Source organism: Ischnura elegans, chromosome 12, assembly GCF_921293095.1.
Source record: "Ischnura elegans chromosome 12, ioIscEleg1.1, whole genome shotgun sequence".
NCBI classification, from domain to species: Eukaryota; Metazoa; Arthropoda; class Insecta; order Odonata; family Coenagrionidae; genus Ischnura; species Ischnura elegans.
In genome coordinates, this window is record NC_060257.1 from 15,333,752 (window position 1) to 15,405,840 (window position 72,089).

Consider the following 72,089-nt stretch of genomic DNA (forward strand, 5'->3'; position numbering starts at 1 on the left):
TTTTGCCCTTCTCATTATTTTGGAAATGATATCATCCTGTTAGAGACCCTTATGGTGCACATGTACCAAAAAATTCGTAAAAATTCTGAAATACCCAGTCAAATCTTATAATAAACCTTAAAGAAAGATTCGTTTAATGAAAGACATTTACGCAGCTATTGCGACGACGTCTCTTTAAAATGCGGCGTTTCAACAGAAAGCGTTTTCTTCCTTAGAAAAAATGTATCAACTGACGTCAGGAAAAATGGAGGATGCTTTCTGCAAAAAAGAATTTCTATTTCTAAACGTTAATCACTTACAAAATTACCTAAATTAATTGAAAATAAGACAAGGCTTAAGTAGACTCACTTCTAAATCATATGTCTCAACATTAAGTACACAAATTGTGAAAAACAGGCTAAATATAAGGGCAAAATCTGAAGAAAATAATCAGTGATTTACCTCTTTTAAAAATTTTCTACAACAGACATTAAGATGGGAAATATTCTAAATGATCCATAATATCTTTTTCTTGTCTGCCTTGCATATTTGCAATTATATCTCTTTTTTACAATTTTTTAGGTGTACACCATCATTTCCTAAGACTCACGGTTTGCTCTGGTACCCAGTATTTACCCTTTTACCCACGATTACTATGGCACATAATCTGTCTCCGTACATTTTTTACTCGCGTGGAATTTCCCTGTTGGACCCCACTCAATGTTGACATTCTCTATTCAGCTAGTCATGATATTCCTCATCAATGTGCTCTTTATTTTCTCGAGTGAATAACACACTAATTAACCATCACACGTGTGTCATTTGTAGAAAAAATATAATATTTCGCGCTAATTCTGTAGCAGTAAACAGGAAGATTACCCGGAATAACCAAAGCCGCAAATGACAGTACACGCAAACCACAAGTAGCACGAACAGATGCACTCAGCACTTTAATAATTATTAGAGCTAAGTACTATAAAAACGTAATAAAAAACTGATTAAAAATAACTCGCATACGGGTTTATGCCGCGTGTCGTAATGGAGATTGCCCCGATGTTTCGTGACCAACTGCTGGTCACCTTTTCATGGGAATAATGCTGGGATTGGTTTTTGTTGCCTTTTTTATATTTCAGGTGGGAGGGGTGGGCGGAGGGTGTGATTCTTAATCCGGTATCTCTATTGTAGTTGTTCTTGTTCTTCTTTATTTCTATAGCCTCGCGGATGAGTCGGGTTTTAAAATGTTTTATCCTCGCGATGACTCTTGATTTTTCGAAGTCGATGGCATTACCGGTGGCTCCGTGCTCCGCTACGGCTGACTTTGAAGAGTAACCCAGTCGAATTTTGTGCTTGTGTTCTCAGCAATACCTGGAACCCAGTCATCCTCAACATTTCGTTATCTTCCCCCTCCAGTCCTAACTCCTCACACCCTCCGCCCACCCCTCCCGCCTGAAATATAAAAAAAGGCAACAAAAACCAATCTCAGCATTATTCCCCTGAAAAAGTGACCAGCAGTCGGTCGCGAAACGTCGGAGCAATCTCCATTACGACACGCGGCATACACTCGTATGCGAGTTATTTTTAATCATCATGAGCCGAGAAAGCTTCAATCGAGTAATAAAAAAACTGGTTGAAAAGAGCATTTGGTATGCTTAGCAACATCAACTTCAGTGGAAATGTTTCCGAATGTTATTCTGTGATTAGTAAAAAAAACTTTGCCGGGAAATTAATGAAATGTCAAATGAAAGTGATTGTAGCGCCCGAAACTTTGTGGAGATCAATATCAAACTTTACAAGCAATTAAACTTTGGTAATTCCACTCAATATATGTAAAGTGCATTATATGCAAATGAAATACGTTATGAACGCTCATTATACAACTCAATGTTATCACGAGTAGTTAGTAGTACGCGGCAATTAACCTTCACACGTGCATCATTTATGGTATATCTATGACGCACTCTACAGTAACTCGAAGGATATTCTAGAATAAGCAATTCTGAAAATGAAGCATACTGAATTCTGCAGCATACTAATCCCACCGATATACGCTTAAAAATAACGCCTATTAGCAACGCCCATAGAGTGGAAATAAGATGAGTAGGCACTCTATAAAAACATGAAAACTGAGGGAAAAAAGGTATCGAGCGATCCTACATAATACTGGGATACAGCTTCGATGGCATTGTTGGATACAAAAGCCTCGATTGGATACACAGTTCGAGAGGAAGTTCATTAAATTTAAAATTTTTCCATGAAAAAGGCAGAGGAGCTGAGGGTAAGTGCAGGAAAATTACAGGATATATCGTCCGTTTCTTCTGCACAGCAAAAATAATGCTAGATCCAAATAAACGATCATATAAGTAATGCACATTTGCAAAACTTTCGTTTATTTTACGTTCTATCATTGCGTCTTTTCAATTAATATATACCAATTATTTTCAGTACAATACTGCTAAATCGCTACGCTACATTAAGTATAGAAAAAAATCTTTAATGTTCCAAAATTTGGAGCTGCAAATATTTTGTTAGCGTTCATCACGTATCCAGCAATCAGTTCCGCTTACGTGCATGTATGCGTTATTTATGAAACGGAGCTTTTTATAGCGGAATCTAACGCATTCAACAAGTTTTTGAGTGCTATTAATTTGTTTCAAATATAAAATGACAATATTAATGGCGATAAAATATGTCACCAACCTAAAACCTTGTGGAAAGCTGATACGATGCGATCCAGGCATAAATAAATGACATAGATCGGTCCTCCTTCATGAAGTATATATCGAAAAAATTACCACGAATTAAAAATTCTAAAAATCGAACAAAGAAGAAATCACCAAATTGGAATATTAATGTAAAAACTTCAAGAAAACTGACTCACCTTTCCTATATTTTTCCGCCTTATTTGAATAAGTTAGTTGGAAAAAACGAAGATTACTAAAAGTAAAATAATTTTATTGTAACGTGTGACAAAATCAATATGAACCACAGTTCTTATTGTGCAAAATTTTTCTAAATATCTAGTTCAATTCCTCAAGATTTGAGGAATATTAAGACAAGAGAGAGGCTTAATATATTTTATTTCGTTTGAATATCCATTAATTTTTCTAAACTTTTGAAATAAAAGGAATGAATGCATTCAATTTTCCTATCATAATCGAGCATATATGCTGAATTTGACATTGTTCCTGCTTATTTTTAGTCGTGAGGAATTTAAAATTCATGATTCGATTTCTCCGAGAGTACCATAGTTTTACCAGGTCACACCAGAGCTGTCCGACCTGTATTTTTTATACAGATGAATGAATTGAATAGTGATGCAGCCCGAAGATTAGTTTGGTGAGGGTAAGGCTCAGCCCAGACTAAGTCACGGGAGTGTGAACAGCACACATTCAGGGTAGAGGAGCCAGTTCCTTTCCCTGGGCTACCTATCACATGAGTTTTTTAATTTTGGTTCCCCTAAGACTTCACCCGAGATTCGAACCGGGTACTCCTCGATCAACATTAATGTACCAAGCAAGTACCACAGGAAGTAGCCATTGAGCTACCACGCTCCCACTACTAAAAACATTATTAGTTATAAAATCAAGACAGATACAGATCTTGTCAAATTAACTTAAGTGATACATGTACCGCTATCATAATTGGTCAACTTAATAAGCTTAAAAATTAGTTTTTGTAGGTGTAAACCTTGTAAACACAATGAAGTCCCTCAGAGTCGCCAGCAGTTGTTCATGTATGCAAAAATTAGTAATTCCGACCAATGGTTTAATTAGTCTTTTGCAATAGCACGTCGGTGTAACTATAGAGGAATAATATTACAATTACTATTAAAAAAGATAAATTTATTGCACATACTTTATAAATAAAAAGTGCATGATTGAGAATGAAAATCCGTATTACTAGGTTACCAATCAATAATTTTTAAGCCATAAGACTTACCATAGGTAGCTCTGCTCTACTATTAATCGTAATGCTTCTTTCTGAAAGCTTGTGCGTACCGAGTGAAATTTGCAGGTAGCATTACCAACTAAAAATTAATTGAAGCCAAAAGTAAATTATAAATAACTACCTACTTCTTGAGAGCCATCTCATGAAACATTAATAACATAGACCGCCTTCTTCATGGGCACTACCAAGGAATAAAAAAATCAACTTCGGTCAAAAAACTTTATTCTCCCCTTTCACCTTTCCAAAGCTTCAATTTTAGGCCGACAGGAGTTAGACATTTCCATTCACGGATAGCAGCGTGCCGTAAAAATGAACATCAAAGACCCTCTCGGAGAGTCCATTACAAAAATTATAATTTATTAGCATTGACATTATGTCATCTCATATTATATCATTTCATGCTTCAAAGAAGATAAATCCCTCATCAAATCAAGTATATTCTTATATTCTCCGATATTTGCTGCTTAAAGAGCACGCGGTATCATGTTCAGCGCAAAATTTTAAAGATGAAGATGCAGACTTTAGTACGAGCTTTGGCCTTGGCGCAAGAGTCACGAATTCGATTCTTGAACGAGATCATTCTGTCCTTATTCCAACACTTGACAATCGAGGAACGTGCATTTTTTTTCCTCCATTTTCCGCGAAGTCACGTCATCCAAATCCCACGCGCTACGACCTCCAACGACAAACATTCCGACCCAACATTTCAATATCACAAATACCAAAAAATATGAAAAGAAATGAAATATTTCTGTCTCCATGAAGGTCATGAAAAAATGTGGAAATGACTAGATTTTCTCAAACCCCATAGGCGCGACTAAATGTATAGCATGTGGTCTACTCTGATGGAATACTGAGATAAGTGTAGCTACTCCGATATTAAGCAGTGAAACAAAGTAACTAAAATTTCATCAACAGAAAAGGCGAAGGTGCATAAGGGAGATATTTACAATTCAAATGTATGAAACAGATAAACGTCCACATTTTATTTCGGTTTGAAATAATCAAAGACAAAAACTTTATCTGTTCATTCGCCATTGTACTTCATACGGAACATCATTCCTACTATGGTATGCATTAGAGATCTCCTCGTATTTATAAGCACCTCGGGCGTTGAATCTCGGAAGAAACTGTTATAAATGCATAATAAACTACCGTCATCCCTTGCTTTCGCTATAAATTTCACCGAATTACGTCGGTGCTTAATGAATTTCAACGTGGCAACGAGCAGATCATACGCTCGTGCATTGGTAAAGGTAGCTTCGTTTACATAATTTATTGCTTATGGATTTACGGAAGCCCATATTATTCTGTCTTCTGTTTACTATGGAGTCTATTTTGAGATCCTTTTTAACCGATGCAAATTAATTATTTAGCCAAAAGTGGGCAATGTTTAATGAGATTTTTTATAATAAATTAGCATTTTTGCAAATACACTTATTTGCACTGTCCTTCATGCTGTACTTACTATTTTAAAATGTAAAATAACATTTACCACTCAAATATGGAATTGTTGACCGATTGGGAGGTGAGGAAGTAATTGATACGAAGAATTCAAAGGCTTCGATGTATTTAGATATTATTTTTTAGCACCGAGAAAAAGACGATTACAGAGTCCATGGGCAGAGGAAGATAGGAAAATTTTAGCAATGAGAGCCGGGGAATTGTAAAATGTGGCCCTCCTGAATGTTATTAAATTAAAACAATTAGTATAAAAACTCAAGGTCGCAACCACAGAGAGGCTGGGGGAGGGGGTATTCTCCCTCCCCAGCACGATAGGGGGGGGGGGGCAGCCCTCATCTGAAGAAAGGCTTTTTTTCTCTCTTTTAAAGGTCACTCCCGAGTCTGCAAAATTATTAGCGCCTCCATACCCAGGGACTAGCCTCTGATTTTGAACGCTCCGCAAAATCATGCGTTTCACTCATTATGCCTGAAAGCCAAATCGACTAACGAAAATAAACGTTTAAGGTAAAATTTTTATCATACTCATGCACAAAACTGTCAACGTGACAGCGAAGGAATTAAACCATTGCTTTTTGCCTACAAAAGAGACATAGAAAACCTCCACACTATCAATTCGCACCAGTGATTGAGGAAAGGTAAGTAGATATTCTGAAACTGACAGCATGCAGTAACACCTACTAAAAATATCACGCCCATGCATAGTGCTAACATGATAAATTACAAATACGATATTTCTTGTGTTTTACCCTCCCATTTGGAGTTAATCTTTGACTACCTGGCACACAGAGAAATATATTTTTGAAAAAATTGATTCTAATTCTGTGAGATTTTTTTATATCATGAAATCAGTAAATGTTGAATTTATGAGCAAAACAACCTGGACAGCCTAGCCGGCCTTCCTGCCCGTCCCTTAACATATTGGAACAAGGTTGACCTTGGAACATATGGTTGAGATTTGGAACATAACGCTGGGATTAATACACGGGTTGTTTACAAGTATATCGCCTCCGGGAGGTGACCAGGGAATATACGTGAGAGGGTGAGAAGCCAAGTGGTACAAGTGATTTCATTTTCTACACAGAGTTAGGTACATAAATTACGTTTAGAAAACAAACGAGATCAATTAGATGTTTAGTAGTTCATTTGTTCGGTAAACTTCCTTTTCGTATTTGCCGCCGAGTGGTGCATTTTGTTTTTCTTTTGTTTTTTTGTTGTGTGTTCACCGTAAGAGGGCAAAAGGTTCTCAGTTGTTGAATTGAAATCAATTGTTGGAAGTAGTAAATACGGAACTCGTGTGCTTCGGACATCCAGGAGAACCTGCTACAGAGACCACGTCCCAGCTCGCCATTGAAATGACACCTCCGAATTTTCGTAAGTACCATTCGGCGGCAATACAATTTAATACAGTCCACTTTTCACCTTTTTGAATATTTAACATCATTTGATTTTTCACTCGATGTCATCACAAATCAAAGATGCACTCGTATCCCTCGGCAACCAAGTTTCTGCGTATTTCTTCTAGCAATTAACGTTACCTAACCCTGCTGAGGAAAATATCACTTGGCTTCTCAACCCCTCACGTGTAGACGCTACCCCATAGGGTCATCAGCAATCTTAAGGATAAGAGGAGGTCAAGACTGCGATGTATGGTGGACAATTACGAGGAAGTCAAAGGAGAGAAAGGGTATGGAATGAAAGTGGTTAGAACAGAAACACTTAAATCCTTGTTTCCTTTAATCCCCTTTTCCTTTCATTTACCAATATATTTTAAGATTAAGAGTTTATCATCGTCATTATCATCATAACTGGTACACAATCCTAATATTGGTTTGACGCAGCTCTCCACTCAATTCTCCTATCAGCTTATCTTTTCACGCCTATGTATTTTTTTTCTTTTTCTTATCCTTTTTTACCTGCTCCATATTTTTCATTCGAGGTCTTCCTTTTTCATTCTTGCCATCCACTTGTCCCTCTACGATTCTCTTTATCAGGCCATCATGTCTCAAGATGTACCCTATAAGGCTGGTCTTCTTGTTAAGGTTTTCATGAGGCTTCTCTTCTCTCCTACTCTTCTTAGGACTTCCTCGTTACTAACTCGGTCGATCCAATTGCTAAACAATTCGAACTTCCTCGTCGGCCTACCTACATCTCGCCCAACCCTTAGCATAGTGTAACCCAAGGATATCACAAGCATTAAGGGTTAGTGAGTTTAAAAATCTTGGTGTAAGAAACCAAGCTGCCAATGAAACATTCTAGTTTCTGAAGGGTAGATACTCTGAATCCCCATAATGCGTCGAGACAACTTAAAATAAGACTGTACAATAGGCCGGCCCTTATTTTTCAGAATTGCGAAAAGTTATGTTTTCCTAGTCTCAAAATGATCCAAATGAGGTTTGTTTTCACGTGTTAAAATTTGGTTACTTTAAAATAACGGCAACCCGTGCCCCAAGGGCCCTAAGTACTAAGGACCCTCAATTGAGTTTTTTGGGGTTGAAAAAAGACTATTCCTATGTAAAAAGTAAAAGTAAAGCCCTTTAGGACCAATTTTCTGTTTGTTTTGACCTATCTCTAAGCGTTTAGGAGATATCGTCCGTCGTAATGCAATCCCCCCAGGGCGCCACCCCGCACCGTGGCACCGCTGAGGTACGGCCCGCACCGCTTACTAGAGACTTCCCCTCCACCCCCTCCCCTCCCTCGGCAAAGATTTTGCTCCTGATGACAAGATTTACATGCTAGTGGTACAGTATTGAATGGGTTGTTCCTCTTGTGTCATGATTAATGTGGTTAAAGCCTATAATAATGTCAATTTTAACCCTTCCCGTGCTCTTCCGTTTACAGGGGCAACCTGTATCTTCAAACTGATGATACCATCTACGGATATTACTGTCACTTGGAGGATAACGACCAAATTTAATGCAGAACGCACGTTGTATAGATTCAGTCTTTGCAAGCTGTAAAACAGAAAACGCTTTCTGTTTACTATTGGCCATCTTTGCTACTACCGCTATCTAGCGGATCGCCCCGGAAACATTTTACGCACATGTGCATTGTTGCTAAAAAAAACTGTTTGAGTTGCTTTTTCATTTGTCATATAATATATAACTATAAGTATAATGTAATAAATATTATAAGGCGTCAAAACCCCAACATTCAATTATAAACACCCGGTACTTTCATCTCCAAGAAAGAGGACCCGGGATTGCAAAAATTCTAAATCCTGGATGCGACGGAGGAGGGAGAAAGTCAGGAGGATGGATAGAAGGGAGGCCGTGGGCGCAGAGAAAGATAAGGATTTAAGGAATGACTTTCTCTCAGCGTCGGCCCCGAAGCGAACGCGGCCAACGGGGAATGCTCCAAAAATTTCAGCGGGTAGATCAATAGGGACCCACCCAGATCTCATCCCTCGGATTCACTCTCTAAGAAAATATAGAAGTGAGAGGCCTGGCGTGGGAGAGAGAGACGAAAGATAAAAAAGATACATAAAAAATACCATCTCGTGGAGGCGTTTCCCGTGGAAAAAGAGATGAGCTATTGAAAGGACGCAGTTGGGGGTTGAGATATATATAAAAAGTAGGCACTGGGAAAAAATTCCAGGATTAAATCAAAGCATCAGAAAAATTGTTTTTCAATTCATGCTGTAAGCCGAGTAATGCAAATATAAGTACGGATTGTCGTTACGAATTTATGCGGTGCCTATCTATTAGTAGAATAGTAAGTATATGGCAACTTTTTCAATTTTTAAACAAAAAAAAAAGAATTAGGAAGACACGACGTAACTATTACATTCGATAAAACACGTTTTTTAAGTGTTTTTTTGCCGTAGGTCGACTATGAATAGCTACATACCAAGAAAAAAATAATGAATACATGTACGAACTGAATATAATGTCTTTTCTTCTTTTTCACATCCTTTTAATGAATTTTATGCTCTTGTCATAGTTTTAGTAAACGAATACCGAGGTTGAAAGACAGACCAAATTTCGTCAGTAATTATTTTTCGATATGATAGATATTTACAAATAGCTGTAATAGACATATATAAATGGATATTTATTTGTAGTTTAACACCAAAGCAATGTCTACTTTAGTTTGTGTAATGTTTGAGGCAAATAATCCCCTGAACTTAATCCAAATTAACGTTACCCATTCACTCTTTTAAGGTAAAGAAGGACTTGCGCCGAAAAATAGAAACACGTGAAAGGTAACCTAACTGGGAACATATTTCACGGCGACATTTTAAATTTCTATGAAAAATTTTGTTAAAATCGGCCACATACATCTATGAGGTACCGTGTCAGCTACCATTAGGGTGTGTGACACGGAGTGATTTCACTCTAGACATGCAGTATTCATCCTAGCATAAATCGGACACGCTCTCGTTCGCTAGACTCAGGCCAAGCACTCAACAACAGGAACAGGGAGAGTGCTAAGGACATAAATATGCTATGAAGCAAATAAAATTTTCAGTTAATGACAGAAAAAGGAAAAGTTAGCGCAGCAATTAATTCATGGATGAGTTAAATCATGCCAAAAAAATTAATGCAGATACTTAGCATTTGCATTAATAACATTAAATTCATATCTTTCTACTTTGCATATTGCAGTCTCGAACCTACTCCTTCAGTTCTCGGCACGGATTCAGTCTAAAAAAATGTAGAGGAAAAGGGCCTGGCGAAAGAAAGATAAAAAGATATAAAAATATACCAGCTCGCGGAGGCGTTTTCCGTGGAAAAGAAGAAGAGCTATTGAAAGGAAGCAGTTGGGGATGGATATATTTATAAAGTAGAATTCTCCCAATAATATCGGGATTAAATCATCTCACTGATTTCTACTCCATCCAGTATGAGTACCGAGTAATTTTCCTATACGTAAAAAATGTTATTCTGGATATTTTAAGTGTACATGATTCACTGCCAATTTTTCGTTCGAACCCAATCATACGTTAATTCTAACCTTAAATACTTGTAATTAATAGTAGCGGGCGTAACTTGGTGTAAATCCATAAACGCAGGAATAGAAGGATCAACAACTTTGCTATTTCCAGATAGTAATTTATTGAGACCGACCATGGTTTCGTTACAGAGTAACATTATCAAGGTCACCCCTGCCGAGTAGGTGACTCTTGCCAAGGTGATCATGCAGAGTAACATTATCAAGGTGACAAGGCGACCTTGATAATGTTACTCTGTAACGAAACCATGGTCGGTCTCAATAAATTACTATGTGGAAATAGCAAAGTTGTTCATCCTTCTATTCCTTCCCTTGAATACTTGTTTACATTTTATCAATACATTTTTTTCAAGTCGTGTTATATTTTTCCTCCGAAAATCTTAAAATTTCATTAGTTATTATTCTACGAATACGTAGGCAGAATAAAAAAAGCAATAATCACTCCATTCAGTTACATTACTCGACCTGTATTATGCGTTGTGTGAAAAGTTCTTGGTAGACTGATTTTATTCAGGTATTTTTGTGCCCAATTCCATCCTTATCTATTGATAGCCACCCCTGACTAAATCCTCTCAATGGCAAATCTCTTCGCAACGGCTTAATCCCACTCGATATGATGTTTATATAAATCTGTTTATATTCCTCACTCCCTTGCCACGCCTATCTCTTATTCCATATTTTCTTAGAGAGTGAATTCGGAGTTTGAGTTTTATTTGAGAGGTTTGGTGAGCGAAATCAGCAAAAAATAATAAAAATCGCCATCAATGATTTTTATAATCTGTGAAAGTAATGCCCGTTCCCCTTTAAGTTCTTTTTTCGTCAATTCTTATCTTGAAACTTAACGTTACCTTATGTGCTGATACTACTTGAGTGTAGAAAAGTAGTTTGGAGTTCGTTTTGAATATTCGTTGGCTGAAATTCAAAATAATTCTGACTGATTCCAGGAAAATATTTCTAATTTATGCCTTTTTTCAAAATATGGCGTGAACAATGATTTAATTAATAATTCAGTATTCGGGGATTTATTTTATTTTATTCCCAAAACCACTGAATACTGCTGATACTGTGCATTTTTTCATCGGGGTACGCAAAAAATTCAACAATTAGACGCACACGGACATCCATGCCCTTGAAAGAGGAAACTTAACCAGGCGAGGCTCGAACCCTCGACCTATTGTCTGGCAGGCGAGAATTATACCCCGTCGCCACCGAGGCCGGCCAATTATTAGATTTTTTAGAATTCGGGACATCCAAGTTTGTAACCTGGCCTAGGAAAATGAGCTTGCATCACTCACTCTACTTTATATTCATTTGCGAGTGACTCCGTTACGGTAGGCCACTGGCTAGTCCACCGTAACGACAAGTTAAATGACAATAGGGTAGTTTCCTTCATGAAAAAAAAAACGAAAGGCATTGATGGCGATTCGTTACCCACCATTAGTGTATTCATAACATACAAATTATTTCGTTTTACACATCCCAGTTTAGACGAATGGCAATGGTCAATTTTAACCTCATTTGAAAAAGGCCAGATTGGCGCCCATGCGATTCCACTCCACGTGACGTCACAGGGACCTAGTTTCTACACGAGAGGATAGGAGTTTTACATCGTCTGAGATTACCAATGCATGCATGAGGCCCAGAGCTCAGGTAAACATCTCTTAATAATCAATTATTAAAATTGCCTAAGGTCGGAAAGTTTCCTTCGTTTGATAAGGCAGTAATAATCCATATTTAAGCCAAGTGCTACCTGCTAGCAGGGTACTCAGCTATCTGCTAGCAGCCTGCGTCGTATCAGCGTTCAAGCTTCCCCTCAAGGTCACCTCAGAGGGCGGCAGCAGGAACCAGAAATACGTCACACGGAATTTTTCCCATCATTCCTACTTGGCCGTCGCGTTTTCGCGCGCTTGAAATTTTTCACTTTTCATTTAATCACGAAAAATAGATATCGTCATTCGAAAAAAAAGCGTGAAAACTAATAGCGTGAAATGCGTTCTTCAGGAGTAATAATCTTTCGATTTAGGCAATAAAAAATAATAGGAAACCACCCTATTATCGTTGAAGGGCAGGTGGAAGGGAAGAAGTGCAGAGGATGAGATGAGTGCATCAGATGATGAATTATGTAAAGAAATTTACGAATTGCTTTGGAGAAATATTAGCCGACAGGGGAATTGAGTGGAGAGCTCCGTTAAAACAATCTCAGCATTAATGATTTGCTGATAGCTTTAAAAATATGCCTTTCATTACGATATGTGAGGATGAGACGCCAATGGGTACAAGTGATATTCTTTTCAAAAACGGATTTCGGTTTAGATATTTGGTAAAAAAACAAATTAAATCAATTAGATATTATTTAGTAGTGCATTTAATTTTCCACTCGATGTCAGCACACAACAGAGACTCACTCGTATCCCTTAGCCACCAAGTTTTTTGTATATTACTTCTATCAATGGGGAACATGCATGAACTTTTTCATCATGCTAGCAAGTCTCACTGAATAGACAATTTTCCAAATATATAAGCCAAAACCGTCTTGTATTCCACAAACGTCATTAAATGCTTATTAAAAGTGCTCAAATATCGCCTGAAGTCACATGACCTGAAACGCCTTCTGACGTCACCGGACGGTACACCATTCACTTCGCTTAGAGAGTGGAGCGGTAGAGCCTTGAATGCAAGATATCGAAGTAAAAATAGCAATTATTTTCGCCATATTTGCGTTTTAGCCCTGCATAGACCGATTTTCTATCCACTTCCTCAGTCTGGCATCGGTGGATACCGTGCCGTGACGTCACGCTCCGATGACGTCGTGTTTTCAAGCAGCTGATGAAGATTAAATTTTTAAAGACTAATAACTCAGCTAAAAAACATTATTCATGCGCTAGATTTTCGGCGAGTACATTTAAGGCAGGGACATTTTTATTCTAGTAATTTAAAAAATTATGCATGTTCCACATTCCTGTACGTAAATCTGTTGAGAAAAAAATCTCTTTTACCCTTGGCTTCTCACCCACGCATATGTAGACATTGTACAGAAATCAGCATGTGATATATTTCATACGCCTGGCTAAACAAACTCTGAACCATCACTCCACACTCATGTGCTATTAGTACATAAACGAACCAACAATAATTGTGTCGCAAGTTAGAAATGTCTGAAAAGAAACAATAAAAAGGAATCAGAAAAGAGAGCAATGCTACATAACCGCGTGTCGTTGTCCTGTATGCTTGGCATGTGTCGTGCGCACGAGCGCGTTTCTCATTAACCCTCGAGCAGGCGCGCTGGCTTATGAAGTACGCCAATCTTCGAAAACCAAGGATTTCAACATTTTACGTGCGTTCTGGTACAAAATGGCCCCGTGTATTCTTACATTGAACTTTGACTATTTATATTGCGACTTTTCATTGCTCGAAGTATGGTGGCTAATTTATTTCTAGACCGTTGATAGATGAACCGACACCCGTGGCGAACAAAGTGCGCCGCGCGATCGGCCGTTTACATCGAGCTTTGCTTTTCTTGAATGGCCTCGTGTATTCTCACAATATCATTTTGACTGTCTATAGCGTGAGTTTTAAAGCACAAAGTATTGTAGCAATTTTGTTTTAGATCGCCAAGAGGAACACACCAACCTTGGCGTATAACTTACGCCGCGCGACAGGCCGTGTACTACCTCTGTACCTTTATATCTGTATCACCTATTAATGTACAAGCACGAACTAATTTTTACAAATAAAAATAAATTTTAACAAAAATTAAGTGTTATCATATAAATGCATATATATCATAAATGTATATGCATATCGTGGACAAAAAACGCCACACGCCCGGTCGTGTAAAAATATCAGGCGCGCCCGTTCGAGGGTTAAGGCTTGGATGAGTGCTGCATGTCTTATGTGCAGAGTACCTCGCAGAAGTGAGGAGCGGAACTGTGACATTCCAATCAATTCGCTACCTGTGACTGCTACTCATCAGTAACGGTGATTGTTAACTGTCATTACGATCACCGAGGAGAATCACTATTAAAAGTAAGCGGTGATTTGAGGCGCTGCTATTCCTGCTACTTTGTCCAATTCCAACGAATGAACTCACCGCAAGAGGAAATAATAGACTTATTGAAAATTGAGATATTAGGCAAAATATTTATTTGTTTCAATTATTATGATTCTGAGTTTATATTACGATGATTAAGTAAATTTGATATGGTAAAGGAATTGATAAGGGGCAGTCATTAAAATCCCGTTGGCATAATTTTAACATACTTATTTTATATTCAAACCGTTAACTGCATATTTCGTAAAGAATATCTTATTCATCATAAAGTATGAATAAGGCATCCTTTATTATACTGTTGGTAGCAATGGTAGCAGCCGAAGCTATCTTCACCGTATTCAGAGTCGCAGTGATTTCGAGTGTATAGTGATTAAGTCACTGGCAGTAATCGGCTACTTCTCTTCCATCACAGGTAGCAATCTATCGCTCATCACTTGGTAGCAGCCTGTGCTTTCATCGCCAAATCTAGTGATCCAATCACAGTGATTTCGAGTATTAAATCACCGACAGTGATTCCTACTTTTCAGTAACGGTAATTCAATCACAGTTAGCCAAATATCGCCCATCACTACCTCGTAAATGAAGATAAAAACAACTAATAATGCATTAAATTTTATGTATTTATTAAAATTTGAGAGTGACAGTGAAACATAATACCGTTCAAATTCCAATTGCGTAATGGGTTCATGGGAAGAGCTTTCCCTGTACTGTGTGCCATATATATGTACTGAGCGAAAGAGATGCACACAGCCTGGACAGGATCGACTGGGTTTAGCTAGTATGCCTGCAAGAAAGCGAGGAGAGTGGTGGTCTGGTAAGAGGCTAGAGATGTTCTGGAGGGTAAGAGGCTTTTAGAATGGCGGGCCAAGGGCGAAAAAAATAATATAATATAAGGGAGAGAAAAAGGGAAGAATAAGAAGGAGTAGAGATAAGAGAGTTGTGAGGAGGCGATACCGCGCGAAATCAGATTGCTTCCGCTGGGATATCCAAAAAAAAGGGTAAGGGGGAAGGGGACCCTTTATATACCCTTCCCACCTTCCAAAAGGGAACAGAAAAAGGGTACACCCCCCTCCTTATATCAGTCTCCTTCCTTCCAGGGATCTAGAGAGGTCCCCCCTAAGGGGCAGAGGGACCCCCCCCTCTCACTCCTCCTCTCGCCTTATTACCCCGGCCAGCCAGCCAGCCCCCCCTGGTGTCTCTGTGGTGGAAAGCGGGTGGAGAACCCTGGCCCTATATACCCTTATTCACTCTCCGGCACCCTGGCTTGGTGGTCTCTCCGGCCGAATTATTCATGCTAGGGTGACGCGCTCCTCGGGAAGAGTGGGGTTGGAGCCTCGCACAGCCCTCCGAGACGGAAGATGACTTCCTCTTGCCTATTCTCCCTTTCACCTTTTTCCCTTCCTTTAATACCACTTCCTTCCTATTCCAGGTTTCCTCCTCGAAGTGCTCCCGTAACGTGGGCGAATAAGATGGCAATAACGGGCAAAGATTCAAAGATATGACGAGTATACTTTCTGACATTACTTGGTGAAACTCCATACTGAAATATATGTGCATTCATCTATCAATCAAAATAATTTTGTCAATTCCTAATAGTATACAATATAACTCGCGTATAACAAATTTCAGGGGAAAATTAAGTTTTTCTGGATATACACAATTACTTATACCACTTTTTTATATAAGAGCGCGACCCGGGTTTCAATGAATAATCATCATCATCAGGCGCTAATTATGATTTGTTTATCTTATTGTTACTTAGTTACTTCATGAATTTCAAATCGGATGCCAGAATAGGGGAAAAGGATGGGTAGAGATATTCATTTATAAGAGTACTGTCTTGACTTTCAATAATTTTTAAAATTTCTAACTATTCCCTAGAATCCAAATCCGCCGCGAACTGGATTCTAGGGAACAGTTAGAAATTTTAAAAATTATTGAAAGTCAAGACAGTACTCTTATAAATGAATATCTCTACCCATCCTTTTCCCTTATTCTGGCATCCGATTTGAAATTCATCAAGTAACTAAGTAACAATAAGATAAACAAATCATAATTAGCGCCTGATGATGATGATTATTCATTGAAACCCGGGTCGCGCTCTTATATAAAAAAGTGGTATAAGTAATTGCGTATATCCAGAAAAAACTATAATGGAATACCAACCACAAGGTTAACCAAGAATTAGTAAACAATAGTTCTATTTTGTTTTAAATCGGATTTCGATACATCAGTTGAAGTTAATGAATTAATCAATTGCTAATTTAAATTAAAAGAAATAGGCAAAAGGGTTGCCAAGGGTCAAGAGTTGTTGATAAGTTACAGGATAAGATGAATCAGTTAAAGAGACAACAACGGCGTGTATAATTTGAGATTAATAAGATCATTAATTACATTAGTACTGTGTCTAATAGTTATTTATGAAACAGAAGAAGAATTAAACTCAATAAATTCTATAATAAAGGGTTTTGCTACATACACCACAGAGTATCAGGATAATACTCCGTAACCCGTCTTTATTCAAGCAACAGACGCGTAACAACCACCCCAGGGACCAAAGAATAGTTCGTAATAGCGGGATTTTCGTATCATCCGTAGCCGCTCTACAAACGGGAAATTAGCATTGGCGATCATAGGAAAGTACAGGAGACCGAAAACTCATCTCGTTATATGCGGGATTTCGTTACATGCGTGGTCGTTAGAAGTGAGTTTAATTTTCTTTATTGATCCGACCGCGGTTTCAACTGTACACAACATTTTCCAGCAAGGTCCTATGACCTTGCTGGATTACTACCGCGTCAGTAACTGTTGAGTAAAAGAAAGTTTCGCTTGCAATACTGGAAGCGTCTTCATTTCCGGCAGTCACTCCTTCCTTCATGGACTTTCCTCTTTAATTCACGATTAGGCCTACTCCCTTCCGTTGTGTCAAAAAATCATATTGTAGGTTCGAAGATTTTCGCGGCGTTGATTAGATGAACTCTGCATTCTATTCGGGTTTTCACCTAGTCCGTTGTGTTTTAGCGACAACAGTTTAGTTTGTGTTTTAGCGACAGTAACAACAACGGACGCGGTGATTACCCGAATAGAATGCAGAGTTCAAAAAATCTTACTCTCTTCCTTTACCTGGCATTCCTCGTCTACCCTGTAGCACTGTTTCTAACACCCCCTCCCCGCTCAGTACTCCCTCCATCTATACTTTCTGTCTCTTCCGTATCTCATCTATAAGCTGCCTCTCGTCACCCACCATATCCAACACTTCGTCGTTTCTCCTCGTCTCCGTCCGCTTCACCTTCTACATTCCCATATCTCAAACACCTCCAGTCTTTTCTCGTCCTCCTCATGTGTCCATGTTTCCGCACCGTAGAACGCTTCACTCAATATCAAACCCTTCACAAGCCTTTCTTTAAACTCTCGTACAAAGATACTCTCATTGGCTCTTCATAGGCATGAGATATTGACGACGGACTCGACATCAGACTCGCCATCGAGGTCATGGGTACTCCTGAGGAGTATCACTTCAACGTCGGACAATTCGAGGATATAGTGGCAGAATTTCCCTTAGCGAAAAAACTGTTGAAATTTCAACAGCTAATTGGGACCATTGTTGAATCCAACAGTAACAGTTGAATTCAACAGTCAATTGGGACCACTGTTAAAACTAACAATAACTGTTAAAACTAAAAGTAACTATTAAAACTAACAGTAACTGTTAAAACTAAAAGTAACTGTTAAAACTAACAGTACCTGTTAAAACTAACCATAACTGTAAACTCTGACAGTAACTAATTGATCCAAAAGTTATTGATGAATTCAGAAGTTACTGTTGGATTCAGCAGTTACTGATGGATTCAGCATTTACTGTTGGATTCAACAGTTGTCACAATTAGCTGTTGAAATTTCAACAGTTTTTTCGCTAAGGGTTATCCTGGAGATAAACAAAATGCTGTGATTTTCGTCAAAAACTGCTAAGGGCGAACAGTGTGTGCTGCGCAGCATTTATAAAAACATGGCTAGCAGCCGTTGGAGACCCATAGGCTTCGTGTCATGTTAGACATCAAGTTAGACAAGATTAATTGAGATATTCAGGATTGATATTTTTCATAGCGAAAAGGAAATCATCATCATTGAAACTCAATATTTTTCTAGTTCCTTATGAGAGAAACGATAAAGTAAGGGAGATATTAGATGGATTAAAATAAGGTTAAATATATTTGTTTTTCCGTCGATAAAAAAAGAATTTTAATATATTCCAGGTGGCAGTCAAACCTCTGACCACACAACTTATTTCCTATTTTTATAAACGGATATTGTCACAATAATGCCTACACTGGCCTATTGAGGCAAGTTCCTGGGTGATATGCAGACGTGCATGACTAACTCTAAAGAAAGTATATTCATCTACATCGGCATAATACACCGCAAGTCGCCTAAATGGCGTTTGGCAGGAGGTGTTAGGACACCAGCCGTTTACAAATAAAAAGGAAGTGCTTTAAGGAAATTATGACCAGCATTTATTGAAGTCCTTTGTTGTTCGGGGGAAAATGCCATTCTTTCCTCGTACTATTAAGGATAGCAACGTTGTCTCAATTGATAGGATTAATGGCGTCACTCACTAGGATGACTTATTGCATGTTTTTTTTCCATAGTTCTAACATTGCATGTATTTTCTCTCGGAATTACTAACCATTAGCGAGTTTTTTTCAATGAATAAGCATGTATATTTTGGTAGCATGCGTAATATTTCTATGACCGAGCGGTGTGCATGTGGCGGTCCTCTTTCATGCTGCATTTTGGTGATTGGTCACGCCCTGCCAAACACCCTAGAGGTAGCCCGGAGGGTATTACGTAGATTTAGAAAAACTAATTCCCATATCTATAAGTTTGGCTAAATATCTCTCTTCATTTATCGCTTCTTTCGGACCTGGGTATATAGTGGAGCTCTAATATTATGTTCTCCGTGTCTCCATTTTCAATTGTTCAAGCAATCTAAGCCTAGCGCGCAGCATCCGGAGATATTCATGCAAATCTACGGGGTACTATGCAAGCCCCCACCGGAATGTATAAACGACAGGGTATTTCATTGCTAAGGCTGTTAAACTCGTTTCCGTAACGAAGGTTAAGTCAGGATGTGCTGACGCTAATGCCAAGAAATGGTTTTCCATTTTTTTTACCGGCCGATAGTCTTCCGTGGTCATTCATCGTGGAAAATAGCTACTTCTCATCCGCTTCCTGAAAATCCGACGTTCACTGGTAGACCTTCGGAAACCTTTTTCGGTGAAAGTCCGCTAATTATAATACACGACGCACTGCCCTCTGGGAGTGATTAATGGCTATGGCATCGTAAATTTTCGGCCTTAAAAAAAAGCACCGCGGCGTTAAAATGGAGTAATACTTAAATTGCCCCGTGCATGCATGATCGACGTTTCGGAAATAGGGTGAAAGGCGATAGCACAACCCCCAACCTCCATTCATCACACTAATTTTGTATAAACACCCTTATCCAGGTATCCACGAATCCAGCCTGATCTATTCTTGAGGCAAAATAATGCAATTTTTCCGGCAAAATTTTCCCATTCATCTTAGGCCACTGAAAAACATTGATGGAATGTATCTCATTTATCTCTACTTCATTGCAGTACGAGCGAGCGAGACCTTATTTGCGAAATATTTTCTTGGCCAAAACAGACACTTGCGTTAAAAATTAGGAGACAACCACAAACTCCGTATTATACATAGACAGTGTTACCCAGATGTTAAGCGAATTAGGCTGGGAGCCGTTGGAGACTCGGAGGCTGCACGCTAGGCTTAGATTGCTTGAACAATTGAGAATGGATATCTTTAAGAGCGGCACAGTGAACATAATATTAGAGCCACAATATATTTCCAGGTCCGATAGAAGCGATAAATTAAGAGAGATTTTTTACCGAACGGATAGATGTGAGAATTCATTTTTCCCCGAGCCATAAAGGACTTTAATAAACGCTAGTCCCAACCTCGCTAGAGCACTTCATTTTTTTTTTTTTTTTTAACGGCTGGTGTCCTAACATACCCCGCCACACGCTTTTTAGGCGACTCGCGGGGTATTATGTAGATGTAGATACCTATTTCTATCTAATCTAAATGTAAAAATATTTATCCTACATCTACATCTACATATACACAATACCCCGCAAGCCGCCTATAAGGCATGTGCCAGGGGGTGTTAGGACACCAGCCGTTTACAGCTAAAAAAAATGAAATGCTTTAACGAAGTTGGGACTAGCGTTTATTAAAGTCCTTTATGGTTCGGGGAAAAAACGAATTCCCATATATATCCGTTCGGCAAAACATCTCTCTTAATTTTTCGCTTCTATCGGACCTGGATATATAGGGTGGCTCTAATATTAGGTTCTCTGTGTCGCTCTTAAAGATGCGGTTGACCAATCTGGATCTCCCTATGGCGGAAATGTTCATAATAATTATCTCCTACGCATGACTTGTGTACATGAAAACGGTAGAAGTAAAATATTTTTCTAGGCTTAGTCATCATTTATTTGGTAAGATAACCTGTTTATAAACTCCATGGCCGACAAGGAAATTAAGGGAATTAAAGAACTAAAGCTAAAAAACTATATATAATACATTTATCCCCAATACGTAGGTGAAATATCTCCAGATGAGAACCAAAACTTATTAATACCGGTCTAGTGAAAACCTTATTCAACTTCTTGTAAGCTATTTAATTGTATTCTGTATCGTACGACAAAGTTAACTCTTTATAATTCTACCAATAGTAACATAAGGTTTGATGGAAGCTCTAAGGAGCACTCTCTTTTGATAGTATGATTCGTCTTCAATAAAAACGCCACCAATCATACGTTCAACCAGTTGGGAAAGATACCGGAACACTTTACTGCTTAGAGTTAAAGTTATTCTCTGTCAAAATAAATTTGTTCATGTTAAATGCCACAATTCTAAAAAGAAAGTGACTGATTGAAGTTGAACTTGAAAATGTTAAATTTCTTATATTTCTTGGAGAATTTCTTCACGTGTAGTCGTGTTTCTTCGCCAAAAATTGCTTTCAAAAATTTATACAATAACTCCACTAAGCCCCGATGACGACGACGTAATGTTGTCTATTATAACTTGTGCTTTACTATTAACTTTTCATTATACTTCAAATTTAGCTTATCACTTTAATTATTATAGTATTCTACCGATTAAAGTAGGTTTCCATGGAGTATTCAAGAAGTGATCTGGGAGCCGCCCTTTCCTTCCAGCACTGCCTTTTTTAACTCACTCCAAATCAAACTCTTCACTAACCTTTTCTTTAAACTCTTTCATAACGATCCTCTCGGAAGCTCCTTCCCGTTCATGAACGCCACCTTTGCTAGTGCAATTTGCTTCCAGATGTCCTTATTAGTTTAATAACTTAAATAATTAACTATTACCTTTTTCCAGGTAAAATTTAAATTAAATGTTCCGACTTTTATTCGATATCGATTAAATTAAATATTTAATTTAATTTTTTAGCGATTTATTTTAACTCCATTTTTTTTAATCGCTAATGCCTACTACATATTCAACCGCTTCTTTTGGAGATACTCGACACAGCGAATCGATCACAATCCTCCGCTGCTGTGTTAAAAGAGGCCGTTCCCACGCCAATTCTCATTTCCTGCTTTCCCTGTACACGTCCACCTTTCCTTCCTTCCACGCCGGTACTCCACCGCACCCACACACACAGACAGACAAAGAGAGGCACGCAATCAATTCCCAAAGGTGCATCGCCCATCCGAGGCTGCCGGAATCGTTCACCGACAGGATGAGGGGAGCAGGAAAGGGCCGACATTCACGGCGATTGCAAGCGACCGAAAGGGAGAAAGCTTTCCCCCAATGAGACAAGGATTTAGAGGCCGACGTAACGAAATAACAGGTCAACGCCGCAGATAAAAAAGGCTATTTTCGTCTGTAGACGTTTACTTATTAATCATGGAACTTAAACAAATGCATGTACTATAAAGCCCAATGCTGACCACTGACTGAGTGCCTGTTTCAAACAAATGTTTGCAATGAACTAAACGAGTTACAGGCAACGTCACAGATGAAAAGGCAATCTACGTCTGTAAATATTTACTTATTAATCCTGTAACTTAAATAAAAATATCTAATGTAAACCCCACTTACCACTACTGACTGACTGATTTATTGAAATTTTTGGTGTCAACGAGACAAGATACAGGCAATAGGCAACGCCGCAGATAAATGGGCTATTTTCTCTTGCAGGCACACGCCTATTAATCCTGTAAGTTAGGCATATATATATACCATAAAATCCACTCCTAACAACTGACTGACTGATTCATACGAACTTTTGGGTGAGGTGAACGAGACGAAATATGACAAAAAGTCATAGAGTTGACCCCTTTTAAAATATATTTGAGTACTAGGAAAAATTGTCGAAATATTATATTTTCAGCCTATTGCAGAGTTGCAATCTACTATTTAAGGGTGGTCAAAAATATCCTGTTTATTAAGTCCCTGACAATATCATGGGTTTTCCCGGACAATTTAAAATTTTTCCATGACGAATCGCCAATATATCACCCGTTACTGGAAAAAAAATTTCATAAAACTCAGAAAATGCACAAATGAAAACTGGGCCAATTATTCGATGATTTTTTCTCTGCGCCTATGTTCCATAATTATTACCTGGTAACGGAAAGTAGAAAATTTTCATATCTTTTGTCCGTTCAAATGACTAGATGGGCAATTATGATTGAGGAAACAAGAAGAATAATATTTGAATGTTCCACTGATTTATAAGGCATATTCTATGCGTGTGAGCTATGAAAATTAATTTTATCCTGAGAATAAAAGTGGAGGGGAAGATAAAGGCATGAAAACACATTGATATTAAAATAAAGAGAATTTCCAATCCAAGCTTCCCCCGACATTTCCATTTTTCCGCGACGCTTGCAACCCTGAAGCTGTAATTTTGATATTTTTAAATAAAATAATTAGAATTAAAAATTTAGGGTCCTCATTTGACACTCAATTCCATCGAAAAGTTATTGGCAAGAATTCTGCTTGACCGAAGGATTCGTCGGTAGCTCTTTTCTAATGAGGGTTTTTAAGCATTAATTTCTTAACACTAGAACCGCGGAGGGGACTTTTTTGTCCCATCGCCCTTTGCAAACGTTTGCCATTCATGTACTAGTGGTTTGATCTCTTTGAAATGACTGACTATTTCTCATTTCTTATGCTCCTTCGAATGGTCATATCGAAAATATTGTACGATGTTTGGTTCGCGAGAAAAACGACGATTTACCTAGAACCGCGGGATGGGACTTTTTTGTCCCATATGGGGAAAACATACAATTTCAGTTTTTTTTGTACACTTATTTTGTATTTAGCATAATAACAGTTTATTACGAAGGGGATTGATGCACACATACCGTTATTCTGCCAGTTAGAAGCACAGAAAGGAATAATCTGTGCACTGCGCCGGCCGCCTACTCACGCAGCACCGGCCGCGTCACCTCTGCCCGGCGCGTCTGCAGGCCTAAGCTTGCAACCAACATGCTTCTTAATAAAACTTATATACTTAATAAAACGTTTCAAACATTACCTGAACACGTGTTTTGTTCACACAAACCACAAAAAACCGTCAATTATACTTAAACCTGACAGGATCAACGTATTTTGTCAATGGGACAAAAAAGTCCCATGCAGCGGTTTTGGTGAGGTTGGAAAGTTCAGCGGTTCTAGTGTTCAAGCTAAGCAAAGTACGTGCTTCTCGTCATTCTGAATCACTACAACCCCCACTCACGAGCATATAGAGGTGCTAAATCAATTCCCAGAGGCGCAGCAGCGCCCATCCGCGGCTGCCGGAATCGTTCACTAGCGGAAGACAGGCGCAGGATGAAGCCACCCTTCGCGATAATTGCAAGCGACCGAGAGGGGAATAACAGTGCCCAAAGAGAGAGAGAACTAACGGCAGGCTTACAAACTACTTTCCTTACAAAGAGTCATTCTAAGCGCAAAAATAGGTGCAGATTGTTTTATTTTTCCAAGTGTAAATAAATATTGCAAACATTTTTACATTGAGTACAACAAATCACTTATAGAAATATAAAAATTATTACTTCGTTATCTCGGTTGCCCCATCATTAAATTTTAAGCATAAGATAAAAAATTAACACCAGCATCCTATCATTACATAAAAATTTCACATCAAAATACTATCAATAAAGTAATAAAAATTTAAATTTAAATTGCCTAAAATGATGATTTCATAATATTTGAGATATTCATCATCTGTCAACATAAAGTTTTCTTGATGCAGGATGTGAAAACGTGAAATTATTACATAAAATTTGTATGACCACAAATTTATACATTTTTAGTCTACATTTTCTCTCATCATTCGTTCACGGTCAACTAACATTAATTTATCCTATTTTCCGATTGTGTATCTGAAGGTAAAAACAAGATATATTTTGTTCAAGCGATGCTCGACCGATCATGAAATTTGAGGAACATTGTCTAGCAATCCAGTGTATCTTGAATAAGTTAAAGGTAGAGAAACCGCCATATAATTTAGCATAAAGTTACATTCTTTGCAACACATTGAATCCAAATATTATTGAACACGATGATATATGTTCCATATTATCACCTAATTTTACAGAGTAACTGATAATATTATTTACGGGCATGATAATTCGTTGGTAAGAAGTCTATCAATAATCTTTAACAGACGCGGGCCTGTTTTATTGTGATCATTCAAAATAATTTAAACTGCTCGCTTTAAATATTTACGAGCCTTTTAATGCGACGGATTAAATTTCAACACAAGTCGTATTACGTTATTGTGCTTTTTTCTTCTGGCGTTAATAACATTTACTAAAATACCCTTTATTTGTCAGGAATTTCTAATGTTTAATTGCGTTTGTATTTTTTTATGTTTGTTATAATTTGCCAATGTAAAGGGCAAATATGCTGCATGTGGGAAACTGAATAAATAAATAAATTCGTGTTGTCCTTTCAAGTTAAATTTTACCACATATCTAAAGCAATTTTTATGCGTGAAATTTTGTTGCCCTTCGCACATAGACTTTCCTTTTCCCAGAGTTTATTCCGGCGCAAAGAAAGTGAAATTTTTCACTCTCGCTGAAGAGATATAGGAGACTGGAAGAGACGTTAATTAACGGGGCAGGAAATAATGACAGGGGACCCATAGGGTGTGATGATTCGGAGAAAGTGATGGGTCCATCATAATACGAGTCCAGAGCATTGTTAGGAATGTCTATGACGCATAAGGGAAGCCTCGACAATGGAGAGAATTCCTGAAATGATGTCGCAGAGAGGATGAAAAGAAGAGTTCGATGGACCGAGAGGTTGGCTAACGAAGCAGAAATGCCGGGGGAAAGTTACAAGGTGCGCTCAAAAGGAGACGGACCAGATGATACGGGAAGAAGAGCAATAAAAAGGAATTGGTATGACGGTCGTCTCCTCCAAAATAGAATGCTCAGAATAAAAAAATTGGGATAAAAAAAAGGGTAGGGAATTTTGGGATGACTCAAGGAAATGGTATAAGTATAATAAACTTTAACTAGGGTATTACACGACTCCGGTTTGAAGATATTATAAGATCAAAAAATATATAAAAATAGGTATAAGTAATATGCAACTAACAATCGCAAGTCAGAAAGGTTTATATGGAACCTGCTGACAAGTGAAGTATATGATAACTGGTAAAAATGCCTAACTTGCCTAAAAACTGAAAAATAGCGTAGGATAAAATGATTGTTATACATAGGAATGGTATCATTCGAACAATATACCTAACAATTGTAATTGAAGAAGATGACACTATTACTGGGGTAATATGGTACTTGGTGACAAGTGTGCCCTATAACAATCAGAAAATGCTTAGTTTGCCATAAAACTGGTAAGAATTACTTAACGAATTCGTAAGCTATGAGCTACTTTGATCGCGTGTATTACCTGTATTATTAGAAAATATTTATCAAACTAATAAATCCATATATCTTTGCGTTAATGGTAGCATACATTCTAGATGACAATTTCTAAGTATTGCAGGTTACAAGTGAAGCATATGGTCATCGACAGTAATTAGAAACTTGCCATAAAGCTGGCCAGCATTACTTGAAGAAATCGTAAAATATAAGTAATTTTGGTCCCATGAATTCCCTTCATAATTTGAAAATATTTATCTTATTAATATATCCATAGATTCTTGCATCTATGGAAAAATAAATTCAAGTCCCTTATTAAAAAAGGGTTATAGGACTGAATTAGAAGATATACCAGTGGCGGATATATGGGAAGGAGGCAGAGGGGGCAGTAGCCCTCCCCCCCCATGAATATCCAATTTACACTACATAGAATGGTAATTTTGTCCGACCCCCACTACTGCTGGAATTTTAACCCCCAATTAGCCCCCCCCTTGTTCCTATCCTGGATCCGCCCCATAGATATTTTATGATTTCACTTATTTTACGATATCCCAGGCTTCGCAAACATGGTTTCGCAAAAAACATTGAGATAAAAAGGGTAGGGAATTTAGGACGAAGCAAAAAAATGGTGTAAGTGTAGTACACTTAACCTAGGTTGTTACAAAACTCAAATATTACAGACTCGATGATATATAAAGATATAAATATTCGAAGGCAGTGTAGGATCAATGAATATATAGAAATGCTATATCCCGTATAAAATGTGTAAAAGTCGTAATTGAAGAAGGTGACATATTCAATGGGTTAAAATGGTGACAAGTGCAGCATATGATAATTGGTAAAAATGCCAAACTTGCGGTAAAACTGGAAGATAGTATAGGATACAATAACATGCCTATAGAAATGGTATAATTCGTATAATGTACGTATCAATCTTAGTTAAAAAAGGTGACACTGTTACTGGATTAATATAAAACATGATGACAAGTGTATCATATGACAATTAGTAAATACAAGTAACTTGCTGTAAAGCTGGTAAGAATTTCTTCACGAATTCGTGTGCAATGAGCTATTTTGATACCATGAATAACCCTTATGACTTGATGATATTTACCTTACTGGCATCTCTATAGATCCCATTATTTATGGCAATACAAATACAAGTTGACTATTGAAAAGTGTAAAAGGACTGGATAGGAAGATATACTCAGATATATCGTAAGTTAGCATCCCAGTTTTCGACATCCTAGTCTCTGCAAATATGGCTCGTTTTCAACAGCGACCGCGGTCGCGTGCAAATAAATATATGTGGAAAAACAAAGTACAAATTTCATTCATCATGATCTGCAAGACTCGAGAAAGAGCCAATACGTACTGTTTTGAATCGAATCGATACTTATATGTCCTGTTGAGTCATGGAAATATTATTAAACTTTACAGTTCCAAATATTTTGTAAAATACATCAGATCGGCGACTTGTAAGTTGTTATTCTACTTCCCGCAGGCATAATTGATGCAATGTACGCATGTTTCAAAATGCAATAATTTATCCTAATAGAAAAAATTGTGATGGTAAACATACTGAGAGATGAAATACTAATAATATCATAGCATCAACTCAATAACATCAATGCAAAAGGCGTAAGATTTAGGGAAAACTTACCGGGGTAGTTGAAATGTCTTCTTGGGCAAAGGAAGGCATAAAAAAACCTTTGAACTGTGAAGTCAAACAACTTAAATACATGCATACTGAAGAATCAAAAGCATTATTAGAAGTTGGTAGGTTATGATTATAGGTCCTGATTAATTTTCAAATGGAATATTTGAATACCCATAAGCGGATTTTGGGTGGGGCCACGGGGGCACGTGCCCCCCCCCCCCCAAGACGCTTAAAAAATAGACAAGGTTTTCAAAGCGGTTATCATTACGTTCGTTTTTTTGGGTATTACGGAGCCTCAATCGTTAAAATTTAATATAAATGACTTTCATATCAAAATAAAGAGTACGTATTTTACAGTAATTGTTGTACATTATTTTTAATCTCAAATATTAGACAACCTGTCAGACACTTGTGCCCACCTCCAGAAAACAATCCTGGATCCGCACATGTGTTTACCTAAATTAATGAAAGATCAAAAAAATCTACCCCTAATAACACATGAAACCCCACAAGCTATCTCAAGGGTGTTTGGTAGCGGTTGAGTTGATGCCAGCATGTATGCTATATGCTCCATCTTCATAGCCATCAGGAAAAAAAAATGCCAACAACACATGCACATTCCAGCGTGTTATAAGAGCTCTCACCGATCACACATTGATTCAAGCATGTTGACATCAGCCATGCAGCAAAAACAAAATTACTAAGAGGATGAATATCCATGCAGTTGCATGAAACTAGGTACCTGGTGAATATCATTTGAGGTTCTGAATAATATTTAAAGTCGAATATTTTCACGCAGATGAGAGATTGATACACTGTGTACACAAAGATGCAATAATCATGAAAACATAGTTATTAATGCAATGCCGATCACGTTCGAGGGTGTATCTTCCCCTTGAATTGATGTATCTAGATATTCGCACCCATTGAGATCCGAGATGTTGACACTAATGCGTGCGCCCTCCGGAGTCAAGCACTTCTTTTGTTCGAGAGAGAGAGAGAGTCAGCGCGAGTGACTCCGAGTGAGAAACAAATGAATCACGTTATTCTCCATTCTAATTGGAGAGGGCGTCGTACCTCGCGTTTCGATTTCCTTTGTTCTGCGAGTCTCGAAATTGCACTTCGCTCGACACGGAAACAATGGCGACAATAAGGGTCTCTACCGGCAGAATCTGGAAGCCAAGAGAGAGAGAGAAGGTGGGGTTTATACGTGTATATATTACTCGTGAAGTTGGCCTCCTTGGTAAGTGGTGCAAAAATATAAAAAATAAAAATGAAAAAAAAATCAGGCGATGCGAGCGAGTCAATCTACAAAAAATCAGGGGAAAAATGTCATGTACTATTTCAGGTTACGTACTGACCAAAAAAAATGGGATATTAGGAATGAAATTTGAGTAGCAGCCTATTAAATATTGACATACAATGCTTTGATGGTGATTAAAATTAGAGAATATCTATTCGAATTCATTCAACTACAAGAAAACCTCGATAAAAATTGAAATACATTTACAATACCATTGAAGCTGATCACCTATAAAATTGGAAAATGTCTATCGAATTTAATTTCAATCATAAATGATTCCTATGTAAACATTTCCACAAATAACATTGCATTGCCTGCCTTACAAACATGATCATTAGCCGTAAGAAAGAGAGTGAAAATGACATTTTAACAAATAAGATGTAACATAAACTCAAAAGTCGAATTTCTGCGATGCAAGAGAAAATGGGTGCATCCAATCAAAATCATCCGGGTCAATACCGAAAAAATTTATATAGTGAGTAGCTGCCTGTTAAAAAATGATATAAATTGCGTCGCACACTTATGCAAATTGAAAACGCCTTTGGCGAATGGTTCAAATTACCTTTTTTTCGGTACATAATTTAGAAAATAGGACGACGTATGCCCAAAATATTTTATTGCCAGCCCAAAAAACTCATGTTAAAATACTTTTAAGTAGCAATACCGCAAACCACTAGATGTTAACCTAGGTGATGGCACCTCTTGTACTCATTTCTTCATAGCATGTTAGTCAGTGTACAGTTGCAACATCAAAATATGAAATATTCCTGCCATTCCTTACAAAATCAATGTAAAAACCTAAATGTAGTCTACTATCTATTTATGAATTACACAAAACAAGGTTTATACGATTAAAAACGAGCCTTGCTGCTGAATAACTGGAAAGAATAAAATACAACACATAAATAATCTTTCTCTTCCTGTGACTTTTGACTCCCTGTGTGACTTTTTCCTGCTTCAAAAATAGGTTTAAAAAAAAGAGCCTTAAAGAGTCATCGTTTTACAAGTATAGATTAAATTAAAAGAAACCGCTGGCAGAGACTAAAGTTTAAAGGCTTAAAGCTAGCCCAAAGAGCGATTGTGTTTCGGGTGTAGGAAGAGGAGCTGAAACAAGCGCAAAATATCTAATGGGGACTATGTTGAAAGCATCAGCAATAAAGCAGACGAATAAATAAATTTTCGGGAATATAATGTTGCCTTTTCATGGCCCTCATGCATTTGGTTGTTAAAAGAAATAACTCATTCAAGGAAAGCCTTAAAAATGGAATAATGAATTTACGAAACGTATGCTTTACATGTATTTTTGACTGATGAAAAAACAGAGACTTATACCCCAAGAACAATACATAGTTGTTCCAGGCTTAATCTGATGGAATTCAACCATAATAGTAAATTAAGAGTTGTTGGAATTTCCTATATTATAATTTATTTGAAAGATTCCTGCCATTTCGCACAAGATCAACGTAAAACCAAAATGTAGAAGAATAAACAGAAGTATGCCTAAAATATTTTTACAACCCATAAAACACATCTTAAATTACTTTTTTAGTAAAAATTCCACAAACCGCTAGATGCGAAGCAAAAAATTTGTGTTCATTTTACCAAGTATAATGATTATAGTGCCGTGTATAGGTACAAATGGGAAGAAACTTCAAGACGGGAACAAATGAACTTAGACTCTGTGTATGTTCATTTCTTCCCGTCACTCACGTCACTTTTTGTATGTACGTTTGTTATTCATTTCGATTATACTTCACGACAATTCATTTTGTAGAAAATAATGACAGTTTTATAGAAATCGGCTAAGAAGTAATATTATAGTATCTTTGGAAAACTATAAAATTACCAGTAACTCTGAATATACTACAAGAACAAGTCTACATATACCTATATGAATGATAAGAGTTCAAGCACAAAACTCGCCCATGTAACTACGAACGCTTTTAAGATGAGAACAAAATTCATTCGCACTATAAACAACTATAAAACGTTCCAGGACAATCTCTACCGGAAAAACCGTTGTGGCATCTATATATTTAAAAGGTCCTACGATGTTTTTATGCTAGAAGTGGCAACTCTAAAATATTTCAGTCCGTGCCTTCTCCCTTTAACCTGCGTAAAATAAGTGTGCCCTTACCACAACCAAATTTGACTTTGTTTAAAAGATGTTTTTTGTATGTAGGACCAAAGGTTTTTAATTTTTTACCCCAGTCACGCTGTTTTTCAAAGTCTTTGAAAAATCTTTTTTCCAAAATGCACATTCTTGGTTTCTCACTAAAGAAAGTTCAGAACAAAAATTGTTATAAAATATTGATGTAAATGAATTATAAATACTACTTTAGTTGTTTTTTTCATGTACGCACTTAAGCTTTGTTAGTATACATTATCAAGGTAACACAAAATGAGCTACACTATATGTAAAGCATAATGTATTATTATTTTGGATGGTAGCCTCAAACAGATTATCCTTCGCGGCTACCTAAAATTACTCAATTTTGCTATTGTCATGTGATTTGTGTGTGGAGTAATAAAATTATTTATTATTATTATTAATTACCAGCCTGTCTTCTATACTTCTAAACAGTGGCTTCTCAAGACTCATTCGCCTTGTTGAAGTGGCAGCATCACCTGTGAGCTTTCACGGATCTAATGCTGTCAAGTGAAAAAGAGATATTATGTAATTATTGGCTTGATATTGATAGGGTGCATGTGTACTTAAAGCACCTCATTATCTTAGTATTGTTATGATAAACTTCAGTCACTTGCCACTTGCGTTATCTATTTATTGCTTGTTGAATCCAGCTTGTCATTTATTTCACTTGTGTTCTTATTAAAGTTACTGCATATGTTTTGCATTTTTGTTAAGTTCCTTACACTGGTACGCTTTCTTGTGAAAGGTAGTTTCGTTGAAAATAATGAAATAATGGGAATTGATGCTATGGTGGCCTCATTGCTGTGAAAGCGCGAATAAAAGGAATTACAATGGTAATTCGCCACGATTATTTTCAAGCATACATCTTTTGTGTGCGGATGATAGATGCGCTGAAATCACAGTTTCTACACAGCAATAAATCGCTGTTACCTCCTATTCTAGCAATGCATGACCATCATTCAGGCAAGAACTGCACCGTGCAGTTAGCTAACGAAGGAGCCGAAATTTATCGTTCATCTTAACCCACCGCAAGGCGCACAAAATTAATGATCACGTCGGATCGCAGAATATAGCCACCGCAATTGGGATAAGATTGCGACTCAGGCCGAATCCAACACGCTACACTTCGAATTTCAGGCGCAGACCTAGTGAGTGGGTCATTGCTTAATCACCGCTTGTTCATGAGCCCTCTGACCTTATTAACAATCGGCATGCACTGAGCGCGCTTATCTGCGAGTGGAAACCACGCATTTGGGAGATGAGTTGATCATTAATTTCCAGGCAAATCATGAAAGGCTGAAGCACGGTCTTTAGGTGAAGTATTATTCTAAGCTGCAGTGCATATGCTGAAATAGCGAAAGATACCCCGCTGAAAGACAACATGGAACGAAGCCTTATAATTGAGGGGCTGGTAGACAAGGAGTAAACAGTGATTATTTAATAAACGCAGTTAGGTATAGAAATTAGGTAAAGAAAACAAACGAGATCAATTATATACCTATTAAAGCATATGATTGTCCACTCGATGTCAGCACAGAATAGAGACTCACTCGTATCCCTTGGCAACCAACTTTTTGTGTACTTCTTCTAACAATTAACTTTACCAAATTCTGTTGAGGAAAAAAAATCAAATGTGCCCCTTGGCTTCTCACCCCCTCAATTATAATAGCAGTGATTTTCCTGTTCATAAATGGTTTATGTATAAGCATATCCGCTACCATTTATGCTTTGAACGAATCTTTATCATATTAGAACATCATACCAGAACCTCACTGCATTTCCAGATCTGACAGAAACGATAAATTAAGAGAGTTATTTAGCCAAACGGATAAGTATTCCCATTCGTTCTTCTACCGCACATTTATTTATTTATTTATTTCATACACCACCGAAAACAGCACTGTTCGGCCTTTACATCGGGGATGATAACATTTAACAATCACAAACATCCATGCCCTGGATAAGGGGAACTTACCCAGGCGGGACTCGAACCCGCGACCTTCGGTTTGGCAGGCGAGGACTTTACCCCGCTGCCACCGAGGCCGGCAAGAGGATAATAAAAGGCGTAATTTCTTTAGAGCATTTCTTTTGATGTGTAAACAGCTGGTGTCCTAACACACACTGCCACACGCGTTTTGTGTCGGCTTGCTGGGTAGTATGCAGGTGTAAATGTAGTTATGCACCAAACAATGGTGAGCTACGATGACTACGCTTCATAATTGCCCCAAGGGAATCCAGTAGTGAATGTAATATCGTTTACTCACAAGTTTTGAATGCCTGGAAAGACCTGGTTGCTACCATTAATTTCTATTGTTCAAACGGAAGAAAACGGAATAATTCGGTAACTAAAAACTCTAAGATCAGAGGAAAACAAATTAATACGCTAAACTATGAAATGTGATTAAAGACAGCATTCCCTTTTTCTGCTGCATGATAACATTTGCACCAATCAATTCAAGCGAGGTAATTTAAAAGTACAAATGAGGTGAATTCCTCAAGGAATTCAATTTTTTCTTATGGGAGTCAAAAGCTGACTTTTAAAGTAACGTTTAAGCCCCAAATTCGGTAAAAGAGACCTCCAAAATTATTTCTGGAAAAAATATTTTCTTAGCACGCTTACGCATTACATCCTGAAATATCAATTCAGATATTCGGATTCGTGGTGAGTTTTTACGATAAAAAGTGCAGCGCATCCAATAAGTTCAGCGAGATAGAATTGGAATATTGGATCCCGTTCCTAATCACTATTTCATATATTTGTTCTCATATATTTATTGAGTTTTTTTTTCGTTTTTTAATTATTATTTTTTGCAGACATTTTTTAAATCAGTGTGACAAAATATTTATGGTAACAGATCATAATTTCCATTACATTTTGAGTCATTGTGACCCTTTTGTGGCTCATCAGAAGATTCTCTTCCTTTCACTTTTCTCATTTTTGAAGTTTAAATATGTTATATATGTGATAACAAATAGTATAATGCGTAAATGAGTAAGCATAATTTAATAAATTAATACCATTGAACCTGTGATCATATCGCCATATAAAAATTAAATGCCATAGCATATTAAAATATCGCAATATAAAAGTTATCGCAATATTAAATGAAATCACATGCAATAATAAAGTCATAGCACATGAGAAATCGCGCATCGGTAAATATACCGTTTCAATAACGTAGCACGCATTTATGTGCAATTGTTGCATTAAAATGTTTTAAACAATTTACTAAACATATTGCTTAACTATAATCACTAAAGAAGAATTATTATATTTAATAAAAATGAATATCCTTCGCAAACTCTATGTTACCGTGGGGAATTAGCGAGGTGTTTAGCGTGATCCTCTCATTTACGAGAGAGAGTTGAGGGAACTTCAAATTGAAGTAACTGAGTCAATTAAGGACTTCTTAGAATTCCATGCCTATTAAATATACGCTCGTGCACCCTGTTAAGGAATATTCTACTTACCGATCTCAATGAAAAATAACAGCTGTCTAATTGAAACGTAAAAGGAGGGCATTTCACTACAAATACCCAGGATAATTTTCGCAACAGTAAATCCGTCCCAGAGCTTCGATTAAGACCACTAATGGAACGAGGTAAGCTTCAATTCATTTGATCATGGCCTTCATTCCATCGAAGAGTAAATTATTAGCATTACGTTATCTTCCGAAGAGATCATGTTCAGCTTAATTTTGCAATTAAGTTTTAGTCCATTACAAATGAACCGTCAGGTATTAAACTCAACCAGGGCTTTGCTAAGTTTGAGAGCGATTAAAATGTCATCTGATATATGAATACAAGACTATGGCAGCGAGAATATTGGCGAGCAAAGACATAATCAGTGGACCAAATATGATACGAAGGAAAGCTGCGCGATTAGTCAAAAATTGCTATGAGCAAACACTTAGCGTTTCAAGTCTTTTATATCAATTAGGCTGGCAGTTACTGTAGATTCGGAAAGCTAAGCGCTAGGCTTAGATTATTTTAGCTATTAAGAATAGATATCTTTCTCGGTGACATGGACAAAATAATCTTAGAAAGTCTCACTATATGTCTAGGTCCAACAGAAACGATCATTCATTTTTGCAAAACCTATGGTTTACGGAATTCCTGAAAAGCAGTGAGCATAAATGTGGTAAGGTACAGCGGTTGAAAGCATTTACTTAGAAAGAAAAATATGATGTTTTATTTTTGCATTGCCGAGTTAAAAACATCATGGAAAATAAAGTGATGATCCCTCATGATTTGGAAAAGAAGTAGTAAGAACATACAAAAAGTACCATTGAGGCATGCAATACGAATTCAAGTCATATTTCCAGGGAATTAAGAGGACTATTTCTTAAACCGAAATGGCTCATTCGAGTGAAATAAATCGTGATCAATGAGTCTAAAGTATCAATTTAGCATACTCCTTCGTACTATTTCTCATGCTAACTTTATTCCTTACTGAATATAAACTAACTTTTCGTTGATAAAAAAAGTAATAGCAAGTTAAAAATTCTGTCATTAGCATAGAAGTCACGAATACAATAGTAATTCGTGCTTAGGGACCTGAAAATAATTCACGTTTACAAATGAGGAACCAATTACCAACAGTTTAAATTTATTTCAGACGCTCTTGACGCCACTATGCCCGCAGTTTTAAATGTACAGTAAGGTACTAGCATTCTTAATTCATAGTTAGGTACTTGTAAAGCTCGATTTTAAAAAGATAAGAATAAATAGCAAGTTTATATGACAGAAACTACTGGAGTTTAAACTCGCCACGGTACATAAAAAACATCTTTCATGATAACGCTCGTATTGATAGCCACTTATGTGTAAGAGTCAGCGACTTATTCGGATTTCTCCTTACACGATGCATGCTTCACAAAACACTATGAAATTGACAACACACTTGCTCTATTACAACCTTCACGTCAAGAAAAAACTATGGCCAAAATTGTTACAGATAACGCTTAAATGTAGACGTGATGCTTATTATCTGGCCTATTCCATCCATAACAACAAAATCTGCCCTTTATACGAGGGACGTCCAATATTTTGCGATAAAAAGTGCAGCTCTTCCAATAAATTTGACGATTTAGCATATAATAAGCGAGTTAGAATATGTTAGGTGAGTTAGAATGAGAATCTTAACAGGAGCGTCCAGCCAAATATAGGTTAAATTCATTTTGTAAATTCGGAGAAGACTTATTCTCAAGAAAATCCTTACATGCACACCACACGATCGTAATAATAATACACATAGTAACAAAAAAACTTGCATATTCACGAAAATACAAAATTTACCATAAAATATTTCCTTGAATCAGGTAAGAAAGACAGAATTTTTACAAGAGCGTATTGCGTAGCGCTAAATGTACTTCATTAATTTGGGGATGATTTTTTCTCAGACGACGTTATACATTCCCTAGGTTACTTTAGTATTATGGTAGTGGTGATAACGAAAACAAATGTCATTTTCTCTTCGTACTAATAAGAATTTTTTGTTATTGTGTACTATTTTTATGACCGTCTGATGTCCACCCTGGTAATTGGTCTCCCTGATTCTGACCATTTCATTCCCTAAATTGCGTGGTGTGCATGTGGCGATTGTCTTTCATGCTGCATAATGGTGATTTGTCACCCCCTACCAAGCCCCCTAGCGGTGGCACGCAGGGTATCCTGAAAATATAGGTATATTAAACATCCACCTCTGCCAAAATATGCCTTTATTTATAAGGTTTCATGGAAAAACCGGACGGAAGTGAACGAAAATATTTCCAAAGAAGCCCCTCACTTTCGATCTCTTCACATTTTTTTTCTTGAAAAGGACCAAGACGTTCGGAAAACCCTCGCCAAATCCCTTCACCCCGCATTCTTTCAAAATGAAAGTCAACCTAGGGGGTGGTGTTGGGAATGGTGCCCTTGGGAATATAGGATGAATAGTGAAGGAGAATATGAAGATGGCCGGAGAGAAGAATGGGGTGGTTTCATCCCCTTACGACTAATGAATGTCCCCTCGGGGTTGGAAGGCGGTTGCAGTATGCAGCTTTCATAATATAATAAGACCAATAATGAGGAAAACCGGTCCTTTCCATTTAAGCCTTCGATGGGAACTTATAAAATAAGTACCCTGATAGTCGAGGATAACTGCCATACTCGTTATAAGCGGAACTTCGTCAGAGCTTTTTTTGCACGAGGGCCGTTTTTTTCAATCTCCGATGGGTCGTGATCAGGAGACGGAGTCGTTGAAAAAAATTAATTCATAGCTAAATGTTGAGCATACTTGTGGTGTGTTGTATACCTTCTTCATGGAATGTTGCCGCCAATAACTTCCAATGAATTATGCCTTTGTCCTGAAGTTCATCGCCCGTTTGAAAACGCTTCCATCCACGTCTTATCTTCATTTCAGCGTAAAGATGGAAGTCACATGGCAGTAGGTCGGCATTGCACGGCGGGTGATCGAAAATGTCCCATTGAAGTTGCTCAAGGAGCAGTTGGGCTGCATCAGCGCTGAGACGAAGGGCATTGTCATGGATCAGAACACTTCCAGAAGTAAGAATGTCCCTTCTTTTGTTTGGAATGGGAATGGACGTATTTTTTCACACTACTAAACACTCTAGCCACATTGCATTAAATAAAATTCTTTTTTAGCAGCATAAATGTTAAGACATGTCAATGCTGAACCCATTCGACAAGTTTTCTGTCTGCCTCTCCGCAGTGTACACTCAGTGAGAGAATCTATTGAGGCAGTGTAGTTAATGAGACTGCTCATCATCATCATCACTGGTCAACAATCCTTAAATTGGTTTGACGCAGCTCTCCACTCAGTTCTCCTACCAGCTAATCTTTTCACACCTACGTATTTCTTCTCTTTCGCATCCTTCTTTACTTGTTCCAAATATTTTGCTCGAGGTCTTCCTTTTCCGTTCTTGCCTTCCACTTGTCCCTCGACGATTGTCATCATCAGGTCGTCATGTCTCAAGATGTGACCAATAAGGTTGTTCCGTCTTCTTGTTAAGGTTTTCATGAGACTTCTCCTCTCTCCTACTCTTCTTAGGACTTCCTCGTTACTAACTCGGTCGATCCGTTTGATCTTCAACATTCTTCTGTAGCACCACATTTCGAAGGCCTCTATCCTTGATTTCTCCGCTGCGGTCATTGTCCACGCCTCACTTCCATATGGGAGCATACTGAGACTGCTACTGACCTTAAACTAACAAGTTACAGTCAAAAATGACTTGAGCGTGTAGTGCGGAGGATGCGCAGTTTCCCTGTCTGCGCAGTGCCCTCCTCTCGCTTCTATGGTGTTTTTGCTGAACTATCGGAGGCTGAAAAAAAACCTCCCTCGTGTGTTAATGGCTGGTGGCCTGACACTCTCCACCTCGTACGCATAGTATAAGACGCTGGGACCTTACTGTCCATGTAAGATGGCAATGTGAGGGAGAGAGAACTCCCATGAAGCCAAAACCGGATGAGAGCCTCAAACCTCAGGTAATAATAATATTTATTGTTCTTGGAAAAATTGTCCATTAAGAACGTAAAATGAATATTATATACAAAAGAGATCACAAAATAAACTTGAGCAAAATATATCAAATATTTCCGAATGGAATTCAGCAAAACTAACACATCAGGGCATAGAAATGAAATCTGAAGTTAACTCAATCAATCATATCAAGAGAACCCAAGTATGCACATATACCCATCACAACATTTAGGGTAGAACATGAAAAAATAAATAAATAGAACATGAATAATGATAAATCATTTACTCCAACAAATATGGCATTCGATTTCAAACAGACCTGAGGTTAAAGTTATAAAACATTAATTATGAATAGTTGAAATCTCAATGACGAATAAATAAATGCATACTTAACAAGTTTGAAAACCAGTAAATACTTTCCAATAGCATAGAAGGCCATAGCGGGCAATAGCAGGTAAGGCCATACATGGCAGTAATGTGCAATATTTAAATCTTCTCGCATGAACGGCGGTGAAATTCACAATAATTGCCATGAGAAATATAACCCCAGGACCGGAAATCGAACCACGGACCGTTAGTTTCCCAGGCCACTGCGGAGACAACTACGCTATCCAGGTTCCTGATTCCTCCCACCAGTGGCGTAGCGAGGGGGGGGGTCCGGACACCTCCCTCCCCCCCCCCGAAATATTTGAACGCAATATCTTTGCTTCATAAAAGAAAACAGAATATTGAAATATCATGAATTTCTCCTCTTTGTTTTGGACCCCCCCCCCCCCCCGCCCAAACGAAATTCCTAGGTACGCCATTGTCTCCATCCCGGTACAGAGGCACTTTTTCTCACGGCAATTCATTAAATTTCACCGCCGTTCACGAGGCCGGAGAAAATTATTGCCAAAATTCAACAGCTTTCGGTAAAAATTGCGATACCGAAAAAATAATGAAGTTGAGTATTGAAAATATGAGCATAAGAATCTACAAGATGATGCCTTTTTTTCTCGAAATGATCTAAATTTTCAGCAAATATCGCGAGCAAAAATGACTCACAAAAGTGAATAAAAAACTTTTTTCGCTAAACATCCTACCTAATGCACCTTTACATGTTAAAAAGGAATGTATCCTTAGCACAAAATTCCTGTATCTTCAGTTTTTAGGACTATGCACCGATAAGTGAATGTATCAGGACACGTTGCTTTAACTAACAGATTAACTTCATATGTTGCGAAAAAGTGTCCTTCAACGATTACTCAAAGCCACAGTGCGTTGGATTTACAACACTGGAATTTGGTTCAAAATAAGCAGAATCGGTGTACCGCTACTTTATCGCTAATCTTACGCCAAATAAATCGATGTAACGAGATTGCTAAACATAACGATCACCTCGATCACAGGTATCAAAATCCGATAACATATTATCCGTTATGATAAACCCGTATTCATAGAATATCTATTTTTTTAATTTGCAGGTCTCCAACCTTTCAACTGTGGCGCCATCAGTTACAAATGATACAAGGTTGAATGGTTGAAATTTCCTGTGATTTTCAACAAAGCCATGTAAAGACGATGGGGATAATGAAAAACTGTTTTGATACAAGGTCGACGAACAAAGAGGTGAAATAATGAAGATTACACAGGCCCTTTTCGGGTGAGGAATATTCAACGAGATAATCAGAAAGGGTAAAGCCGGGATGAATACCGGCTGATTAGAGGAAATTCAATGATGGGGTTGTTTAATGCCATGATGGAATACGAAAGGCGAGGTATGAGCTGATTAAAGGCATAAGAATAGGCTTTATGGGCGAAAAGTAGAATTCTGGATAGCAAGAGGAATCGAAGCATATTTTGCCTGAAGTTCGGAAGCCACCAATAAGGCCAAAGAATGGAATTACCCAGACTACTATGCAATCAGCTAATGCCTTAAAATGGATCCAGGATAAACCACCTTTCTTGCAGAGAAATGACGATAAATCAATGTCAACTTTCATACTTACCATGCTAATGGTAGCTCAATATCTAAGGCATGGAGGTTGGTCTGATAAACGAAATGAAAGTTAATTAAACGAAAACTAAAAAAACATATCCATAACATTTCATGTTCTAACAACTCTTATCTCAACAATAGCAACTTTTCAGGAGAGTAAAAAAATTATTTATTTATTTTACTTGAGCACTGAAATAAAAAACTAAAAGCCCATAAAACTGAAAAAGAAGCATTCATTTGGAAATAAAGAGTTGTTCTTTGCTTGTATTTTATTTTTTAATGTTATTACACTTTTTTAAGATACCCGTCTCAAACCGGTCGAATTTGAGATAAGTTTTTTTTAGAACTTAGCCATCGATATACATTCTTCTGAGTGTGCCATGTTTAACTCCTTCTTCATAATTAGGTTTACCATCATTATACGGTATTATCCATTGAAAATACCGGATCCATTCTCTGGATATTAGCTTGACCTTTTCGAATTTTATGTTATGCGTGGGGCCTGTCCATATGTGCTCAGCTACGATGGAGAATTTCAACTTCCTGTTCTTCGCGGCCCTTTGATGTTCCATGAGGCGGTATTTCAATGAACTGCAAGTTCACCAAATGAAGCTACTCCCACAGGAACGGAGATACAGGTATTTTGCGAAGACTATACGCGAGGTCATTGAGGTCACATTGAGAGAGAAAACTTCAATAGAGGAAAATGGCTATTCCCTCGCCCAGGAAGAGAAACGTGTTCTGGGAAAATAGGGCTACCTCCAGCAGCCAAACAGGAGCTAAGGTTAATGGTGACAGCCAATCAACAGCAAATTGACCGACAGCTGCGATATACAGGGTGTTTCAGGGGAAATCTGCAATACATTAGTCGGTGGTTGGGGAGACAATTTTAAGCACTTTTTCCATAAGCATAGAGTAGTGTCTCCTTAACCCTCTCAGTTCCAACCGATTTTCTAGATGCTATGCTAAAAGCGCCGAGGCCTTTTTGCTGAATTGCAGCAGGTTAGGAAAAAAATTAGGTCTCAAAAACAACTAAAGATGCTGATATCCAAACATGGTGCATGGCAGTTAGAATTAAATTTGAAAAAATGCGTCGTAAATAATTTCTGGAAGAGGAATAACTCCCTACAACGTAGCTATATAATTCGGGGTATAGTATTAGAGGCTGTTGAATCCGTGAAATACCTAGGAGTTAGACTCAATAATAATCTATCGTGGAATAAACATATTCAAGAAATAACCGTTCTAGCTAATCGTAAAATGGGTTTTGTTAAAAGAATATTAGGAAAGTGCGACGACAAAGTGAGAGAAATTAGCTACTTTAATTAATTTCCCTCGTTAGACCCCATTTAGAATACGCTGCCAGTGTTTGGGACCCTCATGAAAAAGGCTTACTAACAGAATTAGAACGCGTGCAAAGAAGAGCCGCCAGGTATGTGAAAGGTCGTTACGATAGTCTTGTTAGTGTAACTGACCTCTTAGATAAACTCGGATGGGAATCTCTGTCGGACCGTAGATTGAAAAATAGACTAAACCTTTTAGATAAATTCAAAAGCAGTGTCTTTCCTGACGAAGTTAACCATATCTTACGGACGCCAAAATACTACGGAAGATCAGATCATATAAAGAAAATTAGAGAGATAGATTGTAGAACAGACAGGTTCAGAATGTCTTTTTTTCCACGATCAATGAAAGATTATAACGGCAGCGATAGAACTCATAAATAGATTGCATGACTTGTAGTGTAGCCTACTAACCTATCTAAAACTTAATGCATGTTTCTTAAATTTATTATTATTTCTAACAGCATATGGTAGTATAATTTGTTAGTATGCGTGACGTTTTGGACCGTGTGGTGTGCATGTGGGAGTCCAATTGCATGCTGTTGATTGATCACCCCCTCCCAAACACCCTAGAGGTGGCTCGCAGGGTATTATGTAGATGTAGATGTAAAGATATCTATAAAAAAAACTTTAGGAAATCTTTATTATATGTGTTATCACCTTTTTTTAATGTATTATTTGACGAATGTTTGGTAATATGAGTTAATTTTTATAATGCTGCGAAAATAGGTAATGTAAAAATGAAATGAATATTGACATTTGAATGATAAGTGAACTATCAGTATCTTAGAGAGGCATTGCAGGAGGAGGGCTATTACTTTCCTGACACTTTTCGCGAGAGATAGCGATACCTACACTGCAGAAACGCTTAAAATCGCCCACCGAATCAAATCCGCTCATCTAGTAGCCCAACATACAAATCCGCTCAGCTGGCAGTGTCCAGAGCATAAACGCTCACCTCCTTGCATGGAGAATTGGAGATGAGCGTTTATGCTCCGGACACTGCCAGCTGGCGGGTTCATAATTTTGGGCTACTAGATGAGCGTATTTGATTCGGCGGGCGATGACTGAGCGTTTCTGCGGTGGATGTATCGATAGGAGGACTGCGATAGCGATACCCGGCACTCTTAAGGTTGACTACTGTGGCAACACAAAACTTTTTTTGATGCACTTTTCAGTTGCCATGAAAACTGTTTTTCTTAGGTATCCAGCATTTTCGACATTCAATTCAATACTCTCTATTTTAAATGCATGAAATAATTACGGTTGGGGGATTGTTACTCTCAATTACTCTCAAAATGGTTCAGATTGAACAATCATGGTGATGATACTAGCCCAAAGCTCTCCTTTGATTATGCTCATAGATTACTAGAAACTTAGCAGCCGCAATCCATGTTTATGGTACAAAAAATACTGAAAACTGGGTCCCCTACCACATCCTGAAGTATTGCATAGTCCTCCTGAAGCGCCCTATATATAAACGTTATACATTCGGCGGATTAAGTTTATTGCGGTTTTTTATATAGTGCGGAGAGAAGATAGGAAATTAGTCGGGAAACTAGAGGTTCATTGTTTATCACCTTATAAAAGCGGGTTGGACGATGGCAATGCAGGTTAGTTTATCAAAAAAAACTGCCCAGTGCACTAGTCAGCCATTAAATTTTTCCTAATTCAAAAACCGAATGAAACTTTTGTGACACTTTGATTATAAATAAATTTCCTTTTTGCTAAATTGATATCAAAGAGCAATTGTCTACGAAAAAGGATCAAATAAAAAATATTGAAGGCAACCGATTTAAAAAAATGTTCAAAAAAAAGAAGGCAAGAAAAATAGTCTTCATCTCGCCTCGAACTAGTGACCTCCACATCAAATATCAAGGACTACTTTATTCTCTCAAAATATAAAAAAAAACGGAAACTAAACAAAAATCCAAGAGGTCAGGTCAGCGTGTGTAAACTCTGAGTGCGTTCCATTGGAGGTTGGCAGGGTTGTTCAAGCTGATTTGCCTCTAATCAGAGACACTGACCCTAGGCCGCGCCGCCCCCGAGCAATTTCTTCGGAAAATCATTATCATAAAGACCGACCCATTGATCACCATGGTGATACTTCCCAAGTAAAAAATCTAGTGGCAGCGCTTGCGTTTTCGCGCACAAAATACTTTAATTTTGGTAAGCCTGTCCAATAAAGTGATCATTTATATTTAATTTTAATAATTAACGTCACATATTCGACGTGCACACTTAACATGAAGGTATACTTTTTAAATCGTGACAGCACCCCATTCAATGCCGCCGTAGTGTTGAGTTCATTCTTGCCCATTTGATATTTTGCAATGACTGATTTCATTTGTGGTTCCCTTGTTATTTAAGCAATACACCTAAGTTACATATAAATGTTCAAATTTAATTAAAAACCAACAGTGTAATATTTATGATTATCAAAGACAGCACATCGATGGGTATGTTCTAACAACACGTATCTTAAAAATAGCAAGTATAGCAAAGGAAACGATTTATATTTTTAATTGTACACTGAAATTAAAAACCAAAAATTCATAAAACTGAAAAAGAAGCATACAAATGTTCATGAGTTACATGCATACATTTTCAAAGAAAGAGTTATTTTTTGCATGAATTTTGTTTTTTTTTATATATGTCATTACACTTTGCTTAAGATACCTGTCTCAAACCGGTCAAATTTTCAGATACGTGTTGTTAGAACTTTTCCATCAATATATAGTTGCAAAGAAAACGGTAAGTTATAATATTTCTCTCTAATTTCAACCAGATTCTTTTTATTTTTTCAAATATACCCTTGCGCTCTAATGACGAATCTAGCTCGTCATGAACTTTCGACGCCAAACCGCGCAATGACGAGTGTATCTCGTCATCGGATTTTCATAATTTTAGCACTATTTAGAGGATTATTTTAAAATCTTAAAAATGTTAAAGCATACATTTTATGCATAAATAATTCATGTTTCATGAAAAATGATGCATTGGAAGGATTAAAATGATATCAGTCGGGTAGCGATAGCTGTGTTCTCCAGGTTTAATAATCATATTTTATTTCATGGTTCTACGTTTATTACAAATAACAAAATATCATTTCATTACCTACCAAGAGAATCACAAAAAAATGGAGAATATGAGCACAATATTCAAAAAATTAATGGAAGTGGAAGGGGTTAAAGAATAGGATTGCTTCTGCTTGTCTGCTTGGCAGCGACTACAGTAGAGACTAGTAAATCCAGTGAAATGCACAGTGGGTAATTGGCGGCCAACTGAAGATTCGTGAAATATGATTTTATGCTTTCCCGGTGAATAATGTGGGTAAAATTTTCTCGGGATTCCCACCGCGTTAATGTTTTTTTAACGGCCAACTTTTCAAGTACCGTCTCGGCACTCATCATCAGGGCTGAAATCAATATTAAATAAATCAAAAAATTATAAAAATATATTATTATATTATATAAATCAATATTCAGCCCTGATGATGAGTGCCGAGACGGTACTTGAAACGTTGGCCGTTGGAAAAACATTAACCTGGTGGGGATCCCGGGAAAACTTTACCCACCAACTGAAGATTCCTTAATTGCAATATTCGTTCGTGCACAGAAGTCACTCATTGGAGGGGGGGGGGGGGAGAAATGTCTGCTAAATCAATGCGAAACCTCAAATTACCATGATAACGTATCTCAGGTCGCATCTCAGCATTTTCTGGAAGGGAAAATGATTTTCTTTTTTTTTCAAATATCGCCGGACCTTTTGGAAGGAAAGAATTTCCTATAGAAAACTTTGAACTGGAATACTTCTCTTCCTCACCTTAGACATTTTGAAGAAGGAAAAGATGTTTCCCGTTTGCCCGTATTGCATTCGGAGCCAAAAAAAAGAAGCGCGATGCAAAATAGGCCTTATCCTATACGTTCTGCGATGGAATTGCCTCACGAAACGCTGTACTACGCAATGACAGCTCCTTCAGGGACCCACAATGCACCGTTCTGTTATCGTTCGCATGCATGAATACGAAAAAAAGATATATGCAGGACTAGAAGAAACAGAATATAGAATGTGACGTTACTCTTCTAAAAATGACATCTGCTGTGCTCACTATGGGCAATAGTAGGAATCTTGATAGGAATTCCTTTCGTGAACATCACAGAGAACTGCTCACCTATAACACTAACGTCGTCGTCAGTGACATACTCTCAAGGTAAGAAACCAAAATCTGTAGACTGCATGGAAAAAAAGCTAGCAGCAAACGAGAAACACAGCCAATCGAAGCGTCCTTCAGCATTTATCACTGAATTCCAAGGAGAAAAAATCTGAAATCAAGGCACCGTACAGCATCTTCATCGTCCAAAATAATTACATACATAATTTCAAGATGATTTTTACTTGAATGTACTCAATGGAATACAGTGCCCGTTACACTGTTGAAGAAGAAACAAAATTATTTTCAATGGACTATTTTCGCTTTTCAAATTACTTAAGAGTCGTTTTTTATCAAAAAACTGATATAAAATCATTGAAGGAAATACTGTGGAATTGTGATGTGTTACACATACCCTAGGATACCTATTAAGATACGATTTAATATGATTTTTCCCACACATTAATGGATTCCTACACGAAGTCGAAATTAAATACAACTTATATTCAGTTATTATATATATTCCACTTGGCTGTTAGCGTTGGAGGATTCATCCAAATATGTAGCTGCAATAATTATGTACTCACTGAACCAATTTAAAACTCAGAAGGAGGAGTTCATTTAATTCCGAAATGTTTGCAAGGCATGACTTTTAATTTCCCAAACTGACGAGCAGCAATCGGTATTTTTTATGTTTTTTTATCAGCAGGAGATAGCTATATTACGATGCACGTTGTGCCATTATTTTGCCAACGAGACATATAAATACACAGTTGCAATATTCAAATATTTTACTACGCGAGGATAAGAATCACCGCAAGATCCTAGACAAAAAAGTTCACATTGAAACTCATTTGCTACTGATGCAAAGCATATGATAACAAAATATTTTGCCGTCATCCAACAATACACAAATGGAAGAAAAAAATTAAATATACGTCCAGCTATACCAGCCGTTTTATTTCAGTATACCTCCTTCAGACAAAAATCTGAAAACCAGATAGAGAGATGGCGGCTATAATTTGCCCCACGCTGCAAGCACTGCGTTGAATGGAGTATATAAGAGAAAGAGGCCTCATTAGGTGCCGGCAGCAGTAGATGCTGAGGGAGGCCCTGATAACCAGTAAATCTTGTTATAATTGTTGAAAAAAAATACGGATGTCCCAGCTAATACCAGTACCGGAGAGGGCGTAAATTTATAATTTAGTTTATTACTTTTCAATGCATGTCGATACCTCCACTGCAAAAACGCTCAATAATCGCCCACCGAATCAAATCCGCTCATCTAGGTAGCCCAATAATACGAATCCGCTCAGCTGGCAGTGTCCGGAGCATAAACGCTCATCTCCAAGCTAAGAGAATAGGAATTGAGCGTTTACGTTCCGGACACTGCCTGCTGAGCGGATTCGTATTGTTGGGCAACTAGATGAGCGGATTTGATTCGTTGGGGATTGTAGAGGGTTTTTGCAGTTGAGGTTTTGATGTGTATAACTAATAAGAATGTATTTAACCGATTCCGGTTGGTTTCCATGGAGTACTTGAGAAGTATTTCGGTAGCCTGCTCTTCCATCTTGTTCTTCTCTCTTCAAATCACAATAAGGCCTACTCCCTTTCATTTTATGTAAAAATACTTCCTTCCTGTCCCTAGTTTACCCAACATTCTACCCTCTAACACAGTTTACAAAATTCCCACAGTACCTACTTGCTCCATCCATACCTTCTGTATCCTCCGTGTCTCATCTTTAAGGTGCCTCTCCTCACCCACCATGTTCAGCACTTCATTACTCCTCTGCCTACCCGCACACTTCACCTTCTTCATGCCAACACCCTGAAAGCCTCCAGTCTTCTTTTGTCTTCCTTCCTATGCTTCCACGATTCTATATAGTATAGCGGCACAATCCAGATCACAACCTTCACAAACCATTCTCAAAATTCTAGCATGTTCCCCAAATTTCAACCCATTCATAAAGCAGGATAGAGTCATACCAATTTATAAGAAATGTCAATAAAATGTGTTAGATAGGATTATCCAAAATATTTTCCACGCAAGGGCAAGTATCGCCGCCACAGATTTGGCAAAAATAATGATTTTTATACATCTGTTTACAGAGAATATAGCGTAGAATTTTTTCTATCCGTCGTTAAGAAGAAAAAATTCAGGGAACATAAAGAGAAGGGAAAAATTGAAATTTTACTAAAAATAAATTTATGAGAATCCACCTCTCTAGGCCGCAAATCTGAGAGCCCGATGGAGAGACAGCGGCTAAACTCAGCCTAAAGCTCTTAGCACGGCGTTGAATAGGAGAGAAAAAAAAAGAGAGTCCCTCCTCTGGAGTCTGAAAGAGTCCCACAGGCGGGCGGCCATTCAGGGCGGAGATAAGATGTGGACCACGGGCGAATTGAAGCCATTTCGGAAGGAGGACGTCTTCAACCGCAGACGCTATATCACGGATCCCTTTCCGCGACCCGAGAGAGAGGAAAAAAAGGGTCAATAAAGAACTCACAAGACGAGATGGTGTGCGAGAAGAAATAACCACAGACTCACCCTGGTGGGAACAGAAATAGGCCTGCGGTCTACGTCTTAAATTATAGGGTGTTTATAAATGAATACCGGGGCGTTAACGCTTTATAATATTTATAACATTATACTTACAGTTATAAATTATATATCAAATAAAAGAGCAACTCAAAAAGTTTTGTTTTTTTAGCGGCAATGCACATTTACGTGAAATGTTTCCGCCGCGATCTGCTAGATAGCGGTAGTAGCAAAGATGGTGACTATTGAGCAGAAAGCGTTTTGTGTTTTACAGTTTTCAAAGACTGAATCTGAAGTGACTGTGCAACGTGTGTTGCACAGTAACTACAGATGCGCACATTATGAGTGTTTACATGTCCACTGAGGTGAAAGGTCGGTTCATCACTGAAAGCAACATGATCCAGATAATCATCATCGTCATGAAACAACATTTCCATGGTGACGCTGGCAGGTGGTCTGTAGGCTTTAGATCCTGTAATAACTGTAACCGGTAAGGACGGGTTTTATTCCGTCAAAACTCTGGACGCGCCTACGGAAATTAGGAAAGTAATATAAATTCAAGACATTTTCATATACTCCATAAGTATTTTACCCGTTAAGTCAGATTTTCGTGTAGTTCATACAAATTATTCCAGACATCTCCCCTCTAGCCATCGATATTTCCATCTAGGTGCGGCTAAGTGCACTGTCAAAGCTCTCCGTTGAGAAGAAGGTCGCAAGGAAACGAGAGGGTTAAAAGCCAGGGTTATTGACTTAAATTCTGTCGCAGGAAGGAGTGGCATATGTAATTTATTTCCCAGAAATGAATGCGTAACTTTTACACTTCCACGCATTTCATGGGTGACTGAGAAGGGGAGGGAGAATATCTAACAAGGGAATTCCCTCAAGTGTGTCCGCCAGACTCGTTCAAATTTTGCTAAGTGATAGGGAATGGATGGCCAAGTGGTGAGGTTTGTTTCAGGTGCCAACGATCAATACTTTTCGAGATAAATGTAACGGATAGTTCTAGTAAAATCTCTACATGTACGTATAAATCGTTTCCGGCCTGCTGGAAGTTCAATATATCCATGATGAAGGAACACAAACGGTAACATCCACTCTTTTTAATTCGAAAACTCAACAACCAACCATTGTTTCAACAAATTGTGTCATTTTCAAGGCGATGGTCGGATGTTGAGTTTTGGAATTAAAAAGTGTGTAAATCACCACTTGTGTTCATTCATCTAGGCCTACATCTATGCAACCGAAAGTGCAACAATAGTCCCTTTTACTGTGTTGCTAGGGCGAAGAGCTTTAACGCCTTATTGTTGTGTGTCATTGGTTGCATAAATATCAATGGCTAAGTTCTAACAGCACGTATCTCAAAAAAAAAAACAACTTTTCAGTAGAGCAAAAAAACGATTAATTTTTTTACTTGTACACTCAAATTAAAAACCAAAAGTTCATAAAACTATCTATAAGCGCTATAGCACTCCTCCTATCTCTCACGAAAAGTCCCAGGAGCGCTATCGCGCACCTCATGCAATGTCACTCTTAGATGCTGATAATTAACTAACCATACATTGGTCAATATTCATTTTATTTTAACATTAACTATTTTAACATTAAAAAGAAGAACTTTGTGCTTTCACATTAATATTTATTCACGACCATGGTTTCAAAGTTAGACATCATCATCAGGTGATCGTGACCACCTGAAGATGACGTCTAACGTTGAAACCATGGTCGTGAACGAATATTAATGTGAAATCACAAAGTTCTTCTTTTTAATGTTAATTATGAATCGCTTTCACCAAGTTACGCCTCAAACAATCAATTTTATTAATTATTTTCTTTAAATTATTTAAAATATTAAAAAATTAACTCATAAGACCAAAAATTCATCAAATAATATAATAAAAAGGTGAAACCACATATAATTAAGATTTCCTAAAGTTTTTGAACATATACCTTTACTTGTTTTTGAGACCTAATTGTTTTCCCCTAACCTACTGCAAAATCAGTAAAACTGCCTCGGCACTTTTGGTATAGTGCCTTGAAAATCGGTTGGCACAACTAAAAATGTATTGAATATTACACAATAATGAGATAAAACTATATGATACTCTTGACATCGATTTTCCATTATTATTTACAGGACTCACGATCACAACACGTACGCTAGAAAGAGTAAACATTATTGGTCTATGACTACTGCTACGTTAATCCAATCCTTCACCCTGGAGGAGGATGAATACTATCGGGGAAAAACAGGCTTAAATTTAGGTTTTAAACAGGTTTATAATCACACTCATTTATTTGAAATAAAGGAGTAAAACTGTGTCAGGTTCACTATTATATTCAAAAACTTAAATTGAATATCACGAACCCATTAGCATGTAACGTATTGTAACTCAATTTGTCACGTGGCATCTACCAGATTCCAAAAACAATAAAGCAACAAAATGTATTCCATAAATGTGACAAAACGCATAATCAAATTGCTGACTATTGCAGAATCATAAAATTATAAGATGCAAGGAATATGAGTTCCCTAACAATGAAAATGCCACAATGAATCATTCATTGAATACTTATTTTCATGAATGGACATCAAGTGTATTGGTGACTGTTCATCGCAAAGTCTTTAAATACGTTTATAATTTAAACTGACTACTATATAAAGCATTACATATTGTATATGCGTTTTATTGTTACGAATTTTTTTGTGAAAAATATGTTTGCACCTACTGTCCAAATTCAATATGTTGATATATTTCATCAAATTTATTGGTGACTATTTCAGGAGCATAAATTAATAAGATACAAGGAATATGAGTTTCCTAACCATGAAAATATGTTTGGTTAAAGAAAAGATAATGGTCAGGCGCGCGTCTGTTAGACGCCACTCGACCAACGGAGGATTAAATACTCGCAAAGGTATTGCAAAGTCAATACTTTTGCAAGAATGTAAGAGTGACTCTACTTTCGATAAGTGACTCCAATTATATTATATACCTATTTTCCTCTGGCATAAATGTCCTTCCTCCTTCGGGGTGAAGGATTGAATCAACAAAAGGTGAAAAAAAGACTATAATTTTTTCTTATCGCTGGAGCAACTGAGGGACTGACAAAATGATCGTGTGATTCTGATTTAATCATTTATGTAAAAAAATAAAAAAATTATACACGTCTATCCTTCGAAGAAAAAAATAACCGCACGACTAGGTATTTGTATGCAGGCATCCTCTTCCGTCACCAAGGCAATCTAAAACTCGTCCCTAAGAATTGAAAGCTGTGCTTTGTAATGATTTATCCTGCTCCAGACGTGTCTTCCCAGATTCTTTTTCTCCTTGGGGTCAGTTCCCTTCTCAATGACTGCGTATTTTTCTCACGCACGGGCTTGAAAGTCTCTTACGTCCTTCGCCTTCCAACCCAACAAATCCTCCTTTTATCCCCCGCCTTATTTTTTTTTCAAGGCAAGCGGTTTACCCTCGTCACCATGACATGACCCGACCGATTGATTTTCTTGCATCCTGTGAACTTCATTTCGTTTTCTTGTATGTTTTCTCTTGAAATCATTGATATATTCTGCATTGTTGAATTTCTCTTTGAGACATGACCGGACCCATTGATTTTCTTGCGTCTTGTGAACTTCATTTCGTTTTCTTGTATGTTTTCTCTTGAAATCATTGGCATATTTTGCATTTTTTAAATATTCTCAATGTATGTTGTACACTAAATTTAATACCTCAAATATTCTACGATAATAAAATTTATTATCACTTAAGTTTCAGGGTAATTACATCATCTTCAAGGTGTAGTAGCAAAATTGAAAATTAGGTCGTAAAAAATTTCATAATCGTGGAAATATTGCAAGTATTGATTGCAATATGAAAAAAATCCGCACATTCACGACTGAAACTTGGGGTTTTATGTGTTATTTAAGCCTGATGTAGGTGTCCATGCACCCCCCGCCATACACCTGCTGAGGCGGCTAGTAGGTTTGTTTCATTTGAGTGTTGGTGCTAGATCCAAATTGGCTACACCATGCACTAGGTGTATTAAACGAATTCAAATTCCACGGGAATATTTATTGGCTATCTTAACCATTAATTTAATACGCATCCATTAAAATCGTCGGGCCGTTTAAAAGTGCAGGCCTTGAAACAATCTGAAATATCAAGCGGGTATAAAATTGCCTCGCTACCCTGGCTCCAATTTCGTGGAAGTAGATTAAATGCAATTAATAGGAGCTATATCTCGTTGTTCGAATGCATTTCTGCGTATCCAATAATCGAATGCAAGCTGCAACAGTAAATTTTAATTAAATTGCGAAATACTCTGCTTATGAGACCGTAAAATCTATTTAAGGAGCGCATATCGAGAGCGTAGGAAACAGTGACCAATTTTAATATGGCCGGCTGTTCGATTATAAGGGAACTAGGAGGAAATTCCGATTTAAAAAATGGAGGAACTTCATCGGTTAATTTATTTTTTTATGCCTGAACGGAAAATGTTCCGCAAATCCAGTCACAATGTGGAGCAAGGAAGAATGGAATATACGGGTCAAATTGACGGAAAAAAAAACTCTTTTGAGGGTATGATTTTTTTCTCGATTAGCTTCAATAGTTGCCCACTTGATTCTACAGATGATCACGAATGACTTTTTTCAATGAATGATGAATTATCAAGACATATTGTATCATTGTTTCCGTTATCCAAGTTTAATTATTGCTCCTACTAGCCATCGCTCAATCAAATTTACTAATTAGACCGTTTATAATGTTATCCCTCCAGACTATGAATTCAACTGGTATGATATTGTTTCTGACTCCCCTGCAATCAACAGGACAGGACAACGAAGTCGATCATCACAGACAGTAATTACTACGCTTCAAAGTCAGTAACATTCATATTCCTAATATTTCTGACTTCTACATAATCTTCTATATTATTTCTACTGTATACATACCTTTTTCTCAACTTATACGCAACCAAACTCTACAAATGAGGTACCAAAATGCACAGAATTTTTCAGAGAAAATGCGACGGCATATCTTACTTCCTAAATATTGCTATAGTTTCCTAAAATTGGTTTTTAAATAATTCAAAAAAAAACAAAAAACAAATACCGGTAAATATTCCTGACGTTAACGGCTCACAAACAGATATATTTGTTCATTTGCAACAATACCTCGCCTTCTTTAAATAACTTGTATTAAAATGCGGCTGATTCCACATTCAAGTCTCCTGTTGATACGTAAGTATGAGCCATCATGTGCGTTTCACAGAGGATAGTATAATTACTTCCAATGTTGTGTTAAAAGAGGTCCTCTGACCTCAAATTGTACATGAACATTCCAATTAAATTTTTACATAAGACCCTGCCTTTTATTTTTACATTTTAAAATTAGAAACGCGCCTATCCCTCTGTGGACCTGCATTGCAAAGAGCAGGGGAAGCCCGCTGGGAGCGGGCGCAGCACGCTCGTATGATACCTACTCAAAAATATGTAAAATAACAATAACAATGATATTAATGTTGCCCAAAATTACGCCTAAATGCTTAGATAATCAGTGATACAAGGCACCCCAGAAGATACATCCTTTTTAGGGATTTCCATTCAATGAAAATAAGACAGTGGTCGGCTGTACATTTCACAAAATAGTTTTAAACCAAAGCAGTACATCTATGATCCATTATGGTAACATTTATTCATAACATAAGTATAATTATATGACGAATGAAATGAATAAAAAGTACGTGCGCAAAAAAAAAATTGTTGAAAATTGAAGAGTATACGGAATTAACGTTATCCGTGGAATCCTTGTTGAGGGAAATCAAGTAGTTGTCTCAAAGAGAAATTTAAAATGACCTATTTTGCGAGTTGCCTGAGCAGAGAAACAAGAATTAGCGAACGGGACGTAAAATCAAACAGCCACCCTATCTCGCCAGAGATATAAATATTTTACATAAGATCATTTCTCACCCGACGCAGAAAATATCCATTGTTTACCGTCTTACGTTGGGAGGAGTGACGAAAATAAAGAAATTGTCGTGCGGAACAATGAGATTCAAAACTTGGTTCTGCTCTCTCACTATTAAGAATCAGTCACGCGATTAATTTTATGAATGGCGTCACTCTTTGAGAGAAAAACAATGAATGACAATAATGATGCCTTTATTTTTTTATTTTACTATCCCTGCATGGATTTTTTTTACGGGAATTGTCACTCGGCTAAATTTACTACCTAAATTCGGAGAAGATTTTTTCTCAGACGACGTGATTTATGTCCTTCATATACTCTCGCACTGAGGTAGATGCGATCTTGAGAAGAGTATAAAGGAAATACACTGCAAAACAGGTAAATTTAACATGTCATTCTTTCTTCGAACTATTAAGGATAGTAACGGTGTCTCGATTAATAAAATTAGTCGCGTCACTCGAGAAGGACCTCTAATTGCGTATTTCTAGGGATGGTCGGATCGGATACCTCGGATCCAAATATCCATAGATATTACGGATCCAAATTCGCGGAAGACATCGGATCTGCATCCGAAGTTACGTAGCAGAATTTTAGCCTTGGAAAATAAAAAAGGCAAAATACGACTGGCACATAGTGTGACTATTCCCAAGATATTGAACAATCATGGGGGGAATCTCAGCGTCGTAGGATAATAACTACGTCAAAAGTTGCAAAAGTTGCAAAAGTCACGTTGCAGATTTCAGAAAACCACCCTCGGCCGTCCATCAGCCCATGCCTCTGTTGTGTTTTTTCCGAAATCACACGGACCGTAAATCATTATCTTCGTTAGGGGGGGTCGAAACACAAGGGGGATGAATTTTTAAACAGGGTACATAGAAGAGGGTTTCAAACTAATTTTAACACCCTTCATAATCGAAAAAAAATAATTTTTCAAAGAAATCTATTGTAAATTCATGATTTTTCAATATTTTGTTTCCTTTTATGAAGGAAAGTACTTGAATAATTACTTCGTTTAATAGCAGAAATATGAAAATGCATTTGAATCCGAAAATATCCGATCCGAAAGATTCGGCTCCGAAAATCAAGGATCCGATACGAATCCGGATCCGAAAAAAATCCTGGATCCGTCCATCCCTAGTATTTGACATATTTTGCATTTGCATATATGTGCAGGCATTTTTGTTATCATGCGTAATATTTTCATCACCGAATAGTTTGAATGGTGAGATCGTCTTGCATGCAGCATGCTGGAGATTGGTCACCCTCCCCCTGCCATACACCCTTAGAGAAGGCTCGCAGGGAATGACGTAGGTGTAGACAGAACTTATGAATGAAGGAAGTTTTGAGCTAGGAGGGTGAAAGAGAAAGAGAATGAGATTTATTCATAACATGTAGTGGAGAGGGCAGCGAATATTTTGAGTGAAGAATCTGCGCAGGATCAGGTAACTCTCAAAATACTATTCAGAAACAAAATTCACTAACTCTTCATTAACATTGTGGTATTTCATTATAAGTTTTCCTGGATATCACACAATTACTTATACCACCTATTTTTTTACAGAGCTCAAGCACTTAAATGTTCTTTCTTCCTGATTTCAAAACTTCTTACTGTCTGTCCCACGTATACACCATTGCAATCGCTGCATTTCAATGAATATACCCAACATCTATCCATTCGGTCTATCTGATCCTTACATTTTACGATCAGTCTCCTTAGAGTGGCATATGGTTTAAAAGCCATGCGGAATTTGTCCTTGGGTAAATGATGAGCAATTTTCAGTGAAAGTGCATCGAGGTACGTCACTGTGCACCACTGCTTCTTTTTATCCTCGTACGCCGAAAACATTTGGTCGATAGCCAATCTTCTCTAAAAAATTAAAAAAATAAGAAAAAAATAAGTGGTAAAAATAGAAAAAAGAGTTTACAGAGTTTTTAGAGTTGTAAAAAATAAGTGGTATAAGTAATTGTGTGATATCCAGGAAAACTTGCTATTCAGAAAACCTACGCTATCTGGAAGAATACATTCAGATGAAGTCCTGTTGCTGACTGGTAGATCATTAGGAAAAATTTGGTAGCTACCCAAGATTGTAAATGCATTTCTAAGATATTACTCAATAACTTACATTTCTTAAAATCATTATTATTTTTCTTCGTATGATAAGTAGAGATGCGTGAAAATCGCAAATGCGATAAATGCGATATAGATGCGATGTGCGCAAATAAATGCGACATAGATGCGATAACTGAACATTTATGATATTTTTACGCAAATTCGCCATTTCCACGGCAAATTCGTACATTTTGTGCCGAGCGCAGATTAAATGCTCCGTCGACACTCACCGCTTAAAGCATGTGAGCGACTGGCCAGCTGCTAGTTGGCTGGGACTCAACGTGGCCGTGAACTACAAGTGGGCGCGGGCAAGCTACACCTCCGCCACTATCTTTCTTACTCCTTAATTTATTATTGTTCTACAACATAATTATTTAAAATATTCTATATATTGTCATAAAACTGTGTTTCACTACATTTTATCATCATTATCTCATTATGATAATAAAAAATAGACGCTACAAAATGCGATAAACTGTTATTGAAAGTTCGATTTTCACGTATCTCTAATGATAAGGAATCATCCCGGGCGGAAATATGGAACTTGACCTCACCTCAGTGAAGTCAAGTTTGCTTGAGCCTGAGTGTCCGAGTCTTATCTTGGCATTGGCGTGCAAAGCGTCTAAGCATGGTCTTTCATTTTGACTCCCGTATATAATAGATTCTAAACTAAACATTACAAAATATTGAGCCGCACCTATGAGTTAAAAAAATAAATGACCTTCTTTCAGCTCAATACCTGACATAAACATAGTGATACCTCATTTCAGGTAAATTATAACAACTTATTATTATTACACGACAATGGGGAACATGCATGGAATTTGTTCATCATCCTAGTTAGTCTCATTGAATAGAAAATTTTCTCACGAGTCCAAATATATGAGCCAAAACTCTCCTGGTACTCCACAAACGTCAATAAATGCTAATTAAAAATGCTCGAATATCGCTTGAAGTCACGTGACCTGAAACGCCTTCTGACGTCATCTCACGGAACACCATTCACTTCGCTGAGAGAGTAGAGTGTTAGAGGCTTGAATGCAAGATATTTAAAGTAAGAATTGCAATTATTATCGCCAAATTTGCATTTGAGCCCTCGTAGATCGATTTTCTATCCACTTCCTCAGTCTGTCATCAGTGGATGCCGTTCCGTGACGTCACGCTCCGATGACGTCGTGTTTTCAATCAGCCGATGAAGATCAATTTTTAAAGACTCGTAACTCAGCTAAAAAGCATTATTCATACGCGAAATTTTCGACGAGTACATTTGAGGTAGAGGCCTTCTTATTCCAGTACTTTAAAAAAATTGTGCATGTTCCCCATTATTTAGGCAACAATGACAAAGGCTTTCCGCTAACGCGATCAAAGTGACTTCATATAAGGAGGCCCAAGAACATGGCGGTTAAGCGCTACATCAGTTGCCGTTTCGGGCACATTATTTTCGGCGGCGCCACTACGCAGTGGTTTGTCTTTCAGTGTCACTTTCGCCATTAACAGCGGTGGAATTGGACTTTTTTAGCAGACCATCATCTCACATGCGCCAAACGTGTGGGTTATATGATTTATTGGCTCTGTTACGTATCACAGCCGCGTATTTTCTCTTGAAAAGTGGATATCATTGACAGGTAGCGCCGCGAGTGACGATTTTTAAACCTAAATTTAACGCGTTCGGAACGACAACAATTTATCGGCGAACCTGAGAATACTCAAATGCAACGGTTCCCAACCAGTGAGCGCGGGGGAGCAGCTACAAATTAACCCTGGGGGGGGGGGGGGGTTAGGTGCAGCTATTATCTGGGTGTGTGGGGGTATGGAATACCCACCAGGATAAGCGGTAGGTGCGAGATTAATAAATTGCGGAATTTTAAGATAAATGGTTCAAAACTGTGAGTTTTACGGCTTTCTGAGGGATATTCTATTAATTCTTACACTGTTCTATTAGTAAGATCAATTCAATTAAGTAAAATGGATTAAACTTAAAAATTTCTATGAGCTCTGGGGGGGGGGGTTTATCCCTCAAACCCCCCCCCCCCCTCGCTGCGTCACTGAGTGAGCGAACCTGCTCCGTGCCTGACTGCGGAAGTACATTTGTAACACGATAAACAATAATAATAGTAATGAAAGAAAAGACATCGAAAAGAATTCGTTTTAGCGAATTAAAATTTCTTTTGGCTGTCTGTAGTTTTTAAAGCGTTTAGAATATACAGGGCAATCCCATGGTTTTTCTATAAGCGGGTTGCGTGAAAGGGAGTTTTGCAGTCGCATAGCTTGCGACTTAATAAACTCGTGTATCTTTTGACTTTTATGAGCTCCTCTTATTTCTGTAATGGAAATGAGTTTGCGTTGGTTTGAGATGTAGCGCAGAGCTCGATTTTGGAATGTTTCTAATCGTTTGATATGTGTTAGGGAAGTGCTGTCGAACACTTTGCACCCGTAAAGGAGCCGAGGTCGAATATAGGACTAGTATATCGTCAACAAAATTTCCATCCTTACGATCGCAGATCGCGAATTTAGCATACAGCTGAGAGCTACTCGGGAGTAGATTCTTTGATGGTTCGCATTATGTGAGAAACCGCTGCTCTGATGTAATATTCGTGAATACGATAATGGCTCTTTTGGTGACCTAAAAAAAAGAGCTGAGGAAACACTTCATAGAGCAGCGTCCGGCCCCCGGGTCTTATACTCTGTTCCTTTTATCACTGCGGGTGAGTTGGTGTGGCCAAAGCAAGTGGAGATGAGGGGAGGGAAAGTTTCTCGACATGTGACTTTGCCTTCGCCAATCGGCAAACAGTAGGCGTGGCCTCAGTGACTCGCTCTCAGACCTCCGCCGAGTGAACATCGTGAATCTGCTCGTGGAGCAGTGTTGCCAAACCTCACGCGTTCTCCTTGTATGTGACTAAGTATGCCTTCCACCAACGGTGCCTCATTCAGCGTGGTAGCTGACAATGTCATGGGCTTCTTTGGGCAATGATACGGGCTTCTTCAATGTCATGGGCCTAATACCTTCCAAATGAGCACGTATATTGTCTCGGCACCAGGGCCAAAATACCTGTGGCCACCTATGACTCACACGTTTTCAGTGGCAAAGTAGGGCGACTATGTACATTTGGCTACGTTGTGTTCGCTCCTCTCTTTCTCTCGGTACTACCCCTCCCCTATCAGCAAAGCCATCCGAGAGTGTCCGGGCTCTCACGAAAGCTCACCCGCAGACATAAAGTGAACAGACTATAGCTCATCCCGTCACTCTTCAAGGGGGGATTGATCGGCGCGAAGTGTTGAGATTCGCGTTAATGCGTGTCTCTGTAATCCTATTCGTTCTCTCGCGTGGAGCATGTCGTCAGGTGTCGCCATTTCGCGAGGAGGAAATGGAAGTGGAGAATGAGGAAATGTCGGCAGTCGCGCCGAGGAAATGATTGTCGAGATGTCCACTTTCAACAGACAAGGACAACTCTCAAGTTGGGATGCGAGTAAAGGAATGCCTAGGAAATGCCTACAAGGAAATAACTAGGAATCCCGGAGAATGGGCTGGTTTTTTTTTCTCTTAACCTTCCGGTGGGCACTGACGCGTCAAAGCCGTATATTGTTTTTTTTATAAAAGTAATTCTTGATGGACAAAAGATGTCATCCTTGTCTCATATGAAAGTGAACACAATCTTACCACGTTTTTCTTCTATGAAATGTTCTTATAAAAATAAACATATCTTTCCCATCCATATTTGAAATTTTCCATAAATTAGGTGGACGTCAGCCGTTACTGCCTTTTTTTTAAATTAAACGTGTTCTTTTTTAAAACAATTATTTTTATTTTTAAGTATCTAGCTGCATAAAAGTATGTCCTTGTTAGCGTTTAATATCAAGAGAAATTGGAATTGCTTTCTGTCTATGACGAATATAAGTCAAATTTCGCCACTTTAGGTATTGTGACAAGACTCAATACCTACGTTTAAGAGCTTATTCAGAGAAACTTAATTCATTAATAATTTGAAAGGATAAGCAAGCTTAGCTACCAATGCTTGCGTACCACGTGGTATTCTTAATTTAAAATTAATGAATTAGTACGTATTGCAAGGTTCTTGAACCTCATTATATGGAATATCTTGGGATAGCTTTCAGTAGTTAGGCACATTTAAGTCTTGATGTAATTATTCTAATTATTTATCGAATTCTCATCGGCCAAGGAAATTCAATTCAAAGAAAATATTATACCAGTACCAAAGAACTACCTGGGAAGCAGTAACACATTCATAAAGATTCATATTCAAACTGTGGCGACATTTATCACAAGCATTCATAACGCATATAGTAAATGGATGCTAATTATAAAAGCCCCTGTGATTTAGAGATTTTCCTGAATGGTGTCATTTCTGAATGGCGTTCACTCAAAGTGAATAGCAATTGGCATAAAAAGACTAGTTCGTAATGCACCTGAGCCATTAGGCCAATTTTCTCATTGCAATTGTGAATAATACCCGCTGCAAGAGAAAGATTGAACGTCGGAAATAGAAACTACGTATGACGAATTTCTAAGGAAGCCTATTTACTATGGGAGCAATATGGCAGCAGAATTGGCTACAAACGAGTCGCATCATCAATAAATTTCAATATTTTACTTTTAGCTGAGTTACAATTATATGGACTCTTAAATAATGGTTGCGATCAAAGTCGCAGTTGTTTTCCAGGTTCACGTGATGTTAAACACATCAAAAATTGAACTTTTTAAACATTACATCCTTAATAACCTAGCTTGTTAGTTATTTCGTCTTATTGACATTTTTTCGTTAGGTTTATCAGCAAATAATTACAAATTGAAGTTTTAAAATGGTCTTTTTTGATATCATAGTAAAAATAAAATCCTAAATGGCTCCTTTCAGATCAATAACACGTACTTTTAGATACAGAATATAATTTATTAAAATTATTAATTAAATACAGGACACATATATGCATGCAATTAAAGAATTGCAGTAAACCAAGTTACCTTGATGGTTTAAGCAATATATTATAATTGTAATCTGATTAATCAAAATTGATTTAAGTGTAGAAATAATATATTTTAAAACGTAACTTAGCTAGCAACAAAAAAATTAAACAACTATACATATAAGTAAGTCAAAACAATTTCTTTATTTTTTAAGTTTTAATGTATTACTTTAAATGTTGTATTGGATATTTTTAACAGCAAAAGTAATTTTAATGCTTGATTACTTTCGTATTAAATGCTCCATTTTTTCAAACGATACTCCTTCAAAATGGAAAATAAACTTGGAAAGCGCGGGAAAATTTATTTCTCTTATGAATGACCACAACCACAAGAGCTTATACTAAAATAAAAAAAAGGCCAGGAACGAAAGAAATATAGCAAAAACAACAACAATGGTGTTTGGAAAATAAACAAAAAACAAGCGGGAAAAATTGCGTAAACGGTATACTGATGTACCAAAATATTAAAACAGATAATGCAACCTTTCTAAGGTGTCCGGGCTAAAAAAAATAGGGATTCTTTATTCAAGGGTGTAGTTGCGCTCCATAACCTTGATGTAGTGAACACCAACATCCGTTGAACGCTCGCCTTTAATTAATTATTTTCTAAACTTCACAAGCGCCCGCTTCACCTGCCCGTTGCCTTGATCGGTCGGGCCATTAATTTTAATTTCCGCGCCTGAGTTTAGTTGGCGTCTGATTGGGATGGACCGCAACCCGCTCGGATCTCCAACGTCCGCCACAAACGCCTTCTTCGCTCACTTAGCGCATTTTCTCCCCTCATTTGTTTCAATTTCGAGACCTCACCACGAGAGGGAGAACATACATTGAGGAGGTCCCTGTCCGTCACGGAGAATCATGGTTTATCTTCCAATTTTGTCCTCATTTTAATCTGTTTTCAAAAATGCCCGCAGCGAGGCGCTAGTGTTCATTATGACCGGGTGGAGCTTTACAAATCTGCCGACGTTTTGATGAAATACTTAAACCATCCTACCAAGGGATCATTGATCATCAATTGATTAGCAGAATAAACCTTGTCTCGGACAACGTAAAACAGGTTCTGCATGTGTAGCTGATTATTATATTGATTTAAATTATTATATTCGTAAATAATATGGCAAGTTATAAGCAATATAAAATGATACTGTGGTTGCAGCGTAAGCAAAGTCGACCTAAAGGCGTAAAACCTTGAAGAAAATGTAACTGTGATTAGCTTTCTTAATAGATCTACTAGTATATCTATGCATCAATGACTGTTTTTCTAATATATGATATTATACTTTTTGGTTGGATCGTTTATGCAATTTTTTTACGCCGAGTGTAATAACTGCATGGATATTTAGGCAAGTTATTACCCAAGCGAATTCGTTTTTATACTAGTAAATAGCAATTTTATTCTCATGGTAGCATATTCGTGTCCTTAGCTCTTCTCCTAGTGTCCTCCTGACCGCATGGTCTGAGTGCTTGGCCTTTGTCCGTCAAACGAGCGCATTTCTGATTAAGGCAACGATGAGTGCTGCATTCCTGGCACAAGCCACACACCCTGGCTTTGGCACGCACGGTATACTTAGTAGAAGTTAATGAAATGATGAATGTTTCGGTAAGCATTAGCTTTTGTGCGTGATAGCCTAAAATACATTCAGATACACAATTTTTCTGCATTATATCAAAGTATTTTCCAAACGTTTCACATAGATCGATAGTACAAAGAGAGATAAAATAATTAACACCAAAAAATATCTATGCTGTCACTCCTTTAAAAATACGAAAATGATCAATCATTTTTATTCGAGGACGTGAAAAGCTCTACAGTGAAACATTGTGCACACGCTAAATTGTATTTACATAAGAGTTTCATGATTAATGATTAGTTACAAAATGAACAAGCCCTTACGGATAAAATAAATTCAGAGTAATGTAACAGCTAGGAAAAAGAGCTGTATTAGAAAAAGCATAATTTTCGCACTCCATATAACCTATATTTTCAATCACTAAAACAGGGATTGTATTAGGAGGTTAAGTAGTAGATAGGTGAACGTAGAGCTAAAACCGGAAAATTCACAGAGCTGATAACATTACAAATCAGGGCAGAGATGAAAATTACTTTCCCGGGCCAACTTGCACTAACTTCACGGCATTCAAATACCTGAAGTTTAATCCAGGTCGAGGTCTACCTCAAACAATCCAAACCAACATTCGGGTTTCTCATTCCACTTTTACTAAGTCCAGCAATGTCAAATTTAACCCAAACAATATTACACAATACATTAAAAGAGACAATGTAATTTAAAAAGAACAGGGTAGGCATGCATTGTTATGAGCAGGTTGATATCAAGGAAAGACGTTCTCATTTCCAGAATTACGACTGCAAGAAATTTGAATTCGTTAAAGCGCTCATTACTCTATAGCCTCAATTTCAGTGTACGGGAGAGATTAACGACGAAAATAAACCTCTGAAAATTAAAATTGATGAGACTCTTCATCGTTAAGATGCAAGAGGCGAAACGCTCACCACGGAAGACAAAATGTAGGGAAGGATATAAGCAATGTGAAATGATCCTATGGTAGCAGCGTAATCAACGTCGACCTATAGACCTAAAATCATGAAACACATTACTGTAATAAGAGTACCAACTAGATCTACTGGTAAAGAATGTCAGTACAGAAAGGACTGTTTTTCTAGTATATGATTTTATACTTTAAAAGTACCAAAGAAATAAATCAGTGGAAGTCAACGAAGTCTTGTTTTCATTCCCGAATATCAACTTGCACGTAGTTGAGCCTGGTACCATTGAACGAATTTTATACTTTCTTGATCGTTTAACTGAAGTTTTCACGGGTTTCAAACCAGAAAAATGATATTCTCAATGCCAACGTTTCTTTGTTTCAGTTTGTCACCGTCTATAGAAAAAAAACAAGATTTTTTCCACCTCTATGTCGAGTTCACGAAGTGTACATAACAACCAACACTGATATCATTATTCACCCTTGGTTGGTGACAGCCAGGAAAGACGTGCTACTTGGCAACCGGCTAGCGTGTTGGCTTCTCATCCAGGTGATTTGATTTCAAATCAGAAGATATTTTTCGGAGATTTTCCGATTCCAGCTTCAGTGATTAGCAGAGAGTACTTTAACTTCAGATTCGCAAAGGCAGACCGTTATTAACTATTAAGGTAACCTCCGGTCGCTCACTTACTCAAAAAACAAGCTTATTCCCTGTCAATGAACTCCAGCCGAAGGTTAGTTAGATTGTATTGCTGTGCGTAGAGGTCAGTCGGAATAATGCCACAGGTGTGCGATTTCACACAAATCGAATCAAATATCTTCTGGTCATAATTTTCGGCTAGAAGTAGACAGGCAATTGCATTTTATAGCGTATTTTAACTTTCCTTCAACCGGAAATATGTTTGCTCTGAATATTATATATTCCTTTCTATCAAGGTCGCTCGTAGAAATCGAATCACATCAGATCCTAACCTTGCTACCACCGAGGGTAGCTATATGGCTAGGGGTCATTCCGAAGAAACAATTCGATGTATCACCAAAATATTTTACTGGATTAATATCAGTGACGTCATGGCAAAATTAACAGTGACGGAACGCAGTTCCCTTAGCTTTTGTTACAAAGGAAACATTACTCTGTGTATTCTTTTATCATAAGTTATTATTTACATTTTATTATATTTTTTTTAGTTTTGATTACGAAATTATATATTAGAAAATTTGAGACAGCAAAGTTGATAAAAGTGTTATTTGACCATTATACATTTTGTTAACCAGTGCTTTCCCGGGCGTTCCGGCACCGTGATACCACTGACTATGGACCACAATAGGAGTACGTACCTAAATATCTTCACACAAATAACTTCACATTCTAGAGAGGAAAGTTTTCTTGGCGGAAATGAGTTGAAAGCGTGAGGCAAATCACAGAGGCTTGCCATCTTAACATCTCCAACGAACTTCCTCTATAAAATATATATCATTTTATGAAAAATCCTCATCCCTTTGCAAAGACCCTAAGATTTATACACTCATAGGTGGAAGACAGTTGATATTGCGACACTCAAACACGGGCTCCAAAATTGATATTTCAATATTTGCGGATGATGGGCTTTGAGTAGACACAATGTATCGAATATTTAATCGTCTTGAAAGGGTAATTAATCGTGAAAATCCGAGTGTGTTGTGATAGCTTCAGTTTTGTGAAAAGAATATTTCATTCATCGTCGGAGAGTCATTTCTTTCTCAGCTCAGTAGAGACACTAAAATTGAAATAGAATTTCTCTTCTTATAATGTCATCCTTTAGTTAAATTTTTCTGGTCCCACCTTTTTGGTGCGTGAGCTCAGTGCCGAAGATGTTTTTTATCGTTTAGCCTACCCTATTCAATTCAGATCCAATGAAATCTCTTTATAGATTATTAATTTGTTTCCATGGCCAATACTCTCGAAAAATATAAAAATATTTCAACGAGTTGAAGTATACATTGGGTTGTTTAAAAATTTAGTAACTTAAAAATTGATTTTTTTAGCACTAGGCAAAAATTTTAATTGGGCAAACAAAATTCATAAGCTCAGATGATTAGGTTTGCCTTATAATAATTTATATTTATGTTTTTTATTGTTTCACAGTAAATTTTTCTAAAAAAACTGCGAAAGCTTCAGTTAACCCCAAATGGGCCACGTGACCTCTCAGAGGGCTACAAATTGGAGGAAAAGCATAATTTTTGACTCGTTGCATAGCGATACTAGCATGGTTTTCATCGGTTTGGGGGCCGATTTTACATTCATGTTCTGCTAGGCCCTAAAAGATTTGATCAACTTTTAACAAGGCAAAGATACACCGCTATGACAGCTTTGAACAAGCTGGCGGTTTTTGAAAGCTATAAAAAAGGTCAAGTCAAATGAATACTGTGATTCAAAGAAATTTCGCGCATTAATACAGGACATGTCGCCGCAATTAGCTATCGAGCATTACGCTTCCCCGCGAGGAATTTTCACCCCTTAAGATGCATAAATGTGTGCATCAAACCATCTGTATCATATCCCTAAATGTCGGTTAACATCCTTCAATGGCGATACTTGCGAACAGTTCACCTTCTCAGCTCAGCTAGGAAACGGGCCTACGCCATTTCCTCTTAATACAAGTCCTTTCCACGCAGTTAAATAGACGCAAAACTTGCTACTCAACTTCGAGAACCATTCTCTTCTCCTTCTCAAGTAACACGCAAGGATTTTTTCCAGGAAACTCCGCGAACTCGTTGTTTCCTGGAGAGAACGCTTCGAATCGCTCATGTGCGAGAGTAAATAATTAGAAGGATCTTCATACATGTGGAGAAGTAAGCGCAATAAAGACAATTTCAGCAGACAGTCAATTTCATGGAACATTTCTTTTCAAAATTAACATCGACGTAATACCCTGTGAGCTACCTAAAGTGTACTTAGGAGGGGATGAGTATACACTAAACTCTGTTCATTTTATCTCAGCGGGTGAGCTGGTGTGGATAAAGCAAGTGGAGATGAGGGGAGGGAAATTTCCTCGACATGTGACTTCGCCTTCGCCAATTGGCAAACAGTAGGCGTGGCCTCAGTGAGTCGCTCTCAGACCTACGCCGAGTGAACATCGTGAATTTGCTCGGGGAGCAGTGTTGCCAAACCTCAAGCGTTCTCTTTGTATGTGACTAAGAATCCCTTTCACCAACGCTGCCTCATTCAGTGTCGTAGCTGACAATGCCATGGGCTTCTGTGAAAGGATTATCCTCAATACCTTCCAAATGAGTGGGTATACTGTCTCGGCGCCGGGGCCAAAATACCTGTGGCCACCTATGACTCACATGGCATGGACAATGACCGCAGCAGAGAAAGCTAGGATAGAGGCCTTCGAAATGTGGTGCTACAAAAGTATGATGAAGATCAAATGGATCGACTGAGTCAGTAACGTGGAAGTCCTAAGAAGAGAAGGAGAGAAGAGAAGCTTAACAATAAGACGGAACAACCTCTTGGGCAACATCTTGAGACACGATGGCCTGATGAAGACAATCGTCGAGGGACAAGTGGAAGACAAGAACGGAAAAGGCAGACCTCGAGCATAATATATGGAACAAGTAAAGAAGTATGTGAAAGAGAAGAAATACGTAGGTGTGAAAATATTACCTGATAGGAGAATGGAGTGGAGAGCTGCGTCAAACCAATCTTAGGATCGTTAACCAGTGATGGTAATGCCACTCAAATATCAAATGGCTTCGTACTGTTTCTTTAATGCCTAAATCGAAATATTATTACTCGTCAAATACATATTTCACGCTTTAAGATTTTTAATTCAAGCGCACGAAAACGCGACGGCTAAGTATGAATGCTGGGATAATCCCGTGTGACGTCTGGCTGCTGCTGTGTTAGGCCACCCGGGTGCAAGGCTATGAACGCCGCTACGACGCAGGTTACTTGCTGCCGAATGGCAAAAGCGTAGAGTACCCTGCTAGCAGGTAGCGCTTGGCTTAAATAAGGACTACTAATATCCTATCAAACGAAGGAAACTTTCCGACCATATGCAATTTTAATAGGTGATTTTAAGGAATGTTTCCCTGAGCTCTGTACCCCATGCATGCAATGGTAATCTCAGACGGTGTACAACTCCTATCTACTCGTATAGAAACTAGGTCCCTGTGACGTCACGTGGAGTGGCATCGCATGGGCGCCTATCTCGCTTTTTTCGAATGAGGTTAAAATTAACCATTAACATTCTTCTAAACTGGGATTTATAATACCAAATAATTTGCATAAAATGAATACACTAATGGTGGGTAACGAATCGCATTCAATGTCTTTCATTTTCTTTGATGAAGGAAACTACCCTATTTCCCAAAAACTCGACCAACCGTAGCCCAACAATCCCTCACGCAACATGACCTGCTCCAACCCCTCTTTCTGTCTCCTAGATTGCTCGTAATTCAGAAGTTAACCCCCTCGCTCACAACTGTGCAGAATTACCCCTCCTGTCTATCATCAGAAGATTTCCACGGGGAAAAGAATAACCCACTACCACACCACTTCTGGTAAATGATATGACTTTTTTCACGCAAAGGTTGGATCAGAAATAAAGAGAATCTGATATTAGGCTCGCATACCCGTGGGTAGGCTTTCAGTGCCTGCATGAAATGACGTGAAACATTACACATCATGACGATTCATCCGGAAGTTAGCCTGCTCCAATCAAAAGGGTTGAGAATTCAAATTTACTAAACAAACAAGTTTCCCGTGGCAAACAAAAAGTACTCTGGTGTACGCGGCCATGTCTAATAAGTAGCTGAATCATCATTATTTCAGCGCTAATACTTCCAAAGAGAAGTAAAAAATAGCTTTCGAATTACATTTCTCTACATACCCGAATTTTATTGAAAAGTATCATCATAGACAGCAACGAAATATTTTATATTAAGAATGTTTTAAACGAAGTTAATTTTTACAATCAAGATTTTTGGAATTTTAACATACCATGGAGAAAAATAATTTTGTTACTTCATTTCCCTACATTTGAAGCATACGTTGGCAAAAAAATGATATTTAACCACCCAAACTGACGGTATAGATCCGATATTTTTTATGGCAATGGAAGCATTTTTGGGTAGCTCATAAGAGGAAAACTGATTCAACAGTAAGAACATCAAGAAGAGAATTGGGTTGGCAAAAGTGGCGTTCGTGAACTGGAAGGAGCTTCTGAGAGGATCGCTATGTAAGTTTAAAGAAAATGTTAGTGATGAGTCTGATCTGGAGTGTAGAGTTTTACGGTGTTGAAACACGGATACTTAGGAGGGAGGACGAGAGAAGACTGGAGGCATTCGAGATGTGGGTGTGGCGATGAATGGAGTAGGTAAAGTGGACGGAAAGGAGGAGGAACATCTACATCTACATCTACAAATTACCCTGCGAGCCACCTCTAGGGTGTTTGGCAGGGGGTGATCAATCACCAGCATGCAGCATGCATTTGGACTCCCACATGCACACCACACCGTCCAAGAAACGTCCCGTATAATAACAAACTATACTACTATATGCTGTTAGAAATAGAATATAGAATAGAAATTCAGAAACATGCAGTAAGTTTTACATAGGTTAGTAGGCTACACTACAAGTCATGCAATCTATTTACGCGTTCTATTGCTGCCGTTATAATCTCTTATTGATCGTGGAAAAAATGACATTCGGAATCTGTCTGTTCTGCAATGTATCTCTCTTATTTTATTTATATGATCTGATCTTCCGTAGTACGTTGGCGTCCGCAAGATATGGTTAACTTCGTCAGAAAAGACACTGCTCTTGAATTTATCTAAAAGGTTTAGTCTATTTTTCAATCTACGGTCCGACAGAGATTCCCATCCGAGTTTATCTAAGAGGTCAGTTACACTAACAAGACTATCGTAACGACCTTTCACATACGTGGCAGCTCTTCTTTGCACGCGTTCTAACTCTGTTATTAAGCCTTTTTCATGAGGGTCCCAAACACTGGCAGCGTATTCCAAATGTGGTCTAACGAGGGAAAAGTAGCTAATTTCTCTCACTTTGTCGTCGCACTTTCCTAATATTCTTTTAACAAAACCCATTTTACGATTAGCTTGACCGGTTATTTCTCGAATATGTTTATTCCACGATAGATCATTATTGAGTCTAACCCCTAGATATTTCACAGATTCAACTGCCTTTAACTGCGTGCCCCGAATGACATAGTTACGCTGTAGGGAGTTATCCTTCTTCCAGAAATTCATTACGACGCATTTTTCCAAATTTAATTCTAACTGCCAAGCATCGCACCAAGCTTGGATAGCAGCAAGGTCATTCGTTAGTTCATCGAACGACGAAGTACTGGACATGGTGGGTGAGGAGAGGCAGCTTTTAGATGATACACAGAGGAGACAGAAGGTATTAATGGAGGGAGTGCTTAATCGGAGCGGATTTTGTTCTGGGTCGAATGTTGGGTAAACGAGGGAGAGGAAGGAAAATAATAGGATACTGACATAATTAAAGGGAGTAGGCCATATAGTGAAGTGAAGAGGGAAGTGCTTAATGAAAGAAGATACTCCCAGAATGCTTCTTTAGTACTCCATTGAAACTTACCTTAATCGGTAAAATACTTACTTCCTCACAAGCACTTATTTCCTAAATTTCCATTTTCTATCCCAACGCGAAGTTTGAACACGATTTGGTGACGAAATTTGAGTACCCTCCCTGGTTACAGTAAAACGCTGTTAGAAAAGAATCCGATTTCCTCGCAGACCTATAGTGGCTCTAGAAAATTTGTTAGGATCATCTATACCTCCGAGAAAGTTTCATGCTTTTCCTCTTCTGAAGGGTTCATCAGTGAGATCCAAAAGGATAATAAACACCCTACGTCACTCCATTCTGGCAAAGATGATGGCACATATACGCGGCGCTTACCTTCTCACCTCTCATCTGTTTCCACCCATCCCAACTAGAAGGTGTCACTCACGGCGAGTGTGAAACTTACGAGTGACGGGCCCACGAAATACGAGGAAATTCAATTAAAAAACATATACATCTCATTTCCACATTCGCTTCCTTTACTCTCCTGCGTTTCTCCAGTCTGCGTTGCAAGCGATAAGGCGGTGTTAGAAGAAAATCACAAAATATTACAAAATATTACTTTTTATCTCCATTTTCAGCATCTAAATCGGTGGTGCAGCAAGGGGGTGGTGTAGCATACCCGGAAGGGGGGTGTCCGGACCCCCTCTCTCGAAATATAAAAACGCAATCACATTGGTTCGTAAAAGAGAACATAATATTGAAAAAATCATGAATTCAAAAAGATTTCTTTGGAAAATGAAGTTTTTTACGAATATGAAAAGTATTAAAATGCATTTAAAACTCTTATCTTCCGTCAACTTCACCATGCTCCACCAAATCCACATGCCAAAGGTGTCTAGTCTTTTTTGCCATCCTTACTAAATGGCCATGTTTCCGTAACATATCGTATGTACCAAGGGGCGCCGCTAAGAATCAAGGCTAGGGGGGATTATAGGCGCAATTAAAACTGGGGGGTATGGAATAATCTCCAGGTAAA